The following is a 68,765-nucleotide window of genomic DNA, read 5'->3' as shown; positions in this document are numbered from 1 at the left end:
TTTTTTCATGATTTGAACAAGTCTATACCTAATCTTTCTTAAGCATACAATGAAATGAAAAGATTATGAAAGAATCCCACCAAAAAAAAGATAATAACCTGTCCCAAAAACATGATAATTTTCTTTAAAGAAATTTATTGGGATGTTCATCAAAGATGCTTTCTTTTTCATTTTTGAGAATCCAATTCCACTCTTCCTCTCCTTGCTACATCTATTTCTAAATTCCACAATCAACCTACCTCAAATTTGATTTAAGATTTTATTCCTTAGATATATAATATATTCAGCCGGATGTGAAGTAATTAGGCCTTATACCATTCATTTATTTTTGTCAACACTTTCAATAATGTATCAAAATCTTCTACTACTAATTAATGTCGTGTTAAACATTATATACCCACAGAAAATGATCAGTACAAAAATGCATTTCAATACAAAATTCAAACCAAATCCTGACCATGAGATTTTTCAATCTAATGGTCAATAATTAAAGAAAAGCATAGTAGGTCATTATAAAACTATTTTAGGTTATATTTTATAAAATTTGAGTTTGACGTCATGCTAAGATCCTTTTATGTCACCCTTATTATAATGATATAAAAATAAGCTTACGATAACCTAAAAATAACCTATGTATATTTGATTCTGTATTTTTGTATTAAGAATGGATCAAAACTCATATACCCACATTTCTTTTTCAGCATCAACGATGCATTCCACGTTAAAATCATTAATCTTAACCACAAATCCACAATCTCAAACAATATATATCCATTTTACACCATTTGTGGGCCCTCCCAAGAAATCACTCTTCCAAAAATTAATTAGTTTTTGACTCCAATTCCAAAATATAAAATTATAAGTAAATTGCAATTTTCGAATACCGTCCACTTTGAAATAATATTTATAAAAGGCATTAATTGACATGACCTAATAAATTGGATGTGAAGATGATCGCCAAAACCACTCGTGACAGTGAGGCCCACTCTCAACAGCCCGCCCATCACATAAATATATATTCGATAACGACTATGCTCCATTATTTTATAACATTATTATTATTATTTCATTTTATTCCAATCAAAAATTAGGAGCTTTCATTTTCTATTTCATTTTATGGTAAATGAATCGAGAACGTGGAATAGAGTTAATTATTTGATTCACCTCCTACTTTCTCCAATGTACTATCTATGAATAATGATAATAATTTATTGGTATTGGCCCTCTTCATGCTCCTCCTATTTATATTTAATAATGGCTCCACCGCTCTTGCTGTAAATATATATTTATAAAAAAGTTTAAACGAAAACTCTTTTTATTTGAGAATTATTTTTAGTTCTTGAATCACGAAACTTTATAATAAATGCATGTTTTTATTGAATGAATGCAAAATTGGATAGTGAAGGGAGCTAATATTTTTTTTTCATTGCATCTAATTTAGTTGTGAATATATTTATTTGTGTACTTTGAATATAAATGTTCTCGCGTTCTCTCGATTTATAACGTTTTGTATGATAGCCATATTTTTTCGTAAGAATATGAAAACACCAGACTATATGTATAAATATATTGCATTCGCAATGAAATTGATTTGCGCGATTCAAATTTAATTATATGTTGCATTCATTGCAAATAGATGCATATCCGTAACGAATCTTCGTGAACGATAGAATGAAATAGTTACATATGCATATATTCCATTTGTTCAGAATAAGTGCATTTTTTTTATTTTCGTTCATCCACACTAAGTATTGCGGTGCAGCGGTGGTTTAGTACCATGTTATATCTTATACCTAAACCACATTCAAAACTCCAATTTTTTTTTATTGTTGGTGACCCTAAACTACAAACAATCACTAACACAAATACTCATTGCAAAAAATTCTTCTATTAAAACTAACTCTCTCAATAATTTCTTAAAAAAATTGCGCTCCTCCCTTCACATCATATTTATTATATACAAAGAAATAATCAAAGTTGAATATTATGGTTAGTTGAGTTTTATAATCGTAATGGCACATCTACACCATTTTCACTTAAATTGATAAGTTTCACAACGTCAGCATTGGATTGGGCACCTGTGATTTACCTAAAATAAATTAAAGACTAAGTCAATGCTTGCTTCACATAAATCGACTCTCCACCTATATAATACTTTTGAATCTCACATTACTTCCACGACAAGTACTACCACAACACATTTCCCACAAACTACATTGCCCTTTTTTGGTGCCAAAAACTATTCGAATTACTTTCTTTAATTAAATATGAGAATAATATCAAATTTATTAGATCCATTTAAATCAATAATATAGGTGTTTTAGAAAAAGAAAAGTGACAAGAGGCAACGGCATATTTTTGGGGGTGAGGGCAAAGAGAAAAGGGCCATGCTTTTATAATCTTTTTGTACAAGGCATGTAATGCCATGGAAAATGTGTTCATCACACAACTTTTTGCTATAAGTTTCACACACCAATTTTCAGCTAAGGTAGGGTTTGTGGGCCCACATATTTTAAATAGATTGTTATAATGTATACAATTTCTCCATCTCACTTATAATATGATCTCCTTTCTCTCTCTCCATCTCTCTCTCATCAAGATCTTAACTTTTCAAGAATGGGCCCACCACACATCATTCTTGCACATTACAAAAGATTGAAGGACCCCTCCATCATCCATCCTGTCAAATTAAGGTTCATGTTTTTACTCCAACATCACTTTGTTGATGAGTCACATTGTTTTGATTGGAAAAAGACAAGAAAATATTGAACCACTTCTAATGGGAAAGTCGTAGCAAAATTGAACTCACGTTTATTAACACCGCCCTAGTGAAATTACAAGAAATGTATAGATGTGTAGATGTCACCTTTTTTTCCCATCCCACTTAATCAATTAATCAAGAGCTTAAAAAAGGATTTTCATTGAAAATGGTAAAAATGGGAAATGCCCATCTTTTGTTAAAGTGGTGTGGGTAGGTCAAGATAGGAATCCAAAATGGTGAAAAAAGGGCAAAAGAAAAGGTGGGCATAATTTCACAACACATTGAAATCATCCAACTTTATGCGAGAATTTCTATGTTACTGTCACTTTTCATGAATTGTTTGATTTTATGGTGGAGTAGGGCTAAAGATAAAGAAAGGTGTTTTTATTGCAGTTTTGAATTGGAAAACCCCTATATTGTAGTAATGTGGAGTGATGATTAGAGGCAAGTACACATAAAGAAACATAAAGAATAGGTAAAATATTAAATAAAGATAATAATGTTGCATTTGCATCTATTCTTCTTCTTCTTCTTATTTAATAGATTTGTGAGCATCATCACCCACTAACACATGTGCTCAAGGCTATTAAGACTTTTTCTTGACACTACATATTGTGTTTATTATGCTCAACACTATTGAATTTTTGAATGCACCCCACTTTGATTAAGCAAACAACATGAATGATTTAATTAGTGGACAAGCTTTTTCAATGGTGCCAAATGTAGACAGGAAAGCACACATGATATCTAAGAGGGAATGGATTTTCTATGTGGATGGATAATATATGCTGTGGGGCTGAAATGAGATTGGATTGGTTGGTCATAAGTTAAAAATACCCAAAGAAAAGTATTCCTAAATGCAATAATAGTAGTACTACCTATCAATGACAAGTGGGGAATGATGGCATGTTTTCTCTTTCTTTTTTTTTTTCCTTTTTTTTTGTTTTAAATTAAAATTGATTCTTTGAAAACTGCACATTCCAACAGTGGAGCAGACAGGGACTGGAGAGGTGACAAGGACATAACCAAGAATGAGTCCATCACTTTTAAACCAAGTAAAATCTTGTACACCACTTTTGGTAACCATTCACCAATATGGGGAATGCCATTATGTTAGTGTTGTCAACTACTCTTGCATTACATTCACTACATCAACCAACCCAACTTTAATCTCATTTCCATCATAATTGGACCCCATCTCTTTCACTTTCACCATGCCTCCATTTTTCACTGTTTACTTTTTCCCATCTTAATTAAGATGCCTAATTACAATTTTTATTCCAAACTTTCAATATTATAGCTTAACTTTGATAAAAAAAAATTTTGCAATTAGAGCCCAATTTGAAAAAAATCGGTATTGATTATAAGTCTCGGATGATACATAAAATGAGGTGAATTTTCAATTTCCCACCTCAATAAGAAATGACACCATTCGTATCAACATCATTAAGTACATGTGTCTTATGCATTTTTTTTTCTTGATGAATCATGCAATTCAAAGTCAAGAATCATAGGATTATTTCTTCCATGATGATTTTTGTTTATTTCGATATGAAGAATGATCGATCATAATTTTTATATGAACAATGTCATTTTTTTAGGTGAAAGAGAAAAAATCTAACTCAATTTACTTGTCACTTTTGCCACAAATTTTTTATATAATTGAATATTCTATCAAAATTCAGATCGTAATCAAATGTAAACTCTAAATATTGTACAAACTCAAAACTATGGTCTTGGTCCATTGAAAAATGTCAAAAGATCACAAAAAAGCATCAACGGGAATATATCAACAGAATTTCAGCGGTAGTCAATGATTGATGTTGTGTTGATAATGTGTTGATACTAAAATCTTGAAATTTTACACTCTGTTATTATTGTATTGAAACTGTGTTGAAGCTGTGTCGAGAAGTTTTGAATTTATACAATATATAAGTTTGCATTTTATCACTACCCCTAACTATTTTATCATCTTATACTAATTAATAACTACCCCTAACTATTTTATCATCTTATACTAATTAATAACTTCTTTTCTTGAAAATGTGAGAAGAAATGGAATAATGGGCAATGGCAGTCTAGTTGTTGAAAGGGCCCCAATAACATAATTGAGATGATCTAAGTCACGAGGGGGAAATCACTAGTTAATGTCACTGGTCCACTTTCACACACCAATCATCATCTCCAACTATTAATTCACTCACCCAAATTGATATTTTTGGGCTTTTCCATCGACACTGACTCCATGGGCCCGGGCCCAAGCCCGTACACCCTCTCTCTCCTCAATTAATACTACACCAAAATTATTTATTTATTTATTTGTTACTATTATTCATGTCACCAATTAAATGTTAAAAAAAATCTATTTAAAATCACATCGTTCAGACTGTCGGTTATCAAAGAGTGTGTTTGATGCTCTTACATTAGAATACAAACAAGAAAGTGAATCAGTGTTTAGGTTTTATTAGGGGTTGTGTTATTATTACCTTTACCTTTTTTTCTTGTCCCCACCACCGATTTTTATTTTTTATTTTTTCAAGAAAAAATTACTTTGGCATGATTCTTGGGAGGAAAGGGAAAGAATTCTATGATGGTTTGGATGGAGTGATTGACCAATTTAACTACCAGATTAATGAGTTTCTGACAAGGCAGAACCTAATTTCACTTCACCAAGATATTAGTAGAATACAACCAACTTTTTACAGACCTAGAGACACTGCTCAACTTCACCAACAAATAGGACAACCAACTTTTTACAGTGGTGAAAGAAAGAGAGTAAAAAATTATCTAGTCATAATTTTATGGCTGGTTGAACTGAGTAAAGAAATGAATAAGAAAAGCATATCTAAGTCTTGTAATTGTGAGAGCATCTCATAATTATGCAAGTGTTTTTATAAAGTAGATTTGCACTTTGGGGGTAGGAATTGGGAAAAATCAACCAATTAAGTTGAATTGAATGAATAAATGCTACTCTCTCCGTCCCTAATAATTCGTTATCATTTGACCAGACATGAGTTTTAAGAAATGTAATAGAAGGTGAATGAGTTAGTAGAATGTAGAGTCCAATACCAAAAATGATAAAAGTGAAAGGTGACAAATTTTTGGAGACGGACGAAAAGGAAAACAGGTGACAAATTTTCAGGGACGGTGAGTACTACTGAATAGGATAAGAGGTAAATTAATTGTCAGTAAAAAGGTGAGATTCCACCACTGAGTTGCTGTAGAGATTCCTCTGAAGAAAAGTGCTCAAATAATTAATTACCTTCCTAATGTCTATCATCATATACATCTCTCAATCAAATTTTAAAAAAATAAAACATGAATGTAAATGAATCAAGACAAGCCATCATAATTATACTACTACTATATCTTAAGGTAAAATTAAAAATTAATTGATAAAATAGGAAAAATGCATTAAGTAATGATTATAAATTTGTGATGAACAGATTGAGCAGTCTGTTTCAAAACTTGAAGCTTTGGCATTTATTGTTGAATAAAATAGGAAGAGCATCTTTGTCATCTCTTGGGCTGGATACAAATACCCTCTTCTGATTCTTGAATAGTCAAGTACTTCTTCTGCAGTGCAAAATCAATTTCTCTCTCCTTCTCTGATAAATTTATGTTTAACAAAATCATGAAAGGTCTTTCTACAGTATCTTGACTGAATCAAATCAGACTATTGCATTTGCTCTGGTAAACTTTAGAGTTTAACTGTCAATAAATAAATTCAATGAAAAAAATGGAAAGACAGAATATCAATCACTTGCTGCTATTTCAATGATATTGGGCTGCCATGTATTCATATTCACACATACTAATATATATGCTTGCACAATTGGACATTATACTCATTTTACAAATTTTGTGATTCTCTACTCATTTATATTAATATAGAGAATTAGAAACTCTCTATTATATCCTTAGCAAAAACAGAAATAGATCTAATAGTCAAAATCACAATTTTCCATTGGAACCAAAGAAAATCCCATATATATAAAATAAACAAAGTAATTTAACATAAGCCTAAACACATATTTGAATGGGCCTAATATATTTAGAGCTCAGCCCAGACTAATATAGGTGTGGGCCGGGCCGTATTGGATATTTTTACAGCTCTCATGAATCCATGAATTTGTAAATGAGGGAGACCATTAACCACAATATCTTCAAAATTCTGCGATTATAGAGATAAAATTAATAAGTTTTAGAAAATATATTTTTGGAGGTGAGAATTTTTTTAAAAATATGCTATGGTGGAGTATAAAACTAGAATTGTGTATAGAACTAATTAACTAGACTAATTTTAGTCCTCAAATAAACACATGTGATAAATTATGTATCGATATATACATTCTTTATCTAAGTATCACTTGTGAGCATTACTCTTACTTAATATTCAGTGTATACCAAAACAAATAACACTAAATGGACTACAGAATAATTGTGCTCATAAATGGTATATATATGTAATATGTGGGTTAATTTTTGGGGTTATTGATAAGGCTAATTTCATGCATTGGTTATGTAGTGAAAAACATCACATTTCTGCTGGATCTAACAAGTTTTGTTAAGCCAGGTGTGTGTGTAGCGCTAGATCCAGGAGATGCTGGAGGAGGATATCTAGCGAGGAGCAGGAACGGAATCACGAGGAAAAGCTAGAGGAAGGAAGCCAAAAGCTGAGGGCAATCAAGTCAATCAATACCTCGCTGGGCCCCACCTCGAAGCTTATAAATAAAGGAGTGCGCAACAAGAATGACAGATCGGTTACACTCCACACACAGTCACGCTCTTAGCACACACACTAGGGATATGGGAAATTTGGGGTGGTTTTCGTTTTCAGGAGTCTCGTATCAGTGCATCACCGTCCCTTGAGGGCGAAGAAACAATTGTTCTCTTAATTTCTGTTTACTACTCTGTTCCGTCTCGAACTTCACTTTTGGAAGTCGAGCTTGCTGTTTTTGTTGCTGGATTAGTTTAACCGTTCTGTTTACGTTTGATTTGCCTTGATGAAGTTGGATTTCGTGTTGATTATTATGACGCTTGCTATTTTGGTTTGTTTATTTGAGATGTTCTCTTGAATTTATTGCTGAATATTTTAGGAGATTCGAGAATCGTGGTATTGAAGTTGTGTTCGGTTGGATTTTTGTTCGGATGCTTGGATCCGGAGTGGATTTAGCATCCGAAGTGTGGATCTGAACAGGGGAGGTGAAATTTGTGCATGAGATTATGGGGATTTTGTTCTGCTTGGTTTGCTTCGTCTAGTAGTGTGATTTCCGTCGTTGTTTCGTTTACCGTTAAAATTATGTTTCCAATCTACATCTGAGTTTGTTTTTCTCGATCTCTGCATTTATTTGTGTTCGTTGAAGAAGATGAAGTCATTTTCAGTTGATGCTTTAGTTAGTTAGGCTGCAGATTCGATTCTGTCCGTACTTACCTTTTTCAGAGTTTGGTCCCCACTTGTTTTAATCTCCTTGGTCTAGAGATGTTCGTAGAAGTCCCAGATCTAGTAGTTGATTTGATTTAGTTCTTATACATAATTCATTTTTTGCCTAGATCTAGCAGTTAACATAGCATACTTATTTCCAAATTCACTTAGTTAAATTCCTCAACCCAAAATATGCGTGGCAGCAGCCAACCCAAAAATAGTTTCCAAATCTCTATGCATGTACTATACGAGTCCATCTCTGTGGGATCGATCCCTACTTCCCTGTGCTAGTTTAGTATCTGTGGTTGAGGGTTTTGAAGGTTTGCTTGCGTACCAACGACCAGACTTCCAGTCTTGTGAGTCTCTAGACCTTGTGATCTAGTTGATTTACTGGATCTAGGAAGTGTGTAATTAGAAATTGATAGGATACAGCAAGCAAAAAATCAACTCTTCAAATGGCGCCGTTGCCGGGGATGGATGGCGTAGTTTGTTTATGTGTTTAGAGATTTGGTGTAAATAGTTTTAATCTTTTGAATTTCGCTTTTGGCAGTTTATGAGCAAGGGCTCAAGGTCAGGAATCTGGAGCAACCCATCTTGGTCAAGGAACGTGCAGTTGAAGTGGCAAGTCAGGGAATCAACATCCGCCATAACTACCAGATCGGGGTTGTCAACTGTAGATCCATTTCCGTTTGAATCAGGGAGTGAAGAAGAGTGGAATTCATCGGGGAAAGAGGATTCACGGTCGTCGTCAGAAACTGAGCATTCGGAAAGGGAGGAAGAGGAGTCTGTAATGGCAAACTTAGTGGACCTAGACCCAGAGATTGGTTCGCTAACTGCACATCTCGACGGAGAGCCAGCTCATGCCATAGTGTCAAATCAACGTCAGCGGTCTATTGAGATCAAGACGAATGTGCTGGGCGTTTTACCTACATTCTCTGGACGGAGGAATGAGTGTCCTTATGAGTTTTTGAACGAGTTTAGTAAGCTATGTAGCATCCAGAAAAGGCCTAACGAAACTACCGAGGAGGACTATCGCCTGCGAGCGATTCCATTTGCATTGAAAGGAGAGGCAAACACTTGGTTGCTGAGGCTTCCACCTGACTCGATCACCACATGGAGGGATTTCAAATTGGAGTTCCTGGACTATTTCTTTCCGTCCAATAAGACAAACGCTTTGAAAAAAGAAATTCAAGAGTGTAAGCAGGACTACGATGAATCTTTAAGCCAATATTGGTCTCGGTTTAAAGGCCTGCTTGACGCTTGCCCAAATCACAGGATGACGGAGGCTGAAACATTTTATCTATTCTACGAAGGGGCAAATCCTGAGTCCAAGGACTTAATGAATTCCTCGAGCGGGGGGAATTTCACCAAGAATAAGGCAAGCGAGGCACGCGAGATTCTGGGAAGATTAATCGACGCGAAGAAGGCGTATGACTGCCCGCGTGCTATCATGAGGAGAAGCTCCGCGAACACAGTTAAGGAACGAGAAGGAGAAGAGGTTAGAGACAGAATAGATCGACTGGAGAAGGCACTGCTAAATGCCATTGAAAAGAAAAATACCCCTGGGTCGACTGATAAGGAAAAAAACCCAGGTCAAGAGGAACATCAGCTTCAATTTTACAATAATCCCTCACTCGATGGAGATTTCCAAGCTCAAGTGAATGCAATGGGGAATTGGAATCAAAGTAATCAAAATACCAACTGGAACCAGTGGAAGATTAAGGAGGCACCATGGAGGGACAATCCTTGTTTCAGATGGGCTGAAGGGAACCAACAACCACAGTCACAACACCCAGGTCCAGCGGAGAACCAGCAGACATGGCCCAGCCGGAATCAGGAAGGACCACAGCATAATTCTAACTGGGCAGGGAAGCAGCAAGAGGGGTTGAACAACTGGAATTTCCGTAACCAAGGGGATCAGCATAACTGGAACAACAGGAACCAGAGCAACCAAGGGAATTCTTATGTGCCACCGCATCAGAGGAACAATTCAGGAAACAATCAAAATTTCCAACAGAGTCACCCAGGTCCAGCAACCCAGTACAACAATAATCAAGGAGGTCAGGGAAATTTTCGCCAGAACCAGGTGGTTGGAACCAATCAAAATCAAGGATTTAATCCCAGTTCAATTCAAGGTTTCCGACCACAGCGGAATCTTGATGACATGGTGCATGACCTGGTAAATTTCCAACAACACATGCAGAATAACATGCAGGCTAATAATGACGTGGTGCACAAAATTCAAGATGCCCAGCAGGAGCAGAAGTCTGCCATGGACATGTTGGCAAAGCAGATGTCCCAGTTGGCCACGTCGCTGAACGAAATGCGGGGAAATGAAGGGAAATTGCCTGCCACTGTCAAACCACCAGACCGAGCAAATATTAGTCAAATTACCTTGAGATCGGGGAAAGGCTATGAAGGACCGAAGCAAGTGATAAACGAGGAGACACCCTCACAGATGAACGGAGAAAAGGGGAATCAGAAGTCTCGAGGAGATGATCCTGGACTCAGAGAAATTCCTATACAGGATGACCTCCAGGAGGGAGATTTAAGGGGATCTATGCCTCGACTAAGTGACCCATTTTTCCTTGATCCAGAACCTGAGTTGGAACTTAAAGAGGGAAGCAGGGAGACAGGTGCAGCCCCAGCAGGGAGTTCCACGAATGCAGTAAAGCGACCCAAACCATTCCCATATCGAGGAGAAGCCAAGAAAAAGAAAGATGATACTGAGGACCTTGTGGAAATATTTAGTAAGCTGGAGATTAACCTACCCTTTTTGCAGGCTCTGAAAATACCCACCTTCAGCAAGTTCATCAAGGAATTCATAGCAGGAAAAACCAAACCTGATGGGAAGATTGTTATAGGAGAAAATGTATCCGCCGTGATACAAAAGAGGAGGATGCCGTCAAAGTGTACAGATCCAGGTATGTTCACTCTTCCTATTTCTATAGGTGATATTAAAATTGAGCATGCCATGTGTGATCTAGGTGCTTCGATAAATGTCCTACCGCTGTCAATATATAAAAAATTGGTGGGAGTCAGTTTGGTTGATACTAAAGTAGTGATTCAGTTGGCCGATAGAACATGCATCTCTCCTGAGGGAGTATTGGAAAATGTTATAGTTAGAGTGCATGATTTCCTATACCCAGCTGATTTTCATGTGATAAAAATGAGGGGAAATGAATCCACTGAGTCTAGTGGGGTGTTACTGGGGAGACCTTTCCTTCGCACCGCGAAGACTGTTATTGATGTGTTTGATGGAACCATATGCCTGGACTATCATGGGGAGAAATACACCTTCAACATTGAAGAAGCTATGAAAAAACCGCTTGATGTTGAAAACTTGCATGTTGTAGATGTAATTAACCCCCTAGTCCAAGAATATCTTGAGACTGAACTAATGCAGGAACAGTTTGACAATTCGGAGCTGAGCCAGACTGTAGAAAAGGAGGTGACAGGATGGTGTGAAACTTTTTTCACACAGGACTTGACAGATGATCAGATCAATGAAGCGATCATGGCATTCTGCCACCAGCCACTATCATTCCAATCAGCCAGATCTGTTCAGGAGAAGAGCCCAGACGAGGGAGCGAATCTAGAGGAAATGGCGCCAAGAAGTAAGGCGGAGAACCCTTTACCTCAGGAAGCCATCACACCGAAGAAGGAGTTGAAAACTTTGCCTGAAAATTTAAAGTATGCATACCTGGAGGAAGGAGAAACTTGTCCAGTGATAATTAACAGCCGCTTGACTGAAGACCAAGAGAGTGCGCTGCTGGAAGTAATAAGGAGGAACAAGAAGGCCATAGGGTGGACACTTTCTGACCTAGTTGGAATTAGCCCTGATCTTTGCATGCACCACATCAGACTAGAGGAAGGGGCAAAGGCTCGGCGTGATCCACAAAGGAAACTGAATCCAAACATGAGGGAGGAAGTGCTCAAGGAAGTTCTGAAACTACTGTCCCTTGGAATCATATACTCTATTCCAGATAGCGAGTGGGTCAGTCCGGTTCACATGGTACCGAAGAAATCTGGAATACAAGTGGTGAAGAATGACAAGAACGAGTTGGTGCCTACTCGACTGGTCACTGGATGGAGGATGTGCATCGACTATAGGAAACTAAATGAAGCCACCAAAAAGGATCATTTTCCTTTACCATTCATTGACCAGATGCTAGAGAGGCTGGCTGGCAAACAGTATTTCTGTTTCCTCGACGGATATAGCGGTTATTTCCAGATTTTCGTGAACCCAGAGGACCAGGAAAAGACCACATTTACATGCCCTTTTGGAACTTATGCCTACCGAAGGATGCCATTTGGTCTATGTAATGCACCAGGGACATTCCAACGTTGTATGATGAGTATTTTTTCGGATCTACTAGAGGTGTGCATCGAGATATTCATGGATGATTTCACTGTATATGGAGGCTCATTTGACACTTGTTTAGCCAGCCTTGACCTAGTGCTGCAAAGATGTCAAGAGAAACATCTAGTTCTGAATTTTGAAAAATGTCACTTCATGGTAACTGAGGGGATTGTTTTAGGTCATGTGGTCTCTGAAAGAGGAATACAAGTGGACAAGGCAAAGGTGGAAGTGATTGCAAAGCTACCTTACCCTACAAATCAAAAGGAAGTTAGAGGATTCCTCGGTCACGCAGGGTTTTATCGAAGGTTTATCAAGGACTTTGCAAAAATTGCGCAACCACTCACTCATTTGCTGCACAACGATGTGGAGTTCGAGTTTGATGAGGGATGCAAGAGGGCATTTCAATTGCTCAAGGAGAGACTAGTGTCCGCACCAATTATCAGGGCACCGGACTGGAATCACCCTTTTGAGATAATGTGCGACGCGAGCGATTTCGCTGTGGGAGCCGTCCTAGGGCAGAAGATAGATGGGAGAAACTACGTAATTTTCTATGCGTCCAAGACACTAAATCAAGCTCAGAAGAATTACGATACTACGGAGAAGGAAATGTTGGCTGTCGTCTACTCGTTCGAAAAATTCCGCCCTTATCTTCTTGGGTCAAAGGAGTTTGATTGGGAAGTAAGAGACAAAAGAGGAACAGAGAATCGAGTGGCTGACCACTTGAGTAGAATTCATCAAGGAGATACGGACGAGGCTATTCCCGATGTTTTTCCCGAAGAGCATTTGTACTATATGGACGAACCACCTAGACCGATAAGCTGGGAATCTGTCTTAGTTTTAACCGGTCCAGGAGAATCTGATCGAGGAAAGCGCGTACGTAACGCAGAACCATGGTACGCAGACCTGGCAAATTACTTGGTCACGGGAGAGGTGCCAAGTTCAGAGGAAGCCTCCCGGGCCCAGAAGATGAAGCTTAAAAGCGAAGCCAAATATTACTTCTGGGATGATCCTTATCTTTGGAAGATGTGTGCAGATCAGATAATTCGACGTTGCATTCCTGAATGGGAACAAAGAGATGTACTCCATCATTGTCACTCCTTGGCGTGTGGAGGGCATTTCGGACCAAGGAGAACCGCAAGGAAAGTTCTAGACAGTGGATTCTACTGGCCTACATTGAACAAGGATGCCTTTGAATACTGTCAATGCTGCGAAAGGTGTCAACAGACAGGGGGAATCTCGAGACGAGATGAGATGCCCCAAGTGCCCATAGTGATCTGCGAAATTTTTGATGTTTGGGGGATGGATTTTATGGGCCCATTTCCGTCGTCGTACGGAAATGCTTACATATTGGTCGCTGTAGACTACGTTTCCAAATGGATAGAGGCGAAGGCTACGCCCACTTGTGAGTCTAAAGAGGTGGCCAAGTTTCTGAAGTCAAACATTTTCAGCAGATATGGAGTTCCTAGAGCGATTATCTCAGATCAAGGAACACACTTCTGCAACCGCACTATAGAAGCGCTCATGAGGAAATACGGCGTGCATCATAGATTGTCTACACCATATCACCCCCAATCGAATGGGCAAGCTGAAGTCTCTAATAGGGAGATAAAGAGTATTTTGGAAAAATCAGTTAACACCACAAGGAAGGATTGGAGTAAACGCCTTGACGATGCTTTGTGGGCGTATAGAACTGCTTACAAGACACCAATCGGGATGTCACCTTATAGGTTGGTGTTTGGGAAAATGTGTCACTTACCCGTGGAAGTGGAGCACAAGGCATACTGGGCCATTAAGGAAATGAATATGAAGTCTGTGGCATGTGAAGAAGAAAGGAAGCTGCAATTACAGGAGCTGGAGGAACTACGGCTAGAGGCATTCGATTCAGCAATGTGGTACAAGGAAAGAACGAAGCTCTGGCACGACAAGAACCTCCGGGTCAAGGAACTTCAGGTGGGGCAGAAAGTACTTCTATTTCAGTCCAGACTCAAGCTAATGCCAGGGAAGTTGAAGTCAAAGTGGGTAGGTCCATATACCATCGTTGGCCTCCGCGCACACGGAGCAGTGGAAATCCAGGGAAGTGCTCCTAACTCGGTCCCTTTTCTTGTTAATGGCCATAGATTGAAAGTCTATAGGGATAATTCTGAGCTATGCGTAGTGGAGGAAATACCACTACGTGCGCTCTCAGTTATCACTTAGCCAGACAAAGGAATATTCTCGATGAACTCCTGGGTCAAGGGAAATGTTATGTTTTTACACACTGATCCAGGGGATTCGAGAATATTCAAAGGTAATTGTACATAGTTTAATTGCTTTAGAAGACAAAGAAAATCCAAACAAAATAAAAATTCAAAAATTTCCAAAAATATTTTCGAAGACCCAAACTCAAAGGGGATTTATGTCTCGTACTTTAACCTTGACCCAGGAGTCTGGGGTCTTCATATTTTTTTAGGTCGCGGTCAAGGGAATCAATTAGAGGAAGAGTGCATGAAGGAGCAGTTGAGGAGGGAAGTTATAATTTGAAATTCAAAATGCCGACAATTATGGAGGAGTACGGTCGCTGATGTCATGCCTGCAACGAAACATTGAGGTGAAGATCGCCGAGCTTGCTCCCGAGGTCGTGATGTGCGACCGCCCAGAGGTTTTCAGCGTAGACTACTTCTTCAACAAGGGCTTGTTGCAAACTCAAGGCAACAAGACTTACTTCTATTCGCTGGGAGATAAAGCGAAGGCGGAGCCGGAGGAAGCTGAGGAGGCCATGCCAAGTGAAGAGGTGGAAGAGCTTAGGAAGGAGGTGCAGGACATGAAAAAGGAAATGCAACTGATGAAAAAGGAGATGATGAAGGAACTCGGGGGAATACGGAAGGAACTCAATGGGAGTCGGGAAGAAGTAAAAGTTCTGAGCAGCAACGTAGCAGATTTGGCCACGAAATGTGCCAAACAAAGTGAAAGAGTGGCGGAAGCTGTGGAGATATCTACGCGGATGTTGAAATGGCTGCATCAGACGCTTCCCTTGACCCAGTCGAAGTCGACTCCTGGGTCAAGTGGCGAGGCACAGAAGATCATCCACAGCAGTCCCTCGATCAAGCCATTCCAGCAGTTGACCACCCCGACTATTCCCGAGAAAGTTCCAAATCCACCGAGGACGAAAATGCTAATGAGGAAACCAGGACTCGATCAAGCTGCAGAAGGAAAGGAAGAGCTGGAGCAACCAGCGAAGAAGAAAGTGAAAACAAACCGCCCCAGTGTTCCACCACCGTCTGGCTCTCGCGGGAGCCAGCCCCAGAAATGAGCAATTTCCCCAGACCAAGTAAATTTTAGTTTTTGTGTTTTTTTTTTTTTTTTTTTTTTTCTGTGTTTTATTTCCATGCGTTGCTGTGTTTTATGCTATCTTCTCCCACTTAGCCCAATGCTTGGTCTAAGTGTGAGAAGTTCTATGTTTTCTGTTGGTTTATTCTTCTCCCACTTAGCCCGTTGCTCGGTCTAAGTGTGAGAAGTGAAATTGTTGTTTAATTCTGCATTGAATTCTCTGTTTTCCCCCCTTCACGACGATGGCTTGAGGACAAGCTTGAGTGAAGTGGGAGGGGGAGAGGAATCAATGCAGTGTTATTATGCTTTGAGGAGTTGTAGGTCTAGGATTGTATCGCATGAACTAGTGGATATAATACGGCAGATTCCCTTAGGGAGAGTAATTGAAAATAGGAGGTATTCCAACTTAGAAGCCTGATTCTTTAGTAAGCCGAACCAATCTGAATGAAGCAAGAACGATAGTAAATGCCTTTACTTGCCTAGTTGTGAAGCCCTACTCTAGAGGTGAGTTATAAGCCTGTGATAACACTTAGAGCTAACACATGTCAAAAGTCTGCCACTGAATGCTGAAGGAAAAGAGAAGAAAAAAAAAAAAATATAAATAAAAAAGGGGGAAAGGAGAAAATATATAATCATAAAATCTGGAGGTATAAGCTGGACGAAGTCCAGAGGAGGAAATAAAAAGAGAGAAAAAAATCAAGGAGGTATAAGCTGGACGAAGTCCAGGAAATCAAGGAGGTATAAGCTGGACGAAGTCCAGAAAGAAAAAAAAAAAAAAAAAAAAAAAAAAAAAAGAAAAAAAGGGGGATAGTGACGGAGGATAGAAGGAGGAAATTCTCATAACCCGAGGCTTCAGTGGTTTGGCAATAACTTAAGAGAGAATCGGTCCTAACATCCCTGGTAAGGAATGAGCGATCGAGTGAATCTAACAATTGGGGAAGTAACAGGCTATCTTGACGAGCTGACAGGTTGGCTAGGTAGAGGGGAGAAAAGGGCCTATTTGGAGGAGTGCAGCCTGTTGGATTGATCTTAATCTTGTGGGGACGGTTGCCTAAAAGTTGAAACCAGTTCATGCATATGTGTTTATATGTTTTCATCCTATGTGATTATGTACTCTTTGTTTTAGTGTCTAGCTTTGCCTCAGTTGTGTCTAGGTGTAGGAGTTTTGTCTAGAGTCTGTAGAGTCGGTCAAGGGGATAACCATGCTTGAAATTCGCCTTATTCTTCTTTTCTTCTTGTCTTTATACTTGAGGACAAGTATGGTGTAAGTGTGAGCAGTTTGATAAGGCTAATTTCATGCATTGGTTATGTAGTGAAAAACATCACATTTCTGCTGGATCTAACAAGTTTTGTTAAGCCAGGTGTGTGTGTAGCGCTAGATCCAGGAGATGCTGGAGGAGGATATCTAGCGAGGAGCAGGAACGGAATCACGAGGAAAAGCTAGAGGAAGGAAGCCAAAAGCTGAGGGCAATCAAGTCAATCAATACCTCGCTGGGCCCCACCTCGAAGCTTATAAATAAAGGAGTGCGCAACAAGAATGACAGATCGGTTACACTCCACACACAGTCACGCTCTTAGCACACACACTAGGGATATGGGAAATTTGGGGTGGTTTTCGTTTTCAGGAGTCTCGTATCAGTGCATCACCGTCCCTTGAGGGCGAAGAAACAATTGTTCTCTTAATTTCTGTTTACTACTCTGTTCCGTCTCGAACTTCACTTTTGGAAGTCGAGCTTGCTGTTTTTGTTGCTGGATTAGTTTAACCGTTCTGTTTACGTTTGATTTGCCTTGATGAAGTTGGATTTCGTGTTGATTATTATGACGCTTGCTATTTTGGTTTGTTTATTTGAGATGTTCTCTTGAATTTATTGCTGAATATTTTAGGAGATTCGAGAATCGTGGTATTGAAGTTGTGTTCGGTTGGATTTTTGTTCGGATGCTTGGATCCGGAGTGGATTTAGCATCCGAAGTGTGGATCTGAACAGGGGAGGTGAAATTTGTGCATGAGATTATGGGGATTTTGTTCTGCTTGGTTTGCTTCGTCTAGTAGTGTGATTTCCGTCGTTGTTTCGTTTACCGTTAAAATTATGTTTCCAATCTACATCTGAGTTTGTTTTTCTCGATCTCTGCATTTATTTGTGTTCGTTGAAGAAGATGAAGTCATTTTCAGTTGATGCTTTAGTTAGTTAGGCTGCAGATTCGATTCTGTCCGTACTTACCTTTTTCAGAGTTTGGTCCCCACTTGTTTTAATCTCCTTGGTCTAGAGATGTTCGTAGAAGTCCCAGATCTAGTAGTTGATTTGATTTAGTTCTTATACATAATTCATTTTTTGCCTAGATCTAGCAGTTAACATAGCATACTTATTTCCAAATTCACTTAGTTAAATTCCTCAACCCAAAATATGCGTGGCAGCAGCCAACCCAAAAATAGTTTCCAAATCTCTATGCATGTACTATACGAGTCCATCTCTGTGGGATCGATCCCTACTTCCCTGTGCTAGTTTAGTATCTGTGGTTGAGGGTTTTGAAGGTTTGCTTGCGTACCAACGACCAGACTTCCAGTCTTGTGAGTCTCTAGACCTTGTGATCTAGTTGATTTACTGGATCTAGGAAGTGTGTAATTAGAAATTGATAGGATACAGCAAGCAAAAAATCAACTCTTCAGTTATGCAGATGAATTAATAAGTTTATTAACATTTTAATTTATTATTTTAAAAATAGTTAAAATGCGTAAAAAATGCTGTAATAATCAGAGCAGTTGGCTGTCTTAAAAAATCTGTATCGATCTAATCATAATTAATCCATATTGACTTAGATGCCTACAATATTATTAGTCAATTAAATATATAATAATCAAGAATAATTCATATGTATATGTTGTTCACATGTATTAAGACGTAACCTAATTTTAAATTCTTTATTAGAATAGATTAAACAAGTACCGGTGGTGTAACGTTAACTAGCTAGGTAAAGTTCAAAATGCAGGTCCTAATATTCTAAATTTTTTCGATTACACAACGCTACCAACAATTCAATATCCAAAAGTAATGTTCTTATGATCTATTAATAAAAAAAAAATCTTTAACCCCATAAAAATACATATACATCATACTATAATATTAGTAAATTTATTTTTAAAATTAAGTTTTATTTAAAAAATATATATTTTTCAATTATTTCGACACCGACACAATCATTATATGTACCTTTAATATTTATTGTCCATTCTATATTATAGCCCCAGAGGTGTGCTGGTGTCGCGACAGTCAAGGCATGAACCCGATTCATGTTGCTGTCATGAAGGGCCGGGGATGTTCAGATGCTGAAAGAGCTGCTTAGCTCGGATGTTATGCCGGCTATGGAGAGAATGCACCGTGGTCAGACGGTATTGCACTTGGCTGTGAAGAAAGGTGAGCTAAGCGTAGTGGAGTATTTAGTGGAGAAGTTTGACAACCTTGTGGAATACATAGTTGTGTCATAAAAATATACTCCCTCCGTCCCATTTAAAATGAAACATTTGAGAATCGGCACGGGATTTTATGTAGTGTTATTTGTGAGTTGATGATGAGAGAGTAAAGTAAGAGAGATGAAAGAGTAAAGATAGAGTTTTTTCCATTTTAGGAAACGTTTCATTTTTAATGGGACAAACAAAAAAGGAAAACGTTTCATTTTTAATGGGACAGAGGGAGTATGAATTAAAATCATGTTGAATATGCTTACTAATTATAATTACGTGTCGACTAATGTTTGGCACGTACTATATTTTCGATTGATTCAGTGTTGAATTTTAGATTTATTAGAAAAATGTCTATCAGATATTTTTTTTTTTAACGTAATGCTTTTCCATTTAGAGTAGAACCAGAAGTATGTTATAATTGATCAAAAAGTTGTACTATCAATCTAGTTTACCTATCATTTAATTATTTCTATCTCATTCAATAATGACTACTTCCGGCTACATCGGTGTCAGATACCCTATAATTGTTACCACTCACCAGTGCATTAGACTCCCAATATCAAAATCATGGGTCCGTCACTGTGTGCAAGTACTAACTTTTATATGCATGGTATTAAATTAATTAGCTTATACTGTTATGCAAGTACAGTGTTTGAGATCAGTCATTTGCAGGTAGTATCCATGGTTTGAGTTCAGATAATTCATCATTATAAGTCATTATATTTATTTGTCGCGTCCTCAAATCGAAAATTTTGAATACGCCGCTAACTAGGACAATAGTTTTTAAAATTTGTTACAAATCTTTCAAGAAAAACGGCCGCCTATTATATAGGTTCTTCATTCTCCGACATAGGTTATATGAAAAGAACTTATGTTTCTTGTGATGTAAGTATATCTGCACGTTTGTTTTATTGTTGTCATAATTACATACAATGTAATTTAATCACAGTGCTTGCATTTTTAAATTCATATGTACCTAATTAAAAGGGTATGAATTTAGTGAAATTGCCAGTTACACCATCTCTCAAATGTATATGAATTTAATAATTTGATAATATTTAAAATTTATGTACTATAATTAATCGATCTCGAGCATAATTTAGAACTTTTTGAAAATAAAATGATTATCATTCTCTGATTTAGAAAAAAGAAATGGTTCTGTCTTATGACACTAATCAGCACAAAATCATTATATTATAGTACAACATACTAGTAACTACTTGCCTCTGCAAAAAATAACAACCTATAAGACCATAAACTCAAATCAAAGCTTCACATTGCCTCAATTTGGTGAAACAACACTAGAAAGCTGTGAACAGCAATAGTAAAACAGAGTAAGGATCTTCAGACACCATATCTCAGAAGTCTCAAAGAGAAATTATTAGCCAGTTCATATTCGACGAAAAACAGAAGAGCAAGCTCACTTAACATAGGTGAAGTACAGCAGATACTTTCCCCACCCCTATTTGAGATGTAAAAGCTCAGGAGTAAGGAACAACATGTTTTTTTCCAACTTTACAATTCTAACTCTAAAAGCCATTCACGATTTGCACAACAGAGCGACAAATGTAAGCTATTGAGTAAAACGAAAAAAGAGGACGATAAAATACAGTCCACAGAGAGCCAACTTAGAATTTCATCCCACCATGCACCGGTACAATGAGAGATGGTGAAACTCATTGCAAAACAAAACCAACTTGGATGACGAGCATCTTTCCAGCTTAGAGCTGATGGAGGTGACTTGCTTGACCAACCTTAGCCAAGTTCAAATTTATACATTCAAAAATGCCAATAGAATTCATTTCAAGGGTGCGGCAAGTGGTTTGTAACACTTGAGGGTCATCTGATAGGGTACCTGCCAAAAGAGAGGTACACGGGTGATCATGAGCTACCACTTCCTCCACTCAGACCACCCACAGGCATAGACCGCTTCACAAATTCCAGTAGCAGTTTTCTCTGCTGGTCGCTTGTGTGGGGGAGGCTTGCACGTAAGAGATCAACTGGCATTTCTCTGCTAATTGCTTTGGCTACATCAGCCCCAATGGCAACTGTGTCTGGTGAGCCCTGGCTGAGGAAGGATTGCACAATAGAGTCATATTTATTGAAACAGTACTTTGTAAGAAGGCTGAAGAACGCATCAAAAGAGGCCTGCCAGAAAGCCCTGTTAGAAATGCTGCAACTATCAGCAGCATGGGGGTTCGTCATAAGCTCAGTTGCCCTCTCAAGAACAGATTTAAGAAGGACCGAAGCCCCATCTCCAGCAGGACTCCCTACTGGACGCAAAGGAGGATGCTCAGCTGAACAGACCACTGATGCAAGACAGGCTGCAAGTGCTTTGAGCTCCATACCATGGATACAAGCAGATATAGTCTTCACAAGGTTTTCAGTTGTCATGGATGCACCAGGATCAGGAGAAAGATTTCCAAAAAAGAACCTCAAATTTCGGAATATGGCCATACAGACAGCTCGAGCAAGATCGCCGGGAAAAAGAAGTTGAAGATACCTTAAAAGAAGCTTCCTACCCTTTGGAAGAGAAACTAATCTCAAGAAAACAAGGTCATCCTTGGATGACAAATTCACAGCATTGCCATTATTCCCAAGTGGGTCAATCAGATGGAATGATGATGCAATTTCCTCAAGCAGAATTTGCTTCCTTTGTTTCAGCTGCGCCCCACCATCTGGTAACTGATTAAACTGCATAAACCTGTCAATATCATCAATATCAAGTAGTAGGCAAATGCCATCTTCAATAGTCACCCTAGCTGCAAGCATAGGCTCCTGCTCCAAAGGCTTCTCAACTGGTTTTGTTTCACCACCAGCCCCACTTGATAATTGGGAGTCAACTTCTAGAAGTGGGCGAGGCCTGCGTATTGAGGAGAAATTAACCCTTCCAAGAGCATCAACCTTGAGAAAAGCATGTGGCTCATCACTTGCACGGGCCCTCGAAGAACCATCCACCAAATTAGTTGGGCAAAAATGGTGCCTCAGTTTAGCACCGGCAGATTTTCTAGCTAGACAAGCTTGATAATAGTAATCTTCAATATATGGATCATTGCTATGGGTAGCAGCAAGCTGTACTCTGAGAATATTCTCGAGTTCATCTGCACTCATGTGCTTCGACTTAAACCTCGGCCAGCTAGTATTACCCCTCTGGTTACCAAAATCTGGGCCCTGATGAGGATAGCGCATTCCTTGTCTACCTCTCGGCATCAGCATAGCTCTTTGATCTCTCAAATCAGGGAACCCATGTACGTCAAAGTTGTTCAGCATAGGTGGTGAAGAAGAAAGCCGGGTATTGAATAGTTGAGACTGCAACCCTGATGGATGACCATATGATGGTGGAAATGGATGCTGACTTCTGATTTGCTGAGCATGCTGGGGAGGCATCAACTGTGAGCGCATTAAGCCATTTGGATGGGATAGCTGCTGAGTAGCAACATTGCCCGGGAGGAGAGGACGATCACCAGGATAACTATTCTGATTCGCCCATTGGTTCTGAAGTCGACCATTGACAGGCAAATCATGAGGTAACTGAGGTAAGTTTCCACCAAATTGGGCCCCAGGAGACAAGCCAGTCAATTGATGCTGAGTATTATTGTATGGTGAAGGATTGGATGAAGAAATAGGCAATTGGTGGCCACTAGAGTGGTTCGCATGATTAGGATGGTTGGACTGACCAGGTGGTGGATATGAAGTAAATGGTGGTTTTTGAATAAGATTCGGTTCGCTGGAATAGTTATGATGTAGATTTTGTGGTTCATATGGGTGCTGCTGCTGCTGTTGCTGCTGTTCAGGGTATGATGATGTTCTGTGCAATGACTTGGATTCCATGATCCGGAAAGAGGAATAAGGTTGTGAGGACAATTGACCCGTTTCATGAGTGGTTTCAACATTAAAGTTACGCCGATCGAGCCAGTTAGTGTTGTCTGGCCCTTGCACCCACTCAACAGCAGAGGAACCTGCAGGAAAACACATGAGCAAAGACAATATTGAGTAAAAACTTCTGAAAAATAACACATACTAGGACAGTATCCTTTTGTTTTAGCCTTGGTGGAGCTTCCAATCGTAATCTACATCACCGAGAACCTTAGCATGATACCATTTACATCCCAAAAATCAAGACTACATGCAATACACATTGATTATTACTAGAAACCATCTGTGGTTGAACTAATTTACTACTACTTCCATAAAAGAGCTCTATTTATTACAAGATTGACTGCTTATTATCCCTTTTATATAGTTCACTAATTTTAAGGGAAAATGTAATAGCATATACTCCCGTCATCCCATAAGAGTGTGCTCAATCAATTTTAATGTAAACCAATGTTAATGTAAACTTACTGGTGACAGAGTAAATCAGACTATTAACTTCAATCAATTTTCAGGAACTGATAGTAGGCAGAATAAAATAATGTTATGGAAAAGCAACTTCAATCTACCTAGATGAACTTACTTTCTCTGGGATCCCAGTCTGGACGAACTCCTGCACTTTTTGGCCCACTGACAACATTGTTCAACTATACATAGAAACAGAAGTAATACATAATAAGTTCATAAGGTACAAGAGGCAATTTAAGGTCAAAACAAGAACTATGAAACATGAGCACCAGAGAGCATTCATCTAATGATCGTATGTCAAAAAAAAAAAAAACACTTCTGGAGGTAATTGAACATATATGGTATTAATACTTTCCAAATTATCCAATAAAATTATAAGAAGAAATGGCTAGTACAAGGAAGGGAAATTAAAGAGAGAGGTTCAAACAGAAACTTAATCACGCACAATGGAACAAGGCTCAACCAACTGGTACAATCAGTTTGAATATTAGAGTAGTGAATTAGCCCTTAAAGGACAACACTTCGTGGGAGAAGGGGAGGAGGTGGACAGAGAATGTAGAGAAGAAAATGATATAGAAATATAATATAAGCATATTCGAGAACTGAAAATTATCTGAAATTGATAAGCATTTAAACGAAATTCTCCACAAATTCGATACCTCACCTTCGAAAATGTATTTGAAAGATCACTAATTTCAGCCAGAGATCCCAACCCACCTCCCTGCAGAACATATAACAGAGAGAGAATAAAGTACAATCCCAAATGGGCAAGTCATGTTATTGAATGGTGATGACATGTCACTCTTATTACTTAAGCATCAATAGGATATCACCTAACTTGGAAAGTGCAAACTTAACATCTAGAAATGCTCTAAATGCATGTGAGAAGAACAAGCACGATAGCATGTAAAACAACTTTTAACATTGGTAACACCACATAATGTGTCAGCAACGCTATAATAATGCAACAACAACGTTTTCAGACTGGAAATATCTCTATATAGATTTATAGTACTTATCAGAAACACAGGCATAAGCTCATCCAGCAAACATAATGATATCGCACATCAATGATCAACACATTAAAAAAGAAAGAAAGCAGCAAGCATAATGATATCCTACATCAACACACTCAAATAGAAAGAAAGTAGCAAAGCAACTAACCTAGGTCTTTTAAGAGTACCTTAGGAATACACAATTTCAAAAATCAGCCCAACTTTATATTTATTGCACCGAAATGTGAAAAGGGCATACATATGGAAATTATAATTATACTAACCATTGCTATTAAGAGGCCCGTAACACAGCTACAAAAAAAGCAAAGAAAACATGAAATACTTTATGTAAATTGCTGCCATTCTACAAACATGGATTTTCTAATCATCAAAGGCTGTCAAGAGCAATCAAGCAAAATGAGCATATCACTATATCTGTGGATTTCTTCATGAGCCTTATTTTTTACTACCCCGTGATTGTACATTCAATACCAAAATATAATTCAATCCAAAAAGAAAACTAGTTAGTAGAAATTCTGAGAAAACCAAACCAACCATTCCACCTCAAAACACATAAACTCCAGCCAATAAAAGGAGTAAATGTTTACAGCCTGCAGAAAGGCAGCTTTTGTAGCAACACTCACAAGAATCAGCAGTAATAACTATGCAACCATGCATGCAATAAGAGAACAAGTGTGCTAATCAGTAGCATAGCACACGATAACAGATTATGCAAAAGTGCACATATCCCAAAAAAATGACACTGATTAGGTGAAGGTCAGAAGCCATGTACAATTGTACATACATATTAAGTTATTAACAAATTAACAAATATGTAAACACCAAGATGAGTAAAAGGCAACAAAGGACTACTAATATAGAGCAATCTAGCAACTGAATTTCAAGTTATTTGCTGGTACATGGAAAGCATCAACTCAAGCATACACGCAAGAAATTTCGTACAACAAGCCCAGCAACAAATTTAGAACCAAGCAAAATCCATATGAAAATGTCAAAATTATAGACCCCTAACAATGGGCTTATAATAATGTAAAGTTAAAAATATAAATACACTAAATTCACGCCCCATCCACACCCACAGAGGAGGCTGACAAGGGCTATAATACACATAGTTCAGCACTTAAAAAGTAACCTGTTCCCCCTCAAATATAAAGTCCTCTTCCTCAAACGCAACTGGAGCAACATCATCTTCTTCATCTTCTAGTCCCCCTAACTCAACTTCATCCACAACATCATTGCCAAAAAATGCATATTGTGACGCATCAAACAGTGCACCCCCTGCATCACCAAACAGAGGATTTCTAAAAAAAGAATAAACACCAGAGCCACATTTTAGGAACCTTCATCATCAAGATCATTATATTAGAACAAAAAAGCTCTTCGAATGCAATAGTCGGACAAGGGCAACAGCCAGCTAAAATTTCAAGAAAATTTTAAAAAAAAAAAAAAGTCAAACTCAAAAATGAGTTTAGCTCCGTCTTCCAAAAGCAATTGAAAGACAACCACTAGCAAGTAAAACTTCCGCAAGGTCAGGTCTCAGGTATAACAGCAAATTATGTCTTAGCAGAATTTATGGAGCGACTGATGAAATGTGCATGGTGCATGACAAATGGATATTAAAATCACAACTATCCCGATACATCTTAGTAAATGTGCATAGGAGTAGAGCATTCACAGCACTTTCACATTCAATGAACAAGTTGTATGACATAACGAAATATTGAAATCAATATGCCAATGCTTAAAGAAATAATTACAGCCATATCCACACAAAATACAAGCTTTAAACTACAAAATCAACAACAAAGATAAGCTCACAACTAACCTGTTGGGGCTGAGCCAAAAGGTTTAAGATCCTGAAGCTTGGATGAATCGCTAACACTGCCGCTGCCTTCGTATCCATCCATTTCGAAATTATATGCTCTAATCAATTAAAAATAAATTGCCATGAAGCAAAACAATAAAATCTATTACACAGCTAACAATAACCCCCAATATATTTTGCAAATTTCCCGAACTTGGATAAGTAGTTGCTAGAAACTACAAAACCCTAGAAGCTACATGTATGTAGGTCAAAGCGTCAAATCTAAATCTAAGAGATGGAGGAGTGTGCAACTAAATTCTAGACAAAATTTCTAGGGCTTCTGGAAAAGGGAGATTCAAATTAGAAGGCGCGAAGTTGAGCAACTTCCTTGCGATTCGTGATGTGGTCGGAGGTGTGGGTTGCGGTGGGGATTGAGGTGCGGGAGTTGAGCGAAGATCCTTGAATTGGAAAAGCCCCAAACAGTTTAACAGAAATGGTGAATTTCGTAAAGTGGGGGATTTGAAGAAGGTGTTTGATGTGGCATAGAAATTACCTCGACGAGGCGTAGCTGAATCGATTGAATACAGATAATGATGATGGAATAGTGAGGAAGTATAGAGCTGTAAAATTGTGGATTGGAATCTCTCTGGTCGCCGATGATGGCGATTAGATTTGGGAACCCTAGAATGATTATTTTTATTTTTATTTATTTATATCTCTGTGCAAATATTCAGATATTGGGAAATTACTTATTGTTTGGTTTACTTTTTTTAAAATAATCGGTTGATGGAATAATTGATTTGATCATCCACACTAACCCAAAATAATCAGTCTCACCCCATTTTTTCAGCAACTCAATTTCACAAATTTAATAAAAAAAAAACTACTGCATGTTATTCCAAAATAAATTTTTTATAAATTTAAATATAAAAAACTACAAAAGGAAACTAGATAACCCCGGAAAAAAATTAAATTAAAATTTTCAAATTCACTTAAAAAAATATTAAAATTTCTAAAGTATGCATTAAAATTTCACGAAATATTTCAAATATTATTATTTCTTCGTGTTTATGACTGAGTTTAAGCATATATCTCAAATTTATCATGATTAAATATTTTACATTTTATGAATATGACTAATTTTCATCATTATTTATTGGATTGATTGGATGTTAACCTTATTAATAGCAACCCGATTGACCCGATGGGCTAGCCCGAAACCCGAGCTTTTTGGGTTATGGTTGAACTTTAATAACCGAAATAAATCACAAACTGATTAGCTAGCACCCGACTGACCCGCAACCCGATCAGGGTTGGCCCGACGGCCCGACCCGATTGACATATCTAGTCAGAGGAGGGTGGTGGCGGCAAATAAATTCATATAAAAGTTTTTTTCGTTAGTTTTATCATACGATTTAATTAATTATCAAGTTATTTCTGGTATGATAATCTCATATGAGTAATTATATTAATGACTACCAAGTGAAAGCCAATGCTCTTAAAAACTCGACCACGCCTTTTATAGTTGGATAAAGTGAATACGAAATTAAAATAAAAAGAACAAGTAAACAAAAAATAAAGGTATACACGTCCGACATCAATTGGATAGATAGATGAGAGAAAGAGGATTATGTTATGCGACCAAGATAAGCTTCACACGTTTCGGGGGCTCTATTCAATACGACCAAGATATAAATCATTCATTTTAGACGGGTTCAACTCCTACTTTAAGGTTGTAAGTTATAAGATCCAAAACGCATAAAATGGGAAGAGTCTAGACGTAGAGTTCGACCTAACCTTCTCATTTTGAAGATCAATAAGTAGTTGAGTAAGTGAGAGATGTACAATAAAAACAAATAAGTTGATGTGTATTTTTTATTATGACATTCACGCTAGTGAATTAAAAAACAACCCCAAAATTTAATAGAGCTCATTTATCCTGTTATGTTAGCATTTTAAATTTTAGCCTCAATAACTGTGATAGAACTATCCCAAAATCCACCATAACTTATTTCACTACTTTTCACCTTTTTAAAAGTTTTTGAGTTAGCAAATAAAGTAAAATAGCAAAAATAAACTAGATTAAAACACAAATACTAAAACATGCTTGGTACTATTAAAAAACCATGTACTAAATAAAGAGAGAAAAAATATAACCCACAGTTCCGCATAAAAAACCGCTGCCCGCGAACGGCGAGCTGTGATTGCATGGTTGCCACCGCCCGCGTCCCCCTAAATGCTCACTTGCTATAGCGCCGACTATTTCGCCGCACGTAGTCGGCGAAAAAACCAACACTACTGTGAATGTTCTTAGCACTAAAAATACTATTAAGTGGACAATGCAAGCATAGTAAAAATAAATTAAATACTGATTAAAACGAGTATCGCATACACAAAGACTATTATGTAGCAGTCCTTTGAGTGTTGGAGTAAACTTCAAACACTAATTAGAACAAGAATAATTTGTCTAGTTTTGTAACTAAGACATAATATAAATAAGAACAATAAAATCAATTACGGTGGGCAATCAGACATATGTGACTTTGGTTTTGTACATATAATAACTGAATTGAATTTACAAATCCGATATTGCTCGTTATTTGTTTTACTAAGACTATCACTAATATCACATAATTCTTAGGCCATGTTTGATAAAGGTGATAACTCATCCACATTTTTGTTCATAAAATTTCATCCCTAAATAAGTCATCATCCTTACATAACATCATCAGTTATTATTGACTTGGTGTTAACAATTGAAATTGTTAACACTCATTTCTCAAGTTTCATAAAACACAACAATGATCACTATGATCTATTCAAATAAAAATGAGGTATGGACGTTGGATAAATCATTAGAAAACATTCAAAGTTAACTGCTAGCTAACTCTACAATTTTACTAGGATTTAGCTAACCAAGGATTCTATCTATAGACAGATAACTTAAAAATAAAATAAAGAAAGACATGAAAAACATTATGTAAAAACCTAGCTATAGGCATCGTTGCATAGTTGGAGAGATCGTTGCATAGTTGGAGAGAAACCGATCTATAAGCATTCTTATACAAAGAAACAATGAAAATTATGCTTTTTAAGTGGATTGTTGGGTTTACTTTCAACAAAGTAAGCCACCCGCTAGCTAGACTATGGTCTCTCCGGCTGATGTTCGAGCAGACCGCTAGGTTAGCATGGTGCAAGAATCCATCTGACCGCTAGGCATGCCTTTTGAGCGTGGTTTCGACTCTGATTTGTTACTTTGCTTTCCTAAATTATTTTAAGCCTCTTTTGCCATTAAAACTCAACATAATGACCATCACAACCAATTGATATGAATATAGATAGTGACATACTAAAATTAAACAATTGCCATTAAATCAACCAATTGATATGATCGTGCATTCATTTTACACTTCAATAATTTTCTTCCAATTAAATTAGTCCTACAACCTAGTTTTCAAAATTTTATTTTTACATTTTTCTACTTTTTTTTTATACCTTTGCTCTATTGATATTTTACAAAATCAACGTATAAAGTCATCACAAATTAAGATGGATTTAAGTCCGGAGCCTTTGTCCTATCGGCAAAGAGCTTAGACATCAATGTGAATGACAATTTTAAATTTATACAACAAAATAAATAACCTGTAATGAGCATAATGCTCAGTGATGGTGGTTAATGTTGTGTTTATTCGCACGTACTTGGATAAAATTAATGTTTATTAGTGAAATTATGATAGTATAATTTGCCTATTGATATTGTTTTTTTAGTACTATACTATATAGAAAAAATTACTAGTACAATTATTGAAAATAAAAGTGGAGGAGACCAGAGCCCATCCGTTCATCTCCTAGGCTAGGGTTTATCGGGAGAATAGGATTTCAATCGCTCTACTTCCATGGCCAAACCCGCCCGCGGCCGCCCGGCGTCGCCGTCGGGATCAGATTCTCGCTCTTCCTCCCGCTCTCGTTCCATTTCCCGCTCCCGCTCCCGCTCCCGCTCGCGTTCTTACTCCGGCTCAGGCTCCCGCTCCTCTTCCAGGTCCCGCTCCCGCTCCCGCTCTAAATCCATCTCCTCCTCCTCTTCTCATTCGCGTAGCGGCAGCTCCCGCAGCCCTCCGCCGCGGAAAAGGTGAATTTCATTCGAGATTTCGCATTTGATTTTTCCATTTTCTTTGTATGACGCTTTGAAATGCCTTCATCTGCGTGGACTTGTTTTTTTTTTAAAAATCGTCAGCATTCTGGAATTCTTCCAAGGTATCTTGAATAAGTGTTGATTGAGTAGATTTTATTTAGTTGGTGGTGGGGAGACTCTGATAACTCCTTTTGGTTGGTATTTGGTTGATTAATTCGTTGGCATGTGCCCTTGCTATCTTCTAATTCTCATGAGCTGCACTCCTTGGGCCATATATTTCCCTTCAGCTACAATTGTATGTCAATTTGCTAACAATGGACAGTCTAACATAACCATTTTGGGTCTATTGTGTAGCATATTTGTGGTCTTACTTGTATTCATGCTTCTTGAACTGTACCTAATTAGTAGTGTTTTCCTTCCAATTATGGTTTTTGTAGTCCTGCTGAAGGGGCGAGGAGAGGTCGCTCACCTCCACCACAAACTAAGAAATCTTCCCCACCTCCAAGGTGAGAGAAATTCTTCCTTGAGTTGGATTGAAAGGTGGACTCTTGTTTCCATTCCATTTCTGGACGAAGCCCAACAGACTGTTTTTGAGATTTTGCTCCACTCTACTCATGATACAATGTCAAGCTTTAGAATTGTGAATCAGATCATGCAGCCTAGAAGCCTAAACCTATTTATTGGAAATTTTGTGCCTTAAAAAATCAGTTTATGACTAATTTTAATATTCTATGGGCTTTGATGTGCCATTTTCTGAATTTTCTGGCTAATGGAAGAATTTTTTTGATAATCGAGAATCAAGATGGCTACGGTTTAGTTTTTCCATGTTCTGATTGTTGATTATGTAACTATGTATGACTGTTTCTTTCCTTCATTTGCCAGCTATTCTGTTGGGGTCTACTTGCAAATTTCCAATTTTGGTTCTGCTGTTCTTTTAGTTTCATACTTTGGGCAACTGTCTTTAGTACTGGTATTTCAAGATATTTGTAGTGCTACTAGTGCTTTTTCCTATTCTTATCTATGGTATGTCTCCAGGAAAGCTTCACCTGCTCCTGAATCTCTTGTGCTGCATGTGGACCAGCTCAGTAGGAATGTTAACGAAAACCACTTGAAAGAAATATTCGGTAATATTTACAGTACTTAACATTTAATCAGTTGCTATCTTTATTTTGTTATATATTCATATATTAGACATCTCCAAGGGAAAGGGTAAATGGAGAGGTAAAGAGAAATAACTACCATATTTACCTCTTCTTGATAAAATTTCATGCTCCAATGGAAAAGGTATTTGGGGAGGTATTATACCTTCTTTCATTTTGAGAAGGTATATTTACCTCTTCTTGGAAGAAAAGGTAAAAAGTTATTATTTTTATTTGCCTTCTTAATTTACCTTCTTCTCTTGGAGTCCATTACTTTTTAAGAAGGTATAATCACCTTTTTGCGAAGGTAAATGAAATATACCTTCTCAACTTACCTTTCCCCCTTGGAGATGCTCTTATACTGGGAGCTGTTTATTCTATTGAATGTTTGTTGACATTGTCCAATAAGTTTCTTACTCGTTTCTTAAGTCTGGGCTTTTGTTGCTTTGTTTGTTCCCTTTTGAAGGTAATTTTGGTGAAGTGGTGAATGTACGGCTGGCAATGGATCATGTTGTAAGTCTTATGCCCCATTTTGTTGAATAACTCCCAGATCATTGATACTTGCTTCAGTTTTGATTTAGTTATTTCCTGTCCACAGGTTAACCTTCCAAAAGGATTTGCATATGTTGAGTTCAAGATTAGGGCAGATGCTGAAAAGGCCCAGTTATACATGGATGGTGTATGGTTCTGTTAGTTTTCCTAATCAAAGATTCTTCAGTTTCAGTTATCATGCAATCAATTTCTATCTGCCTGTGTTTCAGGCTCAAATTGATGGTAAAGTTGTTCGGGCGAAGTTTACATTACCTGAGAGAAAGAAGGTTGCTTCTCCCCCCAAAGCTGTTGCAACCACATCAAGGAGAGATGCCTTGAAAGCTGAGGACACTGCTGTGGATGGTGATAGAGATGGTGAAAAACGCCCAAGAGATGGTAAGAGCTCATTTTGGAAGTGATTTGCGTTGTTTTTGTTGTATAGTTGTTTAAGCAGATTTAGAAAATCTTCATGATATGATCAGTTTCTCCTCGTCGGAAGCCACTCTCTCCACCTCGAAGGAGATCTCCTGGACCAAGAAGAGGATCTCCTGGACCACGAAGAGGATCTCCTAGACGAGAGCAAGATTCTCCACCCCCACCTCGCCGTAGAGCTGATTCTCCTTACCGCCGAGGTGACTCCCCTCCAATTAGGAGAAGGCCTCCACTATCTCCTGCCAGAGGCCGTTCACCTTCTCCTCCAAGACGCTTCAGGTCACCGCCAAGGTTTAGCTCTCTTTCCTCTGTCCCAAATATCCCTGCACATTTTCTATTATTTTGTTCTGAAATAAGGGGTTGGGGTCTCGGGGCAGCTTCTGATATTTTGTACTTGGCAGGTCATCTCCAAGAAGAATACGTGGTAGTCCTGTTCGTCGGCGATCTCCTCCTCCACCTAGGCGGCGGTATGTTAAATGCATGACTGCCTTTGCATTGTTCTTGTCATAATTCCTTTACCTCCTTGTTTTTCCCTTTTTTCTGCTGTTCTGTGCTGTTATAAGGAATATCTTGGTTCAAATGTTTTTATTCTTCCACTCCTTTTTCTATTGGCCACACTCCACACCTAGATTCTAACTCTACTGAAGTTGGAGTAACATATTTTGGTGAAATGGTGTTTTTGTAATGGGCAAACTTCTTTTGTTCACCTTGTAATGGGCAAACTTCTTTTGTTCACCTCGTAATGGGCAAACCTCTTAGATTTTACAGGATGTAAAATGTTACTCCGTACTAATAATTGCATAGATTGAATAGATGCCTTTTAAACGTACATTGTTTCAGGTGTAGGTTTCAAAATCAGAATTGCAGCCATTTGACAAATAATGTTGAAAATCTACTGATAATGGACCTTCATGGTTTGATAGTTTAGTTAAATGACTATTTGAACGAATTGCAAGTTTTATTAGGTGCTATCATTGCCTAATATGTACACTACTATTCCTTGGGACCATAATTGTGACTCTTGTCTGAATATGAACTTTCAACTAACACCAGGTAAATGATTCATGAAGTTAGTTTGAGAAAATTTTCTGAAAAATAGTTCAGCTGTATGATTTGACAGACATAAAATATTTCAACTTGATTAGATTTAGATCAGTATATGCTTTACAAACAAAATACCATTGGTTATATGTTTCTTTTGTTTAACTTTTACAGTTTTAATGCTTCGAATTCCCATGTAACTGTTATATTGATTGCCCTTTTCCACTGGATGCAGTCCGTGATGGAAAATAGTGCTTTACTAAAAATAGTGCTTTGGGTATGTGTTAGGCAATGGAAAATTGTAGACATGATTCACCAACATTGAACCTGTATATCTTAATGCTCCAGACTCTGAGTTTAACAACCTTGCCCATGGTTTACAATTTCTCTCGTTGCCATACTGGGCCATTTACTATAACCGTAACTCATTACAATTTCTCTCATTGCCATAGTTCACCAAGACGTCTCCGAAGTCCTCCAAGAAGATCTCCTGTTGGTCGCAGACGTAGTCGCTCTCCTATTAGGAGGCCTGCTCGTTCGCCATCACGATCACCCTCTCCTAGAAGGTGAAATTTGAACGTTTCATTAGTTTGGTTGATTGTCATTACTTCACAACCATTTCATCATTTTTATCCCTTCAGAGAACAATGAGAAATTAACTTTTCTGGAAATTAACTGTGGTGTTTTCTTTTGTCATCTGTGCAGAGGTCGAGTGCCGCCTTCTAGACGTGGGAGGTCTTATTCTTCGTCACCTAGTCCACCTCGCAGGGTCTGTATCTCTTGATATTAAGTATTCTAAGGCGTATACTCTTTTAGATCAGCTCAACTAATGCTTCTATAACTTGTCAATATGCTGCAGGGACCTCGTAGGGTATCACGGAGCCGGAGCCGTAGCCGTAGCCCTCGAAGGTAATTTTGCAAATTTTTGTGTTCATTTTAATCTGAAACTAGACCATGTTTGATTACATGACTATTTTTTCTGTCAGGCCTATTAGAGGGAGGAATAACAGCAGCAGCAGCACCAGCAGTTCTCCTCCACCTAAGCCATGAATCATGATACAAACTAGCTGAGTTGGACTTTCAGCAGTGCTATATGCTTTGGGGAAAATTGAGATCAAAATCTGTGACTATACTTTTGTAATCCCTAGTTTGTACCTGACTGCTGCAGATTCTATGATACTTTGTCAATTAGAAAATCTCTTCTATGTTGAATCTTTGTTATGAAAGAAATCATTTGTACTTAGTTAACAATTCTGACATGTTTGGCAAGGTTTGATAATTCTCTTGAGTGTAGGGTTCTTGTTTGAAATGTTTGAGAACGTAATTTTTGATTATCAATTGATCGAACTTTGTCTTGATTTTAGAGTAAATTGATTGATGAAGCACAAATGCACAATGCACTCTGAATAAATGTTCTTCTTAATCAATTGCTACAACAAAGGCGTGTGTGACATATCCTATACGCAATCTTCTTCAACTTTGATGGTCTAATAATCATATGGAGTTCAAACTGAGCATAATTTCTGATTACATTTCAATTGCGGAAAGGTTGCTGGTCCTCGAAAGGTAATTCGATAGGCGTTGCATTTGCATAGAACTCTTCCAAGTTGTAATGATCCCTCTGTGGTGGAAGAAATATATGTACAACTACATCACCTGAAATAAGCATAAATTTTACAGTGAGCAGGCCAAGTTTTCAAGCACTACATGAACACTTGCTAAAATCTCGTGTCACAAAATGAGACAGGTCGATCATATCCTAGGCTGAACTTCCTACAGAAGGGCATTCATATATGAAAAGGGCTGCTGAACACTAATGCCAGTCACCATATAGGTGAAGCATAAAAAAGTAGAAAACCACCATATCCGAGATACTATTACTTTTCATCTTTTAGAGCATTTTTGCGATAAATTTGCAGTGTACTCGTGCAAGTAGGCTTAGTTTGTTTTTTTCTGAAAACCACAATCAAAGTTGTAACCCAAGACTCTTACCGAAGTCTAGCAATGTCCAAGAGTTGGGCTTGAAATCTCCAGTTGCGGTTCTCCCGTATTCTGTTTCAGCTAAATTTCTTATTCTGGAACTAGAATAAAAACATAAATCATACTTCAGGTAAGATGACGTATAATAAGCGATAAATTAACTGAACTGTCAACAAGATTAGATGACAAAGTAAGCGCCTTACCCAATAGCATCAACCTGAGGTCGAGAAAATGCAGTGGCGATGATGAAAAACCGAGTCCAGTAAACTAGAGGTTTTACAAAAAGAAGCTTTATATCTGCTGCTTTTACATCACTAGCAACCTTGGCCAGTGCTACAGCAACTGCATCAACCACAAGAGACTGTCGGTTAATTTGTAATTCTAGCTCGAGAGAAGCAGCTATATACTCCTCATTGTACACATTTATTGGGATAACGATGTAGTTCACAAGACGTGGAATATGTGAAAAAGGAACCTAAGAACTCATTACATTACATGAATCCGGGTATACCCCTCTTCTCCAAGGAGCTGTAAATGCAAAACAAGGATGCAATGGAACCATTTCGCTCGGCCCGACCAAAGAGACTAGAATTGTTAGGTTTAATAGATGAGCAGGCTGAATGCCAATTTTGAAGCGATATGCTACTAAAAATGAATTCTTTTGAGCTTCTCCATGTGTTTGCAGACTCTCAACACACATACACACACGCGCGAGACAACAAACAGTACATTCAAGGTAAGTGCTATGCCATAACACTCCACATAATTGTTGCAAGCTAGCATTACCAAAAGAGCACAAGTGTAGCAAAACTCTAAAATATCTGGCGAGATAATGCAATCGAATATCCGATAACCATACTTATGGTGCACATATAAGTACGAAACTCACATGACAAGCTTTCGGCATCATCATCAACCTCTGCTATAACAGACTTTTGGTCATTTCTCTTGAACACCACCTTCCCATACTTTTCGAATAAGTCATCATACATATCATCAGTATCTTCACTCACATTCTGCAAGGAATATCACACAACCTCAACAACAAAGAATTTCTTGCTTATTGCAAGCAAACTAACATACAAAAAGGAGAGACAAAACTAATTCATGTTACCTAACTTAGCTCATTCATTCTTCTAGGTGCCACAAAAGGGGGAAAAGGATTGATTGACATTTCTCAAAAAAAAAAAAAAAAAACTAGGCTGATTGCATACAAAACAGCAATTGCAAAAAGGTGTAATCAGGAAATAATCTACTTTATGAATCACAAATAATAAAAAATAAACTAAAAGCAATGAAAATAAAAGAATCCGTTTTTTTCACGCAACACAAAAACCAGAAATTCAAACTACTTGAGTTTGGAAGAATGAAGATAAATACCGAGCCGGCGGAAAGGGGTGGCAGCAAATGGTCGCGACGAGCAGTCATTGGTAAGTATTGGAAAGCGGTGTGGCTGTGGCTGGTTAGGGAGAGATTTTTGTGTGGCCGGAAATGGGAGGATTTGGTGCAAGGAGGAAGAACAGGGTGGTGAAGGGGGCCTGAGTAGATAATCATTTCAGCTAAATTATGCTACTAACATTAATTCTTGTTACCAGAATTTGAGAGGGAAGATAAACTTTTTGGGGAAAATGAGAGCAGAAGAAAAAAATCTGATCCTATGTTTTGAAAAGGATGAAATTTTGATTTGGTTTGGGCTCTGGGCCTGTTCTCATATTCTATCACTTCTCTGTCTTTGTGTCGTGATTTAAAAACTTAAATCTAGTGGTGACAAAATGGATAGCGGAGAATGGGTAATTCTCATTTCGACCTGCTATTTGTCGGGTATCGGTATCTATTATCTGACGATGATAGAAAATGGGATGAGATCGGGTAGCGTGTTTTAGAGGTTTGCGGGTAGCGATATACTCGTTAATCTCGATAATGTCTGATATTATTAGTATTAGCCATATACCATCTTTTAATACTCCACTTAATAGAATCTAAGAGTTTTAAGAGTTCTTTTGAAACATTTTTATGTACCAAAGAACATACAATTGAAAACTCACCGTAACTATCATAAAATGTCCCTTCACTTTTATTCTCAATCTATTCAAAGCTTACCATCATTATTAATAAAGTAAATTAGGGAATATTGTCGGATATTAGGATTTTCAAATTTTCTATTTGAGTTTCGGGTTGGGTACGGGTACCCACAATGTCGGGTACGGGATACCCGACACAGGTATCGGTCAATCTCAATATGTTGTAGAGTAACTTTTAGGGTTTAGGGTTTAGGGTTGGGACAACAAATTTGGTTAAAATCGGGTACGGATACCCGCAGGTAACTTTTTTACCACCACTACTTAAGTCATTCATTTTGAGTAGAATATAAGTGAAAAATAAAGAGTAAGAGAAATTGGTGGAGTTTAGAAGTTATTGAACTAACAACAATTAGCTAGAAGTTGCATTTTAAATGTCGATTTCATTTTATTCTAACATAAAACAAGCATAGCATTATTATGATATAGGAGTAGTAAAAATTGTACTTCCTCCGTTCTATAATATTGGAATAATATAGAAATGTTGGCTAAAAATAGTAGTAGTAACTTAACTTTTTAGGAAAAATTAAAATAGAAAAGGAGATTGTTTTTCACAATTAAAAAAGACTATTGTTGGAACAAAACATAATTTAAGAGCATCTTCGGTGGTGCCCTTCTCACTAGGACTTCCCACAAAAACCTTCTGCTACGTCACTAGGACTTCCCATCCCACTGCACAATGTAGGACTTCCATTAGGACTTCCCGCAATAAAATAAAATCACAATTATTCAATTTATACGTTTCAAATTTACGAAATTTAACGAGCCGTATATATAGAGCCGTATTTATAGAGTTTTTTTTTTTTTTTTTTTTAAATTTAAATTTTAACTCGGACGTCCGACCCCCTCCACAATGGCGGACGTCAGGTAGGACGTCGCGAGGACATCCGACGGGCTAATGGGACGGGCGTGTCCGATCTTTTGCTCCACAATAGCGGACGTCGGGTAGGACTTCCGCGACGTCCTACCGCGACATCCGCCGTTGGAGATGCTCTGAGCTTTGGGCATGATTCTAATTTTATTTTTTGGTTATTAAAACTCGCGACTTAAATAAATCTATTGAAATTTGAACGTTGTTACTCATAGAGTCAGCCCACTTAGCGAGGCCCATCCTGATTAAAAACCCTAGAACCATTTCCCCCAAACTCATATATAAACGCAATCGAAATCTCTACCAAATCCCTAATTCCCGATCGGCACACAGAAGCAGCCCCAAATCCAACAATGGTGAAGTTCCTCAAGCCGAGCAAGGCGGTGGTCCTCCTCCAGGGCCGCTACGCCGGCCAGAAGGCGACGATCGTGAGGAATTTCGACGACGGCACTCGCGACCGCCCCTACGGGCACTGCCTCGTCGCCGGCATCGCCAAGTACCCGAGCAAGGTCATCCGCAAGGACTCGGCGAAGAAGCAGGCGAAGAAGTCGCGCGTGAAGGCGTTCGTGAAGCTGGTGAACTACAACCACATCATGCCCACGCGCTACACGCTCGACGTGGATCTCAAGGACGTGGTGTCCGTGGACGCGCTCGTCTCGCGCGACAAGAAGGTCTCCGCGTGCAAGGAGGTGAAGAGCAGGTTCGAGGAGAGGTTCAAGACCGGGAAGAACCGTTGGTTTTTCTCAAAGCTCAGGTTCTGAAGCGATCATACAGCGTTTGGTTCCATTTTTTTTTGCTGTAGTTTGAATTATGAAGTTTTTTTTGTTAATGAGACTGAATTTATCATAAGACAATGATTTGAGTTTTATATGGAATCACAATTTTACACATGCCTCTCATTTTGTCATGTTTTGGTGATTGATTGCGGTTTGTTATTTCCAGATTTGTTCAGTGTATTCCTTGATTACACTGGAAATGTTCATTTCTGGTGGATTTACAGTCTCTTGTTGTATTTGATTGAAGTTTTTAACACATGAAGGTCATATTTATGCATTGGGAGATCATACAAACTGAAAATATACTTATTGGTGTAATTCAGTATAATGTGATTGCTAAATTATACTACTACCAAATTTGATTTCATTTCTTGAATGACTAATTGCGTTATGTTTTTTCTTTGTTAATCTCATTTTAATTGTTGAACCATTAACATGATATGCCTAAATTTATGCTCTTTTGTTATATTGATTCGGTTCATTTGCTTCAACTTGAAGCTCTCTTATTCAATTGCTTGTCCATTTGTTAGTTATGTTAAAACTTGCTTTTGTCAAATAAAAATGTAATTTGTAATAGTTTTGAAAAAAATTTAGAGTTGGGACGAATGATTTTTGGATATGAATTGATTTTACTTGGGAATGAGAAAGCAGAATAGTATACAAGGCATAAGGGGCTATGCCTATGTGTAGTTTCGACAATGAAGAGCATGTTTCACTTAGATAGATCTTACTTCAGAAAAAAATAACTAATGAGGAAAATGATTCCAAACATCTTGGATTACTCAGGGTGCCAGTGATTCTGAACCATTGTTACTATTTCGATGGAAGTGGAACGACAACCAGCGCTTTTGTTTTTGAAATGCTAACCGATGGTTTTTCCCGGTAATTTCAATGGACCAAATTGATAGATAACCGGTGATTCTCGATTTGAAAATAATGGAAACGAAACTGGACAATAAGCCCATATCTGATTCAAACACTAGAACTGCCAATTCTTCTTTAACCAGACATTCGTAGAGCCTTTTTTTTTTAAATGTGTTCTTTTATCTCAATTTTTATATAGAGTATACTATTATATTCAAAGGGATGCGATGAAATGAAAATTCTAAATATTGTACAAATTCAAAACTGTGTTGACATTAAAATCTTAAAATTTTACACTGTGTTGATATTGTATTGAAACTGTGTTGAAGCTATGTGGAAGAATTTTGAGTTTGTACAATATATAAGTTTGCATTTTATCACTATCCTATATTCTAATCTATAAATTTTTATCTTAACTTGTTTGTTCACATTTAAAATCCTAGCTTAACGGAGTATGTTATTTTGTCCAAAATACTGGTAATCAAATGTCACAAATTCGTATCATAGTAATGAAAGAAACCATCACAACAAATGCTGTAAATCCGTACTGAAAAAAACAACAAATATAAATACAGTACATTCGAATGGTTTCTTCTTGCACCTTCAACAGCCATATTTGCGCGATTCTCGCCAAATGCAGCAATCTCAATCACCTCAAACAGCTCCACGCCCATCTCATCACGCTAGGGCACGGCCACATCCACTTGTACGCCTTCAAGCTCATCCGCTTCTGCGCCACTCGCCTCCGCGACCTCACCTATGCACGCCACCTGTTCGACAAATTCCCCTCGCCCAATATCTACCTCTACACCGCGATCGTCGACGCCTGCGCCTGCGCGACCGACCACAGAGCAGCCGCGCTGATTTACCGCGACATGGTCCGTGAGAATCGCTCGAGGCCGAACGAATTTATCCTCTCGATTGTCTTGAAATCGTGGCCGGAGGTGGCGAGGTGTCACGGGGTGGAAACTGTTCAGGCGCAGATAGTTAAATTGGGGTTTTGTGGGTACCCGGTTGTGCAGACGGCAGTGATGGATGCTTACGCGAGGTGTGGAGCTGAAATTGGAGTTGCGAGGAAGGTGTTCGATGAAATGCCTGAGAGAAGCGTGGTGTCGTGGACTGCGATGATTTCGGGGTATATGAGAGCTGGGAGGGTTTGGGATGCGATTCTGTTGTTTGAAGAGATGCCGGAGGGTATTAGGGATACGCCGTTTTGGAATTGTGTAATTGCTGGATGTGTACAGAATGGATTGTTTTCGGAGGCTATTGAGTTTTTCACGAGGATGGTTTTAGGCGGAGCGAATAGGCCGAATCAAGGCACGGTGGTGTGCGTTTTGTCGGCATTGGGGGACAGTGGAATGCTGCAGTTTGGGAGGTGCATTCATGGATATGTGTATAGAAGTGGACATAGTTTAGATTTGTTTGTTGCGAGTGGTTTGATTGACATGTATGGGAAATGTGGAAGTTTTGATAAATCAAGAACTGTTTTTGAGATGTCTGATCAAACAAATTTGGCATCTTGGAATGCTTTAATAAACTGTTATGCATTGCATGGCCGGAGCAATGAAGCGGTTGCTGCATTCCAAGACATGATGAGGCGAGGGCGAGAAGAGCTGAAGCCTGATGCAATCACATTCGTTGGCTTGTTGAACGCTTGCACTCACGGAGGGTTGGTTGAGGAAGGGTGCGGATATTTTGCTATGATGGTTGGGGATTTCGGAATTGAGCCTCGGATTGAGCACTATGGGTGCTTAGTGGATCTTCTTGGGCGAGCAGGGCGGTTTCAGGAGGCGTTGGAGGTTGTGAGTGGGATGAGAGTGCCACCGGATGAGGTGGTTTGGGGCTCATTGCTCAACGCTTGCAAGATCCATAGGCGTGGAGATTTGGCCGAGTTTGCTGTGGGGAAGCTTGTGGAGATGAGTCCTGGCAACGGAGGGTATAGGGCGATGTTGGCTAATTTACACGGCGAGATGGGGAAATGGGACGAGGCGAGGAGGGTTAGGGCGGATTTAACCGGAGGGGGTGGTTATAAGGCGGCCGGGTGCAGTTGGATTGAGGTTGAGGGGATGATTCATGGCTTTTACTCTGTTGATAGATCACATCCTAGAACAGAGGAGATGTATGAGGTTTTGAGATGCTTAGGCGATGCTTCGAGAGTTGAGCACGCGTCGTGGTGGCCATGGCAGCTGCAGTAGGGACGGATGTAGAAAAAACCGGGATAGGACTCCTATTGTTGGACGAAGAGGGTAATATTTTTTATTTTAAAAAATTGGATACTAGATTTATTAAAATACGTTATTGAGTTAGTTAAATTTACCTTTTTTGGAACAAAAAAAGGGAAAAGAAATTGTTTTGCTGACCGTTTCTTTAGTTAGGATAGACGCTTCACCTTCTCTTCTCTTTATAGAAAAATTAGTTTTGAGCTTCCGTCTCCCGCTCTCCCTCTCCATCTCCTTCTCTCTCCAAACAAGAAATTCTCTTATCTTCTATTCGAAACAAAAAATCAAATCTTTTGCAGCCCACGGGGCAAGATTTGAAGGTTAAAATTGATAGAACAAAAGAAGAAGCAGAAATTTTGGGATGGACGAAGGAGGCAGATCAGTAGATTCACATGCGACGAGAAAGGAGACGTCGTATCCTTCCAATTCGATTTTTTCGAATCTTCCGTTGATGTCAGCTCTTTTCGCCTTTGCGATTGCGCAGTCACTGAAGGTTTTGTCCTCATGGTATGCTTCTCCATTCCCCCTTTTAGTATATGTGCGAATTAATGTGTGTTTGTGCCCTAATTATTGATGAATCATTGAATTTCATGGTCGATATTTTTTGGGGGTAAAATTAGGTTTATGGTTATCTGTGATTGTAGAATGTTGTTTGTTGCTGGAATCTGTTCTTTTACAAAGAGTTGTTTGAATATTCATTTTCTGAACTGTTTCTGATCAAATATGAGCACCTATTTATGTGAATTTCAATGAAGAATTTTTGCTGAAGGAGAGGATTGGGAATTTGGATCATGCATAAATTGGATTGTGCCTAAGACATAATGTTTAGAGCTCAGAGATGATATAAGCTGAATTAGATTGTGCCCTAATTTTACTTCTAATTTTGGAGATTGTATACATGCTTGTGTATGAACTGAATCAACCCGGCTCGTCTACACAACTAGATGCTTGAAATAGGAAAGGATCAGACACACAGCCTACGGCGTTGGAGCTATAATAGGCTTACGACCATGGTAGTCCTGCAGGTATAGGGAAGACCGTTGGGATATCAAGCAACTTGTTGGCTCCGGGGGCATGCCCTCGTCCCATTCAGCAACCGTTGCTGCTCTTGCAGTGGCTATCGGTTTCCAAGAGGGTTTTGGAGGATCACAATTTGCCGTTGCACTAATCATGGCATTTGTGGTATGAATTTGATCCCTACTAGTATTTCTTTAATCTCAAAAAGCCATTTTCTGAATTTTTTAGTTACTGCTAAAATGTTGCATAGTTTAAGTTAGCATAAATTAAGATCACATAACTTTGTCTGAAATAGTGTGTATTCACATATTCACATACGCGTAATCTAACGTGGTGAGCCCCGTGGTAGGTGATGTATGACGCCACTGGAGTGAGATTGCACGCTGGGCGCCAAGCAGAGGTTCGTTCCTAGCTTCTCCCCCGCCTTCTTCCTAGATTTAAACCAGTACAGATCCTAATGCCTTTGCATATTGGGAAAACATCAGGTTTTGAACCAAATCATATGCGAGCTTCCATCTGAACACCCTCTCGCTGAAAGCAGGCCCTTGCGCGAGCTTCTTGGCCACACTCCTCCTCAGGTTCGACTCTACTCTTTCCTCGGCAGTTTCAGCAGTGCAGCACAAAAATAAGACACCAAAGTGCTCTCAAAATCTTTAATCAAGAAATCTATCCGATTCTCAGTTAGATTTCACAAACTACAACGAAATTTTTTAAATCTTTGCAGGTTGTTGCTGGTGCGACGCTGGGAATGGCGACAGCAGCAGCAGGCCATTTCCTCTTTCACTATGGTGCCCGAGCCTGATGATTTCTTGACTCTAATATCTACGCAGACGTGGTGGTGCACCAGACTCGTAAAAACGAAGATTAGATTAGGTTTTTTTTGGAGTGCATATTCTTGAATTCCAGTTTATGAAGAAATGTGAATAGCAGAGTTGGCTGTAGGGAGAAAGCTACCATTGTTATAGGACATGCCATAATCCAGTGACTGAAAATTGCACACTGTGGAACATATTTTTGGATATAAAAACAACAGATAATTCTTTACTATCCTTCTTCCTTCTCTCTCAAATAAAACAAAATAGGTTGAGTATTTGGATTTTGGTTTTCAAAATAATTGAATACAAACTTTTCGATTTAGTGCATCTTTTGCTTGAAAGTGATGGAGGCAGTAAAAATTGACGGCCAACGACTTTTTTAATTTGGCAACGATTAATACACTAAGGTGGCGTTCGGTTTCATAGAGAAAATAATATTAAAATATAGAGTAAAGGCCAAATGTGGTCCCTAACATATGATCGTTTTATCAATTTGGTCCTTAACATTATCTTTTTGATTATTTGGTCTCTCACAAATAAACTCGAACCTGAATCGGTCCTCACTTAACAAAACCGTCAAAAAATAGACGATGACCGCAATTTGACTATATTAAATTACTAATGGTAATTAATTATACTTAATTATAATTCTTTTTCTATTAACAAAATTGGAAAAAAGATAGTATTAGTTGCAAAATGAAATGAATAATTTGTAATTTAATAGGAATTAAGAATTATAATTAGGTATAATTAATTACCATTAGTAATTTAATATAGTCAAATTGCAATCACCGTCTATTTTTTGACGGTTCTGTGAAGTGAGGACCGATTCGGGTCCGAGTTTATTTGTGGGGAACCAAATAATCAAAATGATAATATTAAGGACTAAATTGATAAAACGGTCATATGTTAGGGACCACATTTGACCTTTACTCTAAAATATAATCTTGAATTGAGTTTGAGATTATTTTAGTTATAAGGGATAGCTATGACTAATTATCCTATGATTATCCATCTAGGATTAAGTTATCTCATAAACCAAATACACTGCATATTTAATTTCGGATATAATCTTACAAATCTAATTGGATTAAAAATAATTTGATCTTTAACTTTGCCTCCATCACTCTTTGAAAAAAAAAATAGAGCAATCAAAAAGTGAAGAAATAGAAGGTATTGGACTTTTGTTTTTTTATTTTACCGTATCACATTATTTCAACTAAAAAGATCTAACTATGTTAGAATATTTGCCATAGTTATTGGCTTATGGAGCCTAATAAATACTGAAAATACAATCCCGACACTTGCCAAATTCAAATAAGCTAAGATTTATTTTCTTATTATAGCTAATCTTTGTGCAATTATAAAACTCAAGAATAATTTTTTTATAAGAAAATATTTTGGTTTGTTATAGCTATTCAAGATATAATGACATTCAAATAGTACAAATTATGAATACACACGCTCAAAAGTTTCCCGATCGCAATTACTCACTACTCCATCTTTTAATACTTCCCATTTTTGCACTTAAATACAAAGTAATGATTTAACGAGGAATGATATGCTACGTACCTTACGTGGGCTCCTTACGTGAGCACCACTCTCGTTTGACACACTTTTAGCGTTGTTCGTTTCGATTTATCTATTTAGTTTAAGTCTAATACATTAAAAAATGTTATTGCAATTTTTAATTTCACAAAATTCATAAAAATCAAAGCTCGATTTGCTCGTTTCTCTATAATTTCAAATAAATGAATAAAATAATAAATCAAGCTTTGATTTTTATGAATTTTGTGAAATAAAAAATTACAATAACCTTTTTCAATGTATTAGAATCAAACTAAATAGATAAATTAAAACAAAAAACGTTAAAAATTGGTCAAATGAGAGTGGTGCTCACATAAGGAGCCCACGTAAGGTATGGAACATATCATTCCTCATTATTTAATTGCCACATTTTTGACTAAGTTCATCAACCTATAATCATGCATTATATACTTTTCCATTTCAAGTACTACTATGAATTTAATCATCTCTCCATAATTATTTTCTTGCTCTTTCTGTATTGGAACTACAAAACAAATTCAATGCTTGTTCTCTCTCTCCCCATATGTTATGAATTTAAATTATCATAACATATTAAATTAGTTTTAATCTCTAGTAATTCGAAATAATTCTTTTTTTATTAAAATAAATTGCGCGGGCTGTTTGAACGGCCAAGATTTGAAAGCGAAAGCGCAAACCGATCCACAAAAAAAAAAGAAAAAACAATTACAGTAAATAGCAAAAGAGAAGCAATAATTAGACTCTCTTTCAACGCTCACTCTTTCCTTCTACCTTTGGCTGAATCTCCGCCGCCTCCAGAGTTCATCGCTAGAGAATTATCCGAGCGCCGCCGCAAGCTCCGATTGATCGATCGGTAAGTCTCTGATTTTGGACGCGGAGAGTGGAAGGACTGAGGAAGGTCATTTAGCGTTTGTATTTCTAGGGTTTTCTGTTTCGGTCGGCAATTTTCGCTTGACATCTGGAGATTTTTGCATCTTTCGATTTGTTTGTTTGGTATTGTTAGGGAAAAATTGAAAAAAAAAGGAAATTGGAAGGCTATTGATCGGTGAGGCGCTGGGTGTTTGTGGTATGGGTTTTCATGTTGTTTCAGATCTGTGTTGAGTTTTGAGTTTGAAAATGGAGATATAGTAGTTGTTTTGCTTCCTTTTGTGATTCGATTCTGTACTCCTTAGCTGTTGTATTGAATTTGGGGATTTAGGGCTTTTTTGTAAGGAAAAATATAATATTGGGTGGTTTGGGGTTTTGTGTAAATTTTTCGACAAATTCGAATAATTATACATTCATGGCTGCTGGAAAACGTGGTGGTTACAGAGAAAATGAATATAGGGGCTGCGAGAGTGAAGTTGAGACGTTGAAGAAGGAAAATGGAATTAGAAGAGGCGATTATGAACTGGATGGGAATGGAGCTCGGGACTATGAGAAGGGTCAGCAACAGGCTCAGGGTCGAGCTAGCCTTGAAGATAAGGGCAAGCTCAGACAGAAGGATGCCACAGAAATGAATGGTGGATACCACTCCACTTCTAGTCGAAGTGATTCTGGAAGTAGTGGTGGTGAGCGAAGGAAATGCGAGCCTGCAGTAGTAGCTGTGGATCGAGAGCCGGGAGAGCTTTATAGTGATGGGTCTGACGAGGCAGATGATTCGAGAATGCTAGCTAGTAGAGAAATTGATTCAAAAAATATGAAAACTTCTAGGTGGTTATCTCCTCAGCAGACCAGGAAGCGGAAGTTCTCACCAATTATTTGGGATAGAGATGATAGGGAGACAAATGCAGCAATCAAGAGTAGGAGTACTTTGGATAGTGCGCCTAATCCTATCGTTGAATCACCCGAATTGCTCAAGTCTCATTACCAGTGTCCTCAGCCTAAACCTAAACCTAGTAACAATGAAAAGACTTCTGCCCCCGCAGATGATGGTGAAATTAATGACTGTGCGATTAATTTAGTAGCATCACTTTCCGGTGGTGGATTGAGATCTGGTACAGCTGAAGTCCCTGCCGAAACATATTCACTGCAACATGAAGGAGATCAGAGGGAAGTAGATGAAGATGACTACGCACCCACACGAACCATAGTATCTTCTCGTTGGGCTAGTGATGCTGAGTCTCCATCTGATGAAGGTGAGATTTCTGACAATGAAAGTATGCCTAAACCAAGGAGCAAATCCTGTTCAGAGCATAGTAAATCAGTAAGTCCAGAAATTGGGCAGGCCAGACAAGGTTCTGAAACGGCTAGAGGGAGGTCCTCAAGGTCAGAGGAACGTGTTAGATCTTCCAGTAGAGATAGTTACCAAGACAATGATGACAATAATGATCCCATGGAGACTGGTGATGATTACAATCGTGATGGTTCTAGCATAAACGAGCCTGAATCTGAATCTGAGGACTATCCAGACTCTCCTATTTTAACAGATCCAGCACAACCCCCGCAAAGGATTAATATGCTTCAAGGTTGCAGAAGTGTTGACGAGTTCGAGAGACTCAACAAGATAGACGAGGGTACTTACGGGGTCGTGTTTAGGGCCAAGGATAAGAAAACTGGAGAAATTGTTGCTTTGAAGAAGGTCAAGATGGAGAAAGAGAGAGAAGGGTTTCCCTTAACCTCACTCCGGGAAATAAACATTCTTCTATCTTTTGATCACCCCTCAATTGTGGATGTCAAAGAAGTGGTTGTGGGAAGCAACCTTGATAGCATTTTTATGGTTATGGAGTACATGGAACATGATCTTAAAGCGTTGATGGAGACTATGAAGCAACCTTTTAGTCAAAGTGAAGTTAAATGCTTGATGCTCCAGCTTTTAGAAGGCGTCAAGTATCTCCACGACAACTGGGTGCTTCACCGAGATCTTAAGACTTCCAATCTGCTCTTAAACAATCGTGGTGAGCTGAAGATTTGTGACTTTGGTCTAGCTCGTCAGTATGGCAGCCCTTTGAAACCATATACCCATTTGGTAGTCACCCTTTGGTACAGGTTAGCATCATTTATAGCAACCGTTATATCTCACATTTCGACTTGGGGGTGGGGCGAGGGCAGTTTACCCTACTTGTTTTACTGCTTTATTTTTGGTTATTAGCATTCCATGTCTCTATCTTTTAGGTCTGGTTCAATCGGAAAAATAAATAATATGTTCACTTTCAGGGCGCCGGAACTTCTTTTGGGTGCCAAACTATATTCCACGGCAATAGATATGTGGTCTCTGGGGTGTATCATGGCTGAGCTATTATCAAAGGAACCACTATTCAATGGGAAGACAGAGGTTGAGCAACTGGACAAGGTAAATCTACCTCTGCTCATACAGAAATGTCATCGTTTATTGTACATTACACATGAGAAACTGGTGACCTAGTGCTGGGTAATTAATCTAATGTGGTCTAAGTAGATTATTTTTGGTGTGAAACTGCAGATATTCAAGATCCTCGGCACTCCAAATGAGACCATCTGGCCCGGATTTTCAGAACTCCCCGGAGTGAAGGTCAACTTTGTGAAGCATAAGTAAGTATCCTTATCTTGTTTATGCAATTCTTACTCAGTTGATCTCAAATATTTATCTTCTTTTCTTTTGCCACTGTTTCCCAGGCTTCCGGCTTTGGGTGATTCTGGTGTTGGCCTTCAGGCCTCGATTGGTGACAGTTTAAGTTGGTTGAGTTAGATTTTCTGCTGCTTCTAACCACCAACATTTGTTTCAGGTATAACCTACTGAGGAGGAAATTCCCAGCAACGTCTTTCACTGGGTCGCCTGTGCTCTCCGATGCTGGATTCGATCTCCTGAACAGGCTTCTAACATACGATCCTGATAAGGTATTTTCCTATTACATTATCTGCATTTATATTCCAGAAGATTGAATGAGTATCTTATCTTGAATGTGAAAACCGTGCAGCGAATCACTGCTGAAGAAGCTCTTAATCACGATTGGTTCCGTGAAGTTCCTCTTCCGAAGTCGAAGGAGTTTATGCCTACATTTCCTGCTCACGGTGCACAAGACAGGTATTTGTCTGATCATGGATTTCTTACATGCTTGAATTCTTGATTTTTCACACTTTTTCTCGCTTTTTAAATGTGATTTTAGGCGAACGCGAAGAGTAATGAAGAGTCCTGACCCATTGGAAGAGCAGCGGAGAAAGGAGTTGCAGCAAGGAGAAATTAGCAATGGTGGTCTCTTTAGTCAATAGCATAATCTATATGTTGTACTAAAAAAAGTTACAAATTTAACCTTTTCTTTTTTCTCATATTAAAAGTTGCATCTCATATCAATATCTCATACTAAAAGTTGTATTATTCATTAATATATGGAGAGATTTCTAAAAATTTGTTTTATCTTCAGCAGTCAGCACTATACACACTCTGTTTTCAAAGTTAACTCTTTTTAGGTTAATGTGCAAGCAATGAACAAAAGTAGAAGATTGGTTGTGAATATTTAATAGAACAAGTTTTAACCTTTTCAATAATCTACCAAGAAGGGAAACAGAAGAAAAGAAGATCAAATCAGCTAGTGAGACAAATGCAGCATTTCATTGCTCAATCATCTAATTCTGAATCGGAAATCGGATCACCCATATCACCAAAATCATCATCGTAATCATTCTCTTGACCTCGACTCGCAGCCTTCGTCCAATCCCCATGCAGCAACTGGTTCTCCACAGTATGCAAGTCGTCTTGTTCAGTGAGATCAGACATTCGCTGGTCCAACTCGTACCCTTCCGTCCCAAATGCTTGCTCAACAGAAACAGTCAAGGCCGGAGCTGTCAATATGTCCTTCGCGATCAAGGACATTACAGGGAATTGCATAGTCATCCTCGACCACCACCTCAAGATATCAAACTCCGACATATACTCAAAGCTCCCCATAAGGGTTCGGGCCATAGCACCTAGGCTGTTTCATAGAGAACTCATCGAACAAGTTTTGCAGTCTTACCGATAAAGGGATCTCATCACTATGGCTCGAAGAAGAAGAAGACACATTTATACCCAATCTAGCACCATGTTTCATGCTATATTCTTGAAAGAGATCATATAAGAGTTTCTTGACATTAGCAACAATCAAGCTAGGAATCGGAGTTTTATCATTTTTTATGGGAAACAGAGCATCATAGTAAATCTCCAACATTTTCTCCACACCATCTAATCTTATTCTAGGATAAAAAACTTTTGCAAGCAGAAACACCGTTGGGATTTCTTCAAAATGTTTCAACCATTTCCCTTTCATATTAGCAACACATCCGGCTAACCCATCATGGCTCGCTAAAGAGTGAAACAAAACTGCAATTTTAGGCTAACCCATCATGGCTCGCTAAAGAGTGCAATTTTTACACAGTTGTCCAACACGAACACAGAAGTAGGCTGATAAACACGGGATAGTTCTAAAACGGCTTGATAAAAAGTTCCCAAAAGCTGATGTAGACTAGAGCATGCTTCAAACTGACTCGAACATACTCGAACATCCTTAAGTTTCTCCTCAACAAAAAACGAACCTAATGCATCTCTATATTCATAGCATCCATTCATCATTCTATAAGTCAGATCCCAACACCCTGGATAATCTATTATAAAACATCTTGGAACCAACCCTTTTTTTCTTGCAAAATGCTGCCCATTTTCGACGTAAAGATTTATCAGCATACGATATACGACACACACACACACACAAAAAAAAAATAATGGGAGTAAAATAAGGTAAAATGAAAGGCTTTGCTTGGTATCTAATTCATTGGGTGTGTACCAAACGAATGTGCATTCCTCTCATTTACATATATATTGAGTACAAATGAGTATTATCATTGCTATCAAGCTAATGATTGTATGTTGCTTACACATTTTCTAACTGATTTTGTATACTAGGGAAATCATTATCACTAATGACATACTCTGATATAATAATGCACAATAACGAAGGTGACACTATTAGAACACAAGGTGAATGCAAGTATATGAACTATAGTTGATAAAAGGTATATTGACATTTAATATCATGAACTTTTAAAAAGTTCGGTTTTTTCCACGAACTTTGAAATTAACAAATAATATCACAAATTTTATCCTAAGTTTGTTTTTTCCCACCAATGAAAAATTTAAGGCTAATAATTCTATTTTACAAAAAAAAAATCGTAATTTTTTGACAAAAACTTCGAGAGCTTCAAATTTTTCAATCTTTGAAGATAGTTTTTCTTGAAGCACACCCTCCAAAATTGTTCTTCAATCTATTAATATAGCCAGAATTTTTTCATTAGTGGGAAATAACAAACTCAAGGTAAAGATCGTGATATTATTTGTCAATTTCAAAGTTCGTGGGAAAAATCTTACTTTTTGAAAGTTCCACGATATTAAGTGTCAATATGCTTTGACAAAAAAGATATTGCATTGGTACTTGAATATATCTTATCAAAATAATTTTAGATTTCTAGACATTTTTTAGATGTTTTGATGTATAATTCATTGCATTTTAATTTGTTCACTGGTAAAAATAATTGAAATTATAGGTCAAATGATGTCTGAAATTTTGTGTGGGGGTCTCACAAATTTAGTGATCAATCAAAATAGGATAAGAGGAGATGTTTCATCTCTTTATCCTGTTGCATCTTTGTAGGAAAACTTTCACATGGAAGATTTTTGGCACCTTTGCCTAAAACATAATACAACTCAAAGGTACATGTTCAATATTTGGTAACTTTGATATTTATTTGTTATGTTAAATTTTAGATAACTACCTACATCCTATATTAACCCATACTACATAATGAAACTAAGGAATTACCATGTAATTTAATGCAAATTTTGATAACCAAAACGATGGGATATCCAAAACATTATGTTTTTGCAGTTTGCTTTTATTTTCTTTTTAAATTGTACTCCAATTAAATGCTCTACAATAATAATGTTATGCTTTTTTGCCCCTAACCAAAAAGAGACAAAAAGGAAAACAATAAAAACCTTAAAATTTTAATGATAAAAAAAAACAAAAATCATCATTTAACATAATTATGGAACTCAATGATCAAGCCCACTCCTTTGCACAAAAAGGCGTCTTGCTTTATTTCTACTTCTCTTCTCTTCTCTTCATTCTTCACAGAGCTCTCTCCCTTCTCAATGATGTGAGAGAAAAAGATGGCCTCTCACTCTGTGTGGGCCCGAGCAACATGCCCCCTTCTCCCGCTCAAGTCTTTTTCTCATAAATCCTCAACTCCCACGTCGCTAACTCCATTTCTATTCGACCTTCTTTTCTCAGTTAAAGCTTCGTGTAAAGTGCGGCAGCCAAAGCTGCGCTTTCCCTTAAATTATGGAATCGTTTCTTCAAAGGCAAAATTCTCAAAATTGAGACCCAAACGAGAAAATTCCTTGAACAACCCCTCCTTCCATTTATTTCGCGCGAGAAGAAAAAATGGGTGCTTTTCTGTTCATTTTCTGGTTTTGAAAAGGGCCGAAAAATCATTGCTTTTTGCTCTTTATCTCTCTCTCTCTCTCTCTCTTGATTGTAGAATGTTGTTACAGAAGCTGCATTTGCCAGCATTCTTGGTAGCACTAAATTTTTGTCTGCGCGTTTTTTCCTTAAACCCCGATGGCCTATCTCTTCTCTCTCTAAAATCCGCCGCCTCCGCCGCCGCAATCTTCTCCGATTGGAACGAGAACGACGCCACGCCGTGCCGCTGGATGGGAATCACGTGCGCGAACGTCTCCGCCTCGGATGATCCGCGCGTGATCGGAATATCCCTCGCCGGGAAGAATCTCCGGGCCTACATTCCGTCGGAGATCGGCAGCTTGGTTTATCTCCGGCGCCTCAATTTGCACGGCAACGATTTCACCGGCGCAATTCCTGATCAATTGTTCAATGCCTCCTCTCTCCACAGCATCTTCCTCTATGGGAATAATCTCTCCGGCCCTTTGCCTCCCTCTTTATGCAGCATCCCTCGCTTGCGGATTCTTGATTTTTCGAATAATTCGCTCTCCGGGCAGCTGCCGAATTTCTTGAAGAACTGCCGGCAGCTGCGGCGGTTGATTCTTGCAAGAAACAGGTTTTCCGGCGGGATTCCGGTGGGAATTTTTCCGGAGCTGGCTAATCTCGAGCAGCTTGATTTATCCGGGAACGAGTTCAGTGGCTCGATCCCGGGTGATATGGGGGAGTTGAAGTCATTGTCTGGGACATTGAATTTGTCTTACAATCATTTTGGAGGGAAAATTCCCAATGGTTTGGGTAATTTGCCATTGACTGTGAGCTTTGATCTTAGAGGAAATGATCTGAGTGGTGAGATTCCTCAAACGGGGTCGTTCTCGAATCAAGGGCCAACTGCATTCTTGGATAATCCTAGTTTGTGTGGCTTCCCTCTGCAGAGGTCTTGCAAGAATAGTACTACTAGTTCGGGTAGTGTGGAGTATGGTTTGGTGGGTAACAACGGGGTTGGGGGGCGAAAGGGTCTTAGACCGGGGATGATCATACTGATATCGGTGGCTGATGCAGTGGGAGTGGCGGTTGTGGGGTTGGTTGTGGTTTATGTGTATTGGAAGAGGAAGGATTCTCGTGGTTGTAGTTGCACCGGGAAAGGGAAGCTCGGGGGGGATGAACACGCGGGGTGTTGTGCTTTTCCTTGCATCGTATTTGGGGGTTTCCCTAGTAATGACTCAGAGGTGGAGTCGGAAAAGGGCGGTGGCAGTGGTGGTAGTGGTGGGATGAGTGGTAGGGAGGGTGATCTTGTGGCTATTGACAAGGGGTTTAACTTTGAGTTGGATGAGCTTTTGAGGGCATCAGCTTATGTGTTGGGGAAGAGTGGTTTGGGGATAGTGTACAAGGTTGTGCTTGGGAATGGAGTGCCGGTGGCGGTTAGGAGGTTGGGGGAAGGAGGCGAGCAACGGTATAAGGAGTTTGTGGCGGAGGTGCAGGCGATTGGGAGGGTGAAACATCCGAATGTGGTGAAGTTGAGGGCGTATTATTGGGCTCCCGATGAGAAGCTTCTCATCAGCGATTTCATCTCGAATGGTAGCTTGGCTTCTGCTCTTCGCGGTAATTTTCTTGCTTCTTCGTTGCAGACGATGGTTTCGTGTACTTAGGACTTAGGGTCACATGATCTTGCTTTTAGGTAGAATTTGTCGCCATATGTGATATATGCTTTCTTCATAGATGTGTGAATGATTGCTTTGTGGTTAGGGTGGAGGGTGTTAATTAGAAGTAACAAAAACAAGCAATGATTTTGTGTTTTTGGGATTATGTCATAAAATATTCTAATGATGTAAATTGTTGGCTATAGACAATGATTCTTGTGGAACCATGTTTTGTGTCAAGACATGATTTTGATTAGGATTTGGCTAAAGATGTGATCGTGACTAGGAACCAACAATGTTTTTCAGTTAGATAAAAATGTCTAGATTTCTAGTTGTGTTCTGATTCTACTACTACTACTACAGGGAAGGCAGGGCAGCAGTTGTCCTCGTTATCATGGTCGATCCGACTGAAAATCGCGAAGGGGGCAGCACGGGGTCTCGCCTATCTCCACGAATGCAGCCCGAGGAAATTTGTCCACGCGGATGTGAAGCCATCAAACATCCTCCTAGACAACGACTACCAGCCTTACGTATCTGATTTTGGCCTCAACCGACTCATCACCATCACCGGGAACAACCCCTCCTCCTCCGGTGGCTTCATCGGAAGCGCCCTTCCTTATCTCAAAGCCCCCCAACTAGAAAAGGTCAACAACTACCGCGCACCAGAGGCCCGGATCCCTGGTGCCCGTCCTACACAAAAATGGGACGTCTACTCGTTTGGGGTAGTGCTAATTGAGCTGCTTACAGGAAAGTCTCCGGAGATCTCCCCGACTAGCTCGGCCTCTATGGATATTCTGGACCTAGTAAAATGGGTGAGAAAGGGGTTCGAGGAGGAGAGCCCGTTGTCGGACATGGTGGACCCTAAGTTGCTCCAAGAGGTACAGGCCAAGAAGGAAGTGCTCGGAGCGTTCCATGTAGCCCTAGCGTGCACAGAGGGTGACCCGGATGCCCGGCCACAGATGAAGACCGTGTCAGAGAATCTCGAGAAGATCAGAGCATAAGAGGCTAGCATTTGTGTTTCTTGAACGTGTTCTGTCTGAAGAAGACGAAGAAGAGTTTTTGTAATGGCTATCGACCACTTACTAAATGTACATCACTAGTATTTGCTGTATTGTCTAATCATCATTCTTGCTTTCAAGTTTCAACAAAATGTCAAGATATGTACTAGCATAGAATCTTCACATGCAACATAACTAGGAACCATACATATAACTCAACCAATCTACTTCGATCATTATAAATGTAGCATTGTTTACTGAACCATCAAATCATCAAAAAATGGAAATTGGTTCAGATAAACATTCTAAATGGAGTAACAAATTCAACACAGTTTTGATAAACATTGCAATTACCTAAGTACACAAGTGATTGTTTCTAAAATATGGTTTCAAATTGAAAAATGAGAAATTTTGGTTGTGTATAATTAAGTTAAAAAAAAGATTATATATTCCAGATTAACTTTTTTGGTATCCCCTCGTTCAAATAATACTTTTGGTCTCAATACTTCATCTTCAATTTCAAATAAAATACATGCCTAAATCTCTAAAAATCAATAAAACAAGACAAGTAGAATAACAAGTACGAATAAAGTAGATAAATTTACTTTGAAATGAACTCTGAGATCGGATCCCCGAGCTTTGCAGGCTGCAACACGAATACAGCCATAAAAAAAATCAGCAAACAACTGCATACAAAGACAGTGCTGAATAAATCACCATAAAACAACATAAACCTACATGTTTTGGGCTGTTTTGTTATTGGGCTCGCAAGTTATTTGGGCTTATCGCCAAAAAACTATCCTATGCCTAATTAGGAGTATTATTCAAAACCTAGGTGACGTTCGATTGCCAAGATAAAATAATACTCCCTCTGTCCCTCATAATTTGTTACTATTTGACACGGCACGGATTTTAAGAAATATAATAGAAAGTGGGTTAAAAAAGTTGGTGGCATGTGGATCCTACTTTTATATATTAGTTTTATAATAAAATGTGAGTTGGAATGAGTTAGTGGAATATGGGTGCACTACTAAAAAAATGGTAAAAGTGAAAGGTGACAAATTTTTAGGGCCGGATAAAAAAAGAAATAGGCGGCAAATTTTCAGGGACGGAGGGAGTATCAAGATATAGTCTTGGATTGAGTTGTGAAATTATTTTAGATTTTTAGTCATAGGGGGTTAGCTAAGACTAATTATCCCATGATTATCCATCTAGGATTGAATTGTGAAATTGAATCTCATAAACCAAACACACTACAAAAATAATCTCGGATATAATCTTGCAAACTGAACACCCCCTAGTATACTAGTAGAAATTAGGTACACATCTATCATTAGTTATAGGTGAAAGTTATATTGATTGACTATGCTTGTATACGGTATCCAATTTGCATACTAACTTTTGACTGATTGCTATAGCGCTGCATCTTTGCTGATCAGTAGCACGCTAATATATATTTACCAGAAGAGATCACCTATTAAAATTTATACTACTACTCCTAATACACCACGATAAAGTAGACAAATGGATCATATTTATTGAAAGGAAAATCTATTTCTAGTAGTATAACCTTTACAACTTTCTTTCTTCTCCACTTTATCTTTTCTTTTATCTCTCCATTAGTTTTAATCTAAATTATTACGTTTAACTTTTTTCAATAGAAAATCTAATACTAATATAAGTATTAACATACTCGCATATATGTTTTAATTATTTTAAAGTTAGTAATATTAGGATGTATCATGTACTAATTAGTGTTTTAAAATATAAAATACTTCGTATATAAATTCTATATTGATTGTTTTATACTACAAGATGGCCAAATTATTTTCTTTATATTCTTATTTCTTTTTTTCTATTTTATTGAAATAGTTTCATTTTTTTATTTTACTTAATCTACTAGAACAATAATAATCATAAGCATCTTCATAATAGTGTATGTTTTAAATCTAATTAGCTAATATTATTACATTTCTTGTTCAAAAGTTTAACATGTTTAGGTTGACAGGGTAAAGAAAAATAAAATAGAAAGTAGAGAGGAGATATATTGGGTATAGATTTTCTTTAATTTCTTAAATATAGTTAGCAGATGCATTATAAAATGTACTATTAGGTGATCCTTACTGATCAAATCGAGAACAAAAAATGGAGAAGGTGGTGCTGCATCTGCTGGTGCTGCGCAACGTCACCGATCACTACAACCGGGTGGCACGTGACACTGGGAAGCGCGTCGTCGGAGTTCTCACTGGAACCTCCTTCAAGGGCACCATCGACGTTACTAGCAGCTTCGCATGTTGTGAATTCAAATATTATTATTATTATTATTATTATTATTATTATTAGTATTATTATTATTATTATTTTCTCTAATAATAATCGTTACTCTTCTAGTGTTCGTTAAAGGTGTTTCTCATAATTTGTTCTATTATATGATTGCACATGCCACAATTTTATGTAACGTATTGATCTGATTGATTTAAGCAGTGCCTTTTGAAGAAGATGAAGGGGACCCTAGAATCTGCAGCTACTTTGAATCAATGTTTTCCATGTTTAGAATACTAAATGGTTTGTTATTTTCTTGACTTTTGTTTTCAATATTCAAGTTTAGCATCTAATTAACACATTTCTCATGTCAGCCAAAGATCATGTTGTTGGCTGGTATAGCACTGGCCCAAACCTAAAGGATAATGTCCTATGTGTACATGCCCTTTTCAATGAGTAAGATCTCTTTTTCTTGTTCTCTTTTCTTTTAGGCTGATTCTTTACATATATTTCTATCTGCTGGTGAGTTGTTGGCTTGGCCTTGTGTTGTTCATGATCTCATTAAAGACATAGTATGTTAAAAAGATTCCTCTCAATTTAATAGTATGTTCTTTTTGTCGATGCTAGTAGTCGTTTCTACTTATTCGGCTGCCTTTACTGGTCGGGTGCGAGGGGCTTATTCAGTGTCTCTGTGCAAACTCAATGCTAAATCACACTTCATGTTGTTTCAGCTATGTCCCCACTCCAGTGTTGGTTATTATTGATGTCCAACCAAAAGAGCTTGGCCTACCCACTAAAGCCTATTACGCTACCGAAGAGGTTCAAGAGGTATCTATAAATTATTGATGTTTTACTCCTTGTGCACATCAGTACATGTAACTAATACATTTTTTGCATTCCTAGTATTTCAATTGTGCATAGGAATTGTCTTGATGTAGCAGAAACCATCACTTGATGATTTTTGCTAATGCCTTGAAAACTTGCAGAATACCACTCAAAAAGGGCAGAAGGTATTTGTGCATGTTCCTTCTGAAATTGCTGCTGATGAAGTTGAAGAAATTGGTATGTTATTGCACCAGAATACTGCTGATCTTCTTCTTTGACATTATAGCCCTTCTCACTTCCTCTCATCTTGGTTATGGCAGGAGTTGAACACATGCCAAGAGATGTAAAGGACACTATTCTCAGCACCCTTGTAACTGAGGTTTGTTTTCTTTATTCCCTCCTTTTTGCCTACTCATGGCCATCATATCTTCAGATACTTACACTCCATGCCTCCATGTATGTTTTTGTATAATTATCATGTAAGTGGTAGAAAAGAGAAATTTATCTTTACGACCTTCTCCAGGTGATAGGGAAACTCGCTGCTCTGGCCCAAGAGACGGACCTGATGAGCTTGACAATGTGCAGCTGGAAGATCTCCCTCGGCCTCGAACAAATCTGGATGAAGGTCAAGAATAGTGAGGAAGCCTATTAGAATTCAGATGCTATGCTAGTGTTTGGTGCATGATGGGATGCTTTAGCCTGTTTGCATATAAATATTTGTGTTTTGGTTATCCTTGATCAAGTGATATGTGTAATTTCGTTGCCTACACTAAACAAGTACGAGCTTTAGCGAGCAACTTTTCTTTGAGTAAATTATCAATCTCTTCCCCAGCCATCCCCCATTAAAGAAATATTTAAAAGTTTGAATCTTCACATCCATTGCAATAAATTGGTAAGAATCTTATTCCTCTTGGTTCCTAACATTGAATTGGGAAGATTAAAGAGATGATCTCATGCATTCAATTTAGTAAAAAAAGAAAAAGAGTGAACATGCAACGGTCGTTTCGCACGCAAACGGTACCTGAACTTTAAAATTATCATGGGTAGTCCTTGAAGCTGAACTAAGGTGTAATCACATTCATGGAACTTTTTCAATATTCATAACAATTTTGCACCAAAAATGCTTTCAAGGTATAAAGGGGTATTTTTGGACTTTTATATCTATGTACTGGATATGATATCTTTTTTTATAGTTTGAGTACCTAAAATGATATTTCACTTCAATTTTTTAATCATTTTATATCAAATCCTCTCTCTTAAACTATTAGTACAAATTAAAAAATTTAAAATAAAAAATACTATGAAATTTTTAAATATATTAATTATAAAAATTAAAATTATAAATTAATATCAAAATAATTTGTAGCTAAATTTATTTTTTTATTGTGATTTGATTATTTTTTTAATATTAAAAATAAAAATTTTTAATTAGCCCTAAAATTTGAAATTTTATTTTTTAATTTTTAATATTAAAATATAATTGAATCACAATCAAAATTAAATTTAGCTACAATAACGTTATTGTAAAATTAAATTTATAATTTTAATTTTTATAATTAATAATATTAAATAATTTCACAATATTTTTTATTTTAATTTTTTTACCTTTTTAGAGAAAGAAAGAAAGATGATAACATAAAGTGACTCAAAAAATGAGGTGAAAAATATCATCTCAGATATTCAAACTATAAAAAAAAAATCATATCCAATACTCAAAAGAGATAGAAAAATATCATATCCAGTACCTAAATATGGAAGTCTAAAATTGCACTCCATGCCTTGAGGTTGAGGGCATTTTCGATAGTATATAAAATTGTGATGAATAGTGAAAAAATACTATGAATGTGATTATACCTCAGTACAAGAACTATCCAAGATATTTTAAAAGTTTAGGGTCCGTTTGCTTACAAAATATATAGTTCATGGACCATTTGCACAATTCGCTTTAACGAAAATTTATTTGGAAAACTGCTACTTCCTCCGTCCCCGATTAAGAGTCACACTTTTCCATTTCGGTTCGTCCCCAATTAAGAGTCACACTTCATTTTTACCATAAATAGTAAGTATGTCCCACATTCCACTAACTCAATTCACTCACATTTTATTATAAAACCAATATAAAAAAATGGGTTACATTGTCCACTAACTTTTTCAACCAACTTTTCTTTACATTTCTTAAAACTTGTGTCTGGTCAAAGTGTAACTCTTAATCGGGGATGGATGGAGTATTTTCGAAAAAAACCTGAAGAAGACAGCTTAGATAGTCATCAGCCTAACTTTCTAAGAGCAACTCCAAGGGAAGAAGGTAAATGAAAAGGGTATATCATGTTTATACTTTCTCAAAAAGTGTAATATACCTTTCGAAAAAGCAAGCAACTTCAAGGGGAGAAGGTATATTAAAGAGGTAAATGTTTATATTTTAAAATGTTAGTTGCTAGACTGTATTCTACAAGAGTGCAACAGTAATATTTCAGTCAATTATCTATGTTAAACAAACAACAAATCAACATTTAGAGTAAGTTCTTTCTTTTGTGATGAAATGCTTACAAAAGGAATATAGAACACAGGTTGGACTTAAAGATTGCATCACAAAGAGATTATATAAATACAAAAGTAAGTCAATCTCTTAAATTTTTTAACTAATAAGATTACCAATTATATGAAACTAAAAGAATGAAGTAATCATGTAGTAATTTATGCTTAATGCATGCAAATGAAAACAGATTGTGCCGCTTCTCTCTCCTGCCAATTTCAAAATCAGTTATTTCTATTTTACCTTCTCTTCCATGGAGGGGTAAAGATACTTCTTCAAAATGAGAAAAAGTATAATATCTCTCCATTTACCTTCTCCCTTAGAGAATGCTTTTCCATAAAAAAAAAAGTAAATTTGGCAGTTATCATACTTTACCTTCTCATTTACCCAACCTTTCGAGCAACTGGAGTTGCTCCGACAACAAATTCCCGCTGAATGGCAACTATGTAATTTTACCCAAAACTTTTTATTATATACTGTATACGTTTAAATAATCGATTTATTCGAAATAAAGCATAGCATTATTTATAATAATACTAACCGGTACAAATTGGGGGCTAGGGTTTATATTCAAAGCCTAAACCCTCCCTCGTTTCGCCACACAGCATAGGAAAATGTTTACAGGCGGAAAGAGCTTCGTCTCGTCGCCGCCGGCGTTCTCGAATGACGCCAAGCGACTCCTTGTTTGCACCGGAAACACCGTCTCTGTTTTCAGCACCTCCACTGGTTTACAGGTTCCAATTTATTTATTTTTTGATTGTTTTCTTCCACACACTGTAAAATCGAATCCTCATGGCTTTATTTTAATGTGTTCCAGACTTGTGAGTTGGAAGGGCACGAGGCGCAGGTGACTTCGGTTATAGTCGTTCCGGCCACTAATCCGGCAAGTAAAGTCTTGTGCTATTGCTGGACGTCTTCCCTCGATGGGAAGATCAATTACTGGGACTTCGCCGCGCCGGAATTGATGAGGACTATTGACATTCGGTTCCGAATTCACTCGATGGTGATTGTTTCCAGATTGATATTTACTTTTACATTTTGATCGTTTGAATTGAGGTGTTTCTGAATGCAGTGCTGTCCATGTTATTGTCTTTTGATTGATAAATTATACTTGTTGTATGTGCCACTTATCTCGAATTACAGTATGTGTATGTCTATTAATCAGTTTAGACTGTGGCAATATAACATGGACAAAAATAATTATTTTGAATTAGTTAGCTATGCACGATGACTAAATGACTAAATATCTGTGTTATGACTCTAACATGCTGTTGCCAATTCCAGGTGATTCCAAGTCTATTATGCCAGAGAACTGACAGCACTGGCAAGCTTCCTGTTCCTGATCGTTATGCTTATATCTCTACTGAGGATATGAAACAGGAAGGAAAACCAAGCTCTTTTGCTATACAGAAATGTAACCTTACAAAGTCACGCTTAGTTTGTGGAGTTACTCTAGCTGAGGTGCTTTTGAGTTGGTTTGCTTTCGGTTTAATTTCTAGTACTATTGTGATGATCATACGAAACAATAATTTGCATATAATTTGGTGTTGAACATTTATTAAGAAACTCTTATCACTTAATAAGTTGAGTTCACCATGAATGTCCAAAGAAGAATTTCAATAACCTTTTCATAATATATGTAGTATTAATAAAATTGCTATAGTTTGACTTGGTTCGTCAAACAAGGACTATATGTTTATAACTTAAAGTCATATGATTGATTGTTTTCTCTAGATTCATTACCTGATAGCTAGAAACATCATAAATGTGCAAGACTTTTATATGATTTGATGCAATTGTCTTTTTATTTTTATTTATATACTTATTACTCATGAAGTGGCATATTCTGGACACCTCTGGCACAATTACAAATAGAGCTAGATATTGCGTACTTTACAAATTGAAACCAATAAGTACAGAGTATATACTATTTGGTTTGTACTTATTTTGTTTGAACTCCGTATGTTGTTAGGAAAATGTAATGGCAAGTAATAAATGGTTCTGTAACTTCTGCATTGCCCTCTTTAAGTAAGTAACAACTTGTTTTTTTGACAGACTCGGAAACCACGTTATGTAACCATTAGTCCGTCAGGGAAGTACATTGGAACGTGTGAAAAGCGCAAGCTCCGTATATGGGAAATACCTGCAAAAGATTCCGAGCATGTTGGTTACAAGAAAGTCAGTTTACATCATACAAGGCCAATTACTACCATGGCTTTTCATCCGAATGAGAGGGTGGTAGCAGCAGGCGATGTCACAGGAAGGATCTTACTATGGAGAGGTGTTGGGCGTGAAACATTCTCCAATAGTAAGTCATCTAATGGCCGAATGAACATGGACAGAGAGGATATGCCTGGAGTGAGGGATACTGATGATGCAGATTCATGTACCACATGGCATTGGCATTCTTCAGAAGTGAACATGCTCTTCTTCTCTTCCGATGGTGCTTATTTGTACTCAGGTATTGTATGTGACTGTTAGTACTGATTTATCCGGTGGAAGCAAGTGCCTGCGAATACGCATGTTTTTAAGGTTTTTGGTCTTACCAGGTGGAAAAGAAGGAGTTTTGGTTGTTTGGCAGTTAGATACTGGAAAGAAAAAGTTCCTTCCAAGGATTGGATCCCCACTTCTGTATTTCATCAATTCTCCAGACCCTACATTATCATCTGTAAGATTTATAAGATACTTGGATTGTTCTTTCTCACAACTTCATAATGCTTCAATAGAATGAGTTCTGAACTGTAAATTTTCAGATATCATGCGCAGATAATCAAATTCAACTTCTTAGAATGCCTTCGATGGAGATCTTGCGGTCCATTTCGGGGATCAAGGTTTGTTACTTAAAGTTAATGATCTTAGTTATTGATAAGAAATTACATTGTTTAGAAAAAAGGAGCATTCTCTCTCGTAGCAACTATATCACGATATTTGCACATTTTAACAAGGGTTGTTAGGGACAAGAGATGCGAAGTTGCATGATACCTTTATTGTTCTGTAACACATAGTAAAGCTGACAGGTTGGTTTGCATATAAAATTAAAATTTTCTCTTGTTTATATCAGCTTCTATGTTCACATATGGATATGTACGAGGGATTTGGCTCTGCTGTTGTTTTCAATCCCACTGCTGGCTTGATTGCAGTACCTGCAGAGAACTACCGTGTCCAACTTTACAGTTTGTTTGATGATCGTGAGATTTCTCAGGTGAGTGTGGCATGAGATATGTTGTTTGCCTTGACTTAATTGTAAATTGGTGGAAGTTGTACGTTGCTGAAGAATCTCTGGAATGTCTGGATTAGTGTCTTGCATTAATGTTTGTTCTCTCTTTGCATTTCGTTCTTTCTCCTCTTTTTTTCTTTTTTTACATTTTTAGAGCGGTGGACATTGTAGAGCAACATGATGTATCTTTTTTGCACGAGTATGATTTGAGATGGATCATTGGAGTATTGGTTTTGAGATATGATAAGAGATTTTTGATTTGTTCATTGAGTGATCTTATATACTTTTCCTGGGTGTTGAATGTCCATCGAAGAAACAATTTGGTTCAATGGTTTTACAACAGTTAAAGACTTGTTTATTTGTTCATCGAGTAATTGTATAAAAGAAGGCTGTTCTGCCATATCTTCCTTGGTGACTGCTATTTAATTATTCTCTGCAGTTGCTTTTAGAAGGTATCGTCTTGACTTCTTACGTTTGCAGGTGCAAATCTGTGAGAGAAACCATCAGCCTGGCGATGAAATTACGGTAGAGAGCTTTCTTTTTCGTTCTCTAATTTTAGAAACTCTTGCATTTTACCATTTTACTATGTGTACTTCACTTTGGTCATACCTTATCTTCTTGGGAATATTCCAAGTCAACATACTTGATATAATAAATTTATTCCACTTTCATTTGGCCAGGTAAAAGTGAATTTGGTAGCTCTTTCTCGAGATGGTTCTACCATGTGCACTGTTGAAACCAGACTTCCTGAAGAAGGAATAGGCAGCCTTGTGACTCTTAAGTTCTGGGCGTACGGTTCACAGAAAAAACAAATTAGCTTGTCCACTGTCATATATGAACCCCACAGGTTTACCTTCTTAATCGTTTAGAGTTGTATCCTTATACTATTTTCTAGATGCAATGCAATTAAACTATTTTGGTTTTTTCAATTATGACAAGTTATGCTCATTTCTTTCATGGTGGCTGAGATTGATTAATATGTGACGCTCAATCACCTAACGGTTTCATGCTTCTTGCAATAATTGGCACAGAGATGCTGAGATCTCATGCATAGCTTTCCGACCAACTGGCAACATGGCTGTCAGTTCATCACATGGTGGAGATTTTAAGGTAGATAAACTAATTCGAGTGCTTTTCATTTTTCAACATGTGCCTGCCATTTTTCACTTTTCACTCATACTAATTATTTATGAATTTCCCGACTTGCAGGTGTGGGTGCATAGGCATGAGCTCACCCCTAAGGATGAGACTGTTCAAAGGAGTGGCTGGACATGTCATGCTGTTGGATCATACAAGTAAATTCCATTTGACATTTATCCATGATTCTTATGGTTAGAAGATCCAATGGATCTCATGGATCCCTCATATTAATAATTATTGTTTTTGGCAGGAAGAAGCCTATGTCTACTGCTGCATTTTCCAGTGACGGGTCTGTCCTCGCTGTTGCTGCAGACAAAGTCATTACCTTGTGGGATCCAGATAGGAACACGCTGTTGGCTGTAATTGGGGATAGTCTAGAGGTCATTTCTAACTGTATCTGGAGTTGGTTTACCTAATTTTTGGATGTGCCCTGGAGTAGATTTGTACTAACTAGACTTGTGTATTTCTACAGCCAATTACTAATCTTACATTCGTTGGGAAGTCAGAATATCTTGTATCTGCTTCTGCTTCACGAGGGTCAAAAATCTCAAATCCACAATTGACTGTGTGGAGTATGTCGAAGCTGTGCGCAGCTTGGTCCTACAGGCTTGACATAGAGGGTAAGTGCGTGGGTTCCTTCAAGACTATCTCATTTTCTTACCATGTTTGCAGGTTATCAAGCTTTATGGGAATAATGGGGTTCTATTTAAGTTTGATATGGTATTATGTCGACAACCTACTAATGTCTTGCACTGATACAAAATCGATTGGTTTTAACTTGTTCTTGTGTCTTGGGTATTTTAGTATTCTCGTTTGACCTTTTACTTCACTAAGCTCATTATTGCTAGTCAATAGTGGTATGTTGAAATAAACCATTGCATTCTTTTAGTTGTTCTTTATTCTGTTATTGTAGTCAACAGCCTGCTACTTACTGTAAAGGTTTTCTTATTAGGTATAATACTTGTCTTTTTCATCAGTAAGATATTATGTATCTTGTGCAGCAATCACTTGTTCGATGGACGATTGCACCTTCGCGGTTCTTGCTCGATCTAAGCCAAATGGATCAGCGGATAAATCATCAAAGCATGCAGAGGATGTGATTTTGTTGTTCAATGCAGAAAAAGCAGTTCCCTTGTCGGTGTGGTTTGTGAGCGAGGTGGCTCTTCTGTCTTATCTTTTTTGTTCTATCTATACTAGTAGTTATTTCTTCTTTTATCTGTTACTCCTTTTCTGCCAAATTGATTAATGAAATTTTGCATTACTATTTCTTCTTTGGTTTCTGTTTGTTAAGGTGTGGTGTGTATATGTGCAGTGTAATAGCTGTTAACAGAGTTGCCACTGGCAAAATTCTTATATAAAGAAATAGTTAGATTTGTTACATTCATTTGTAGCTTCAATTTACCTTGCAAACGCTAGATGGGAATTGTCAAATGGATGCAGGAGTTTGAAATCTGTATGAATGAAACCTAGGTTGCATTTCAAATTAAAACCAGTAACCATAAATGCAAATCTGTTGTTGGTTGTGTGATTTGTTATGGATTTGGAGTCTTATCAGTCTCATTATGAAATCCATTTGCCATTTCGATTTCTATGGATGGACTGTTATTTAATGGAAGGATAATTTTGGCCTTTGGCTGGACACTTCGGGGTAGCATTTTAATCATAAAGTTGTTTAGTAATCGTACATTGAAAATTACTATTTCAGGCTCAAGGAGGAGGTCTTTCATTTGTCAGTTCAGATGAAGACAAAGTTTCCGGAACTTTAGGCACAGATGAAGTACTTGCTTATATTAATGGTGCTCGTGAGTATGTTCTCTTGAACCCACACAGTGAGCAAGACATTTCTCGTCAACGAGACTTTACTAACCTTGATGAAACAGGTGAGGATTTGGATTTCTCTTGTTACAGCATGGGTTTGGGGTTTCATTTGATCAAACTAACTTGTGATCGACTATGGATTCATACTAACGAAGCCTCTTGGTTTCATTTGATCAGATACACACGGGTATGCATCAGTGTACGGTGAGTTGCCAGAGTTCAGCTTGAAAGCAGATCAGACCGCATTCCCATCAATGCCATCGGGAAAAACCTGGCAAGGTATATTTAGTGGACCGTCTCATGCTCTTCCTCCCCTGCCCAAGTTATGCTCAGACTTCCTAGAATCATTGTTGGAGAGGAGGTCTGGTGTTGTGGAATAGGCCATTTTTCGTACTTAACTGTGTTTTCGGTTAAGTAACCGTGAGCTTGCGCCTTCTATACAATGCGGAAGGGAAGGAGCTGGAGGATTTTGCTCCGGTATACGATTTTGTGTGTAACGCTCTACCTTTTGATCAAGTTGAGGTGTTAAAATAGTTTGTAACTGCAGAATTGTAGAATTTTGGAAAATTATGTACCGCTTTTAATTTATAATATTAAATTTCATTTGCTTTTTTTTTTTGTTTGAAAAATTGTATACTTTGCAAATTTCATTTAATTGATCTCGACATTTGGCCATCTATGTCTTGCAGATAATCTCTAACGAAATTCCTTAATTCACTAAAATCTGTGGAATATCAGAAATAGGGGCGGGAATATGGGTATCCGTGGATACCTGACCCGAAAAAATCGGATATCCAAACACGAAAATCATCTAAATTTCTATTTAAAACCTGACCCGATATATTTTCGGGTACTCCAATACCTGCCCCGGGTATCCATACCCGACGTATCGGGTATCTAAATCCCCGATTCTTTACAGGTGTTAATAACTAGTAATAAAAAAAAAATCAAATTTTATTATATTAATATAAATATAGAAATATTTAAATTTACTAATATCTTTAATGGTGCATTTA

At 37.8% G+C, this 68,765-nt stretch overlaps 10 protein-coding genes across 14 annotated transcripts; 8 read left to right on the top strand and 2 right to left on the bottom strand.

Annotated features, from left to right (window-relative positions):
* Window positions 1-20,670: 20,670 nt before the first annotated feature.
* LOC125219684 (topoisomerase II-associated protein) lies at window positions 20,671-27,178 on the bottom strand. Its single transcript, XM_048121730.1, has 6 exons — window positions 27,027-27,178; window positions 26,495-26,592; window positions 25,802-25,947; window positions 24,318-24,374; window positions 23,769-23,832; window positions 20,671-23,271 (listed from the first exon to the last, which is right to left on the bottom strand). Exons 2-6 carry the CDS (start codon window positions 26,574-26,576, stop codon window positions 21,194-21,196), a joined length of 2,427 nt encoding a protein of 808 aa, XP_047977687.1. The 5' UTR covers window positions 26,577-26,592; window positions 27,027-27,178; the 3' UTR covers window positions 20,671-21,193.
* A 3,100-nt stretch (window positions 27,179-30,278) lies between these two features.
* LOC125222595 (uncharacterized) lies at window positions 30,279-34,999 on the top strand. The gene is made up of 12 exons (XM_089056659.1): window positions 30,279-30,602; window positions 31,043-31,111; window positions 31,641-31,729; window positions 32,211-32,257; window positions 32,343-32,423; window positions 32,506-32,671; window positions 32,758-32,998; window positions 33,109-33,174; window positions 34,201-34,314; window positions 34,454-34,517; window positions 34,608-34,657; window positions 34,735-34,999. Exons 1-12 carry the CDS (start codon window positions 30,370-30,372, stop codon window positions 34,796-34,798), a joined length of 1,284 nt encoding a protein of 427 aa, XP_088912785.1. The 5' UTR covers window positions 30,279-30,369; the 3' UTR covers window positions 34,799-34,999.
* Window positions 35,000-35,151: 152 nt separating this feature from the next.
* LOC125222596 (Lojap-related protein) lies at window positions 35,152-37,432 on the bottom strand. Its single transcript, XM_048125300.2, has 5 exons — window positions 37,109-37,432; window positions 36,618-36,744; window positions 35,932-36,070; window positions 35,741-35,829; window positions 35,152-35,404 (listed from the first exon to the last, which is right to left on the bottom strand). Exons 1-5 carry the CDS (start codon window positions 37,280-37,282, stop codon window positions 35,283-35,285), a joined length of 651 nt encoding a protein of 216 aa, XP_047981257.1. The 5' UTR covers window positions 37,283-37,432; the 3' UTR covers window positions 35,152-35,282.
* A 1,538-nt stretch (window positions 37,433-38,970) lies between these two features.
* LOC125222295 (large ribosomal subunit protein eL27x-like) lies at window positions 38,971-39,567 on the top strand. The gene has a single exon (XM_048124816.2). The coding sequence runs from the start codon at window positions 39,031-39,033 to the stop codon at window positions 39,436-39,438; it is 408 nt and encodes a 135-aa protein (XP_047980773.1). The 5' UTR covers window positions 38,971-39,030; the 3' UTR covers window positions 39,439-39,567.
* A 1,214-nt stretch (window positions 39,568-40,781) lies between these two features.
* On the top strand, window positions 40,782-42,512 carry LOC148934443 (Pentatricopeptide repeat (PPR) superfamily protein). Its single transcript, XM_089056651.1, has one exon. It carries the CDS (start codon window positions 40,902-40,904, stop codon window positions 42,510-42,512), a length of 1,611 nt encoding a protein of 536 aa, XP_088912777.1. The 5' UTR covers window positions 40,782-40,901.
* A 385-nt stretch (window positions 42,513-42,897) lies between these two features.
* LOC125222294 (uncharacterized) lies at window positions 42,898-44,600 on the top strand. The gene is made up of 5 exons (XM_048124814.2): window positions 42,898-43,043; window positions 43,562-43,718; window positions 43,903-43,953; window positions 44,039-44,131; window positions 44,278-44,600. Exons 1-5 carry the CDS (start codon window positions 42,898-42,900, stop codon window positions 44,353-44,355), a joined length of 525 nt encoding a protein of 174 aa, XP_047980771.1. The 3' UTR covers window positions 44,356-44,600.
* Window positions 44,601-46,663: 2,063 nt separating this feature from the next.
* Window positions 46,664-50,246, top strand: LOC125219879 (cyclin-dependent kinase G-2-like). 5 transcript variants are annotated; one of them, XM_048121971.2, is made up of 8 exons: window positions 46,686-46,787; window positions 46,938-47,000; window positions 47,246-48,901; window positions 49,070-49,205; window positions 49,335-49,423; window positions 49,618-49,729; window positions 49,810-49,916; window positions 49,999-50,246. In XM_048121971.2, the coding sequence occupies exons 3-8, from the start codon at window positions 47,430-47,432 to the stop codon at window positions 50,099-50,101; spliced, it is 2,019 nt and encodes a 672-aa protein (XP_047977928.1). In that variant the 5' UTR covers window positions 46,686-46,787; window positions 46,938-47,000; window positions 47,246-47,429; the 3' UTR covers window positions 50,102-50,246. The 5 variants fall into 5 exon arrangements, with proteins under 5 accessions (XP_088912774.1, XP_047977929.1, XP_047977926.1 ...); XM_048121969.2 differs by having other exon boundaries at window positions 46,666-47,000; XM_048121968.2 differs by having other exon boundaries at window positions 46,685-46,787; window positions 46,938-48,901.
* Window positions 50,247-52,992: 2,746 nt separating this feature from the next.
* On the top strand, window positions 52,993-56,094 carry LOC125219322 (receptor protein kinase-like protein ZAR1). Its single transcript, XM_048121271.2, has 2 exons — window positions 52,993-54,918; window positions 55,320-56,094. Exons 1-2 carry the CDS (start codon window positions 53,031-53,033, stop codon window positions 55,955-55,957), a joined length of 2,526 nt encoding a protein of 841 aa, XP_047977228.2. The 5' UTR covers window positions 52,993-53,030; the 3' UTR covers window positions 55,958-56,094.
* A 2,005-nt stretch (window positions 56,095-58,099) lies between these two features.
* Window positions 58,100-59,693, top strand: LOC125194728 (26S proteasome non-ATPase regulatory subunit 7 homolog B-like). Its single transcript, XM_089062303.1, has 7 exons — window positions 58,100-58,247; window positions 58,439-58,519; window positions 58,591-58,672; window positions 58,948-59,044; window positions 59,203-59,278; window positions 59,362-59,420; window positions 59,565-59,693. The coding sequence occupies exons 1-7, from the start codon at window positions 58,100-58,102 to the stop codon at window positions 59,691-59,693; spliced, it is 672 nt and encodes a 223-aa protein (XP_088918429.1).
* Window positions 59,694-62,119: 2,426 nt separating this feature from the next.
* Window positions 62,120-68,360, top strand: LOC125222523 (Transducin/WD40 repeat-like superfamily protein). Its single transcript, XM_048125184.2, has 16 exons — window positions 62,120-62,308; window positions 62,392-62,577; window positions 62,859-63,035; window positions 63,630-64,035; window positions 64,124-64,242; window positions 64,328-64,405; window positions 64,636-64,776; window positions 65,272-65,316; window positions 65,472-65,638; window positions 65,823-65,901; window positions 66,001-66,086; window positions 66,182-66,311; window positions 66,404-66,551; window positions 66,933-67,087; window positions 67,637-67,811; window positions 67,927-68,360. Exons 1-16 carry the CDS (start codon window positions 62,189-62,191, stop codon window positions 68,127-68,129), a joined length of 2,415 nt encoding a protein of 804 aa, XP_047981141.2. The 5' UTR covers window positions 62,120-62,188; the 3' UTR covers window positions 68,130-68,360.
* Window positions 68,361-68,765: the final 405 nt, after the last annotated feature.

The sequence above is a fragment of the Salvia hispanica genome, chromosome 1 (genome assembly GCF_029641045.1).
Source record: "Salvia hispanica isolate PSC_SH4W2 chromosome 1, Shi_PSC_v1, whole genome shotgun sequence".
Taxonomy (NCBI): domain Eukaryota; kingdom Viridiplantae; phylum Streptophyta; class Magnoliopsida; order Lamiales; family Lamiaceae; genus Salvia; species Salvia hispanica.
Note: the sequence above shows the minus strand (reverse complement) of the source record. Positions and strands in the feature narration are given on the sequence as shown.

Excerpts from the sequence above, each read along its gene's own strand:
- LOC125219684 (XM_048121730.1), bottom strand. The coding sequence starts at position 26,576 with ATGGATGGATACGAAGGCAGCGGCAGTGTTAGCGATTCATCCAAGCTT. Across the intron at positions 24,375-25,801 it reads TTATATTTGAGGGGGAACAG|GGAGGTGGGTTGGGATCTCT; the intron begins GTTACTTTTTAA and ends TATGTTCTGCAG. Across the intron at positions 23,272-23,768 it reads AGACTGGGATCCCAGAGAAA|GTTCCTCTGCTGTTGAGTGG; the intron begins GTAAGTTCATCT and ends GTTTTCCTGCAG.
- LOC125222595 (XM_089056659.1), top strand. The coding sequence starts at position 30,370 with ATGGCCAAACCCGCCCGCGGCCGCCCGGCGTCGCCGTCGGGATCAGAT. Across the intron at positions 31,112-31,640 it reads AAATCTTCCCCACCTCCAAG|GAAAGCTTCACCTGCTCCTG; the intron begins GTGAGAGAAATT and ends GTATGTCTCCAG. Across the intron at positions 32,424-32,505 it reads CCCAGTTATACATGGATGGT|GCTCAAATTGATGGTAAAGT; the intron begins GTATGGTTCTGT and ends CCTGTGTTTCAG.
- LOC125222596 (XM_048125300.2), bottom strand. The coding sequence starts at position 37,282 with ATGATTATCTACTCAGGCCCCCTTCACCACCCTGTTCTTCCTCCTTGC. Across the intron at positions 36,745-37,108 it reads CACCCCTTTCCGCCGGCTCG|AATGTGAGTGAAGATACTGA; the intron begins GTATTTATCTTC and ends TATTCCTTGCAG. Across the intron at positions 35,830-35,931 it reads CCTCAGGTTGATGCTATTGG|TTCCAGAATAAGAAATTTAG; the intron begins GTAAGGCGCTTA and ends TTTTTATTCTAG.
- LOC125222295 (XM_048124816.2), top strand. The coding sequence starts at position 39,031 with ATGGTGAAGTTCCTCAAGCCGAGCAAGGCGGTGGTCCTCCTCCAGGGC.
- LOC148934443 (XM_089056651.1), top strand. The coding sequence starts at position 40,902 with ATGGTTTCTTCTTGCACCTTCAACAGCCATATTTGCGCGATTCTCGCC.
- LOC125222294 (XM_048124814.2), top strand. The coding sequence starts at position 42,898 with ATGGACGAAGGAGGCAGATCAGTAGATTCACATGCGACGAGAAAGGAG. Across the intron at positions 43,719-43,902 it reads CACTAATCATGGCATTTGTG|GTGATGTATGACGCCACTGG; the intron begins GTATGAATTTGA and ends GCCCCGTGGTAG. Across the intron at positions 43,954-44,038 it reads ACGCTGGGCGCCAAGCAGAG|GTTTTGAACCAAATCATATG; the intron begins GTTCGTTCCTAG and ends GGAAAACATCAG.
- LOC125219879 (XM_048121968.2), top strand. The coding sequence starts at position 47,217 with ATGGCTGCTGGAAAACGTGGTGGTTACAGAGAAAATGAATATAGGGGC. Across the intron at positions 49,206-49,334 it reads AGGTTGAGCAACTGGACAAG|ATATTCAAGATCCTCGGCAC; the intron begins GTAAATCTACCT and ends GTGAAACTGCAG. Across the intron at positions 49,424-49,617 it reads GTCAACTTTGTGAAGCATAA|GTATAACCTACTGAGGAGGA; the intron begins GTAAGTATCCTT and ends CATTTGTTTCAG.
- LOC125219322 (XM_048121271.2), top strand. The coding sequence starts at position 53,031 with ATGGCCTCTCACTCTGTGTGGGCCCGAGCAACATGCCCCCTTCTCCCG. Across the intron at positions 54,919-55,319 it reads CTTGGCTTCTGCTCTTCGCG|GGAAGGCAGGGCAGCAGTTG; the intron begins GTAATTTTCTTG and ends CTACTACTACAG.
- LOC125194728 (XM_089062303.1), top strand. The coding sequence starts at position 58,100 with ATGGAGAAGGTGGTGCTGCATCTGCTGGTGCTGCGCAACGTCACCGAT. Across the intron at positions 58,520-58,590 it reads CATGTTTAGAATACTAAATG|CCAAAGATCATGTTGTTGGC; the intron begins GTTTGTTATTTT and ends TTCTCATGTCAG. Across the intron at positions 59,279-59,361 it reads TGATGAAGTTGAAGAAATTG|GAGTTGAACACATGCCAAGA; the intron begins GTATGTTATTGC and ends TGGTTATGGCAG.
- LOC125222523 (XM_048125184.2), top strand. The coding sequence starts at position 62,189 with ATGTTTACAGGCGGAAAGAGCTTCGTCTCGTCGCCGCCGGCGTTCTCG. Across the intron at positions 64,777-65,271 it reads ATGATCGTGAGATTTCTCAG|GTGCAAATCTGTGAGAGAAA; the intron begins GTGAGTGTGGCA and ends TTACGTTTGCAG. Across the intron at positions 65,902-66,000 it reads CACATGGTGGAGATTTTAAG|GTGTGGGTGCATAGGCATGA; the intron begins GTAGATAAACTA and ends CCCGACTTGCAG.